At 39.2% G+C, this 72,002-nt stretch overlaps 3 protein-coding genes and 1 non-coding gene across 4 annotated transcripts; 2 read left to right on the top strand and 2 right to left on the bottom strand.

Annotated features, from left to right (window-relative positions):
• Window positions 1–223: 223 nt before the first annotated feature.
• LOC133314140 (uncharacterized) lies at window positions 224–1,082 on the top strand. The gene is made up of 2 exons (XM_061515587.1): window positions 224–432; window positions 527–1,082. Exons 1-2 carry the CDS (start codon window positions 224–226, stop codon window positions 1,080–1,082), a joined length of 765 nt encoding a protein of 254 aa, XP_061371571.1.
• A 10,249-nt stretch (window positions 1,083–11,331) lies between these two features.
• Window positions 11,332–44,789, bottom strand: LOC133314080 (uncharacterized). The gene is made up of 18 exons (XM_061515523.1): window positions 44,235–44,789; window positions 43,477–44,023; window positions 42,627–42,878; window positions 41,587–41,678; window positions 40,440–40,650; window positions 34,205–34,386; window positions 33,879–34,100; window positions 33,356–33,528; window positions 31,147–31,240; window positions 30,966–31,022; window positions 30,756–30,890; window positions 15,164–15,235; window positions 14,917–15,030; window positions 13,964–14,125; window positions 13,750–13,878; window positions 13,515–13,616; window positions 12,450–12,523; window positions 11,332–12,347 (listed from the first exon to the last, which is right to left on the bottom strand). The coding sequence occupies exons 1-18, from the start codon at window positions 44,724–44,726 to the stop codon at window positions 11,987–11,989; spliced, it is 3,471 nt and encodes a 1,156-aa protein (XP_061371507.1). The 5' UTR covers window positions 44,727–44,789; the 3' UTR covers window positions 11,332–11,986.
• Window positions 44,790–50,033: 5,244 nt separating this feature from the next.
• LOC133314132 (uncharacterized) lies at window positions 50,034–56,765 on the bottom strand. The gene is made up of 5 exons (XM_061515579.1): window positions 55,979–56,765; window positions 55,403–55,879; window positions 55,118–55,210; window positions 54,358–54,653; window positions 50,034–50,603 (listed from the first exon to the last, which is right to left on the bottom strand). Exons 1-5 carry the CDS (start codon window positions 56,763–56,765, stop codon window positions 50,034–50,036), a joined length of 2,223 nt encoding a protein of 740 aa, XP_061371563.1.
• Window positions 56,766–57,732: 967 nt separating this feature from the next.
• LOC133314150 (small nucleolar RNA R71) lies at window positions 57,733–57,839 on the top strand. The gene has a single exon (XR_009751903.1). It is a non-coding gene; the product is annotated as a small nucleolar RNA R71 (small nucleolar RNA).
• The last annotated feature ends 14,163 nt before the right edge of the window (window positions 57,840–72,002 follow it).

Genomic DNA, 72,002 nt, shown 5'->3' with positions numbered 1-72,002 from the left:
ACTATTTAGTCAAAGGAGAGGCACCACAAGAAACACGCGCAGCAAAAAAGCTATCGCGCAAGGCTTCGTTCTACACTATCATCAACAACCAACTCTACAAAAAAAGGGTTCTCCTCCCCAATGCTTAAATGTTTAGATCCTTAGCAGGCTCAGTATATAATCTCTGATGTACACGAGAAACTGCTTCATACAGGCTATTGTTGGCCAAAAAACACGTGCGGCAATGTGTCAAATGTCAGGAGCACGCAGACTTACACCTTGCTCCCCCAGAGGAATTGTCTTCAATGCTATCCCCATGGCCATTCTACCAATGGGGCATGGACATATTGGGACCATTCCCAATCGCCATGGGAGGGGTCAAATGGTTGCTAGTAGCAATCGACTACTTCACCAAATGGATCGAGGCAGAGGCTTTAGCCACGATATCAGCCAGTAAGGTTCGCCGATTCTTCTTTCGATAAATCATAAGTCGGTTCGGTGTTCCGCATACCATCATAACTGATAATGGTACGCAGTTTGTGGACAGAAAATTCAATCAAATTCTCCAAGACTTGCATGTCAAACACCGATACACATCGGTTGAACTTCCACAAACAAACGGATTGGCAGAAGCTGCAAATCGAGTCCTCAAACGCGGATTGGAAAGAAGATTAGAAGCAGCTAAAGGAGACTGGTCCGAACAGTTAGACTTTGTGTTATGGGGATACAGGACAACCAAACATTCAACTACGGGAGAAACCCCGTTTCGCATGGTTTGCGGTAGTGAAGCCATGATCCCAGTGGAAATTGGAGAACCATCATGGAGAAGGATGTACACAAATGAAGACAGCAACTCACAAGCATTGCTTCATAATTTAGACGCAATCGAGGAAGCGCGCAAAGTTGCGCATGTCAAAGAAATAGCGCTCAAACAGAGAATAGAAACGTGCTATAACTCAAAGGTTGTCAGACGAAGCTTCAACGTCGGCGACTTAGTCCTGCGCAGAGCCGACATCGGCAATAAGAACGCGTGGCAAGGTAAATTGGCCGCAAACTGGGAAGGTATCTATCGCATCTACAGCAAAACAGATAAGGGGGCGTAAGTCATAGAGACACTATCTGGCCTTACTATCCCACGCACATGGAACGCGGACAAGCTTAAGACATTTTATAGCTAAGTCTCTTACGACTCATCACATATTTGTCTTTCAAACGTATTTCTCCAAATAATAAAAAATCACAAGTTTCCTTTGGCTATTTATCTATGTTGCATCAAGCATCAATGTACAGGATCGCAATATTCCCAAAATAACAGGATTCTCCCACGAATCCTTCAAGTAACAGGATTCCTCTCATGGATCCTATCAAGTAACAGGATTCTCTCACGAATCCTCCAAGTAACAAGATTCCTCTCATGGATCCTATCAAATAATAGGATTCTCCCACAAATCCTTCAAGTAACAGGATTCCTCTCATGGATCCTATCAAGTAACAGGATTCTCTCACGAATCCTCCAAGTAACAGGATTCCTCTCATGGATCCTATCAAATAACAGGATTCTCCCACGAATCCTTCAAGTAACAGGATTCCTCTCATGGATCCTATCAGATAACAGGATTCTCCTATGAATCCCCCAATCAACGGACTCCCTCATAAGGATCTTCTCCATATGTCAGAATTATTCATATCGTGATCTTCCAAGACGTATCGCGATTCTCCATGTTCAAGCGCGATTTCGTGGCAACATGAACCCCACCTTGGGCCCAACTCTTTTTAAAAGCGCGACGCAACCAGCATGCGTCATGTGCACATCAAGATGACATCACACATCATGAACTTAACCAAGGTGCGCACAGTATTTATAATTTATAAATTGTCTAACCCTACAGCATATAGTTATGGTGTTCAAGTTCCATACGAAATACAAGTCGAGGTTCCTGATAAAAGAACTTTCCATTTGCAACGGATCCCTTCACAAGGACTTTCCACATTGACAGGATCCTGTAACTAAAGGACTCCTATATGACCAAACGTGATTCGCCACGTTGAATGATCGCGGAGAAAGCAACGTTCTAGCACCATACAGATGGGAAACACCTTACTTGGGTCACAATTCCCTCCAAAGCGTGATATCAGGAACAGAGGAACAAAGGTATGATTGTCAGGCACCATACAAAGAAAGTCCAAGAACAAAAAAAAGGAAGAGAAGGGTAATATCCCTTCAAGGAAAATTCAACCCCGATCATTCTACAAATAACAGGATAGCAAGCATTCATCATACTAGAAGACAAAAACTTACACCATCTATGCCATCCACATAAAATATTTGATTTGGAGTATATGGGGACACTCCCCTTCAAATCATCATTGTTTTGGAGCACATGGAGATATTCCCCTTACAAAAAACAAAAAATTATACAACTCCGAGAAAAAATTATAACAATATCACACTGTTTGGATAGACATATCCTGAGGATCATCATTATGAGTCGCGCGATCTTCACCGGCGGTAAGAGGACCTTGAAGAGATGGCCCTTGCGCGGTAGGCGTGATAGTCTCGGTATCCATCGCGCTGACCAGTTCCACTGGAACCTGTTGATTTTGGTCGTTAAGTGTCACCAGCTGGCCGTCCTTGAAATAGTAAAAATAGTGCACATTGTCTAGTTTGGCGGAAGGATTGAAAAAGCGCACTTGTTCCATCACATTAACAAAAGTTGCCTCAGCTTCTTTCTCAAACAAACTCTGATACCTCTTTACCTCACTGGTTAAGAAGGCCTTCTCATCGGCCCAGGAATCAACGTTTCCTTCCAGCTCCAAAACGCGCTTGGACAGATCATTCTTCTCTGCCTCCAATCCCTTGTTGGAGGTCGTCAGGATCTTAAGGGCGCTATCCTTCTTCTCCATAGTTGTCTTCAGTTTGGTTACCTCATCTTCAGACTTCTTCAATTTAGCCTCAAAATCAGCGCGTTGTTGAGCATTTTCATCCGTCAGCGCATCAATTTGCTCCTTCAGGAAGTCCACCGAACCTGTTACATGTTAAAAAGCAGTAAGTATAAGCGCAATATCATATCATATAAACAGTAAAATATCAAGGTAATTACCAGATGCGGACATAAGGAATTGACCTGCTATGCTCAAACTCTGGGAAACCTGTAGCCATTGGTCTCGAGGTAGCGCCTCAAGACGAGCGCCAAATCCTCTGCCATGAGCGCGCATATCATTGTCCAACCTCCAACTAAAGTCTAGCCACCCTGTAGTAGACCCCCTGGTCATCTCCTCAATGGATCTTTTCTTACCCCTTGCGGTATCCTCCACCACTACCACAGGAGGGATGACATCTAACAGGGCAGTAGAAGGAGTTAAGGACTTTAATGGAGACTTCAACCGCGCAGCAGCATGCTCGCTTGACTCAGCAACAGCGGCGACCGCAAACATGGACGGTTGGGGAGATTTGGAGGCACCCGCAATAGCAGCAGCACGATTGGCAGCAATCTGTTCCATTATACTTAAAGACGCCGTCATCGCACTATCTGCAAACCAGAACAAAGAATGACATAATTAAATACACTTCCAACATATCTACACATCGCGATATGCTCAGGTACCTTGATTAAAACTTTTATAAAGTGAGTAAGGGTCCAAGTTACCTAGATAAGCTCGAATATCATCCTCGGAGTACTCATTTAAAATCGTGAACGTACTCAGCGAGCCCGTATCAGAAGCCTCGCGAGTAATGTTACCTAAAGTGGTCACCGTCTTTTATTCTACATCACTCATGTCAGTAAAGTTATAGCCCAAGATAGAACTTTCAGTTGAATACTCTGACCAATGCAACGGAAAGATAGGAGTCCCATCATCGCCTATGAAAAAGGGTTTGGTACCTTCGGCGGGTTAAATCTTGAAATATTATGTGCTCCACTTATTAATTTTTCTAGAATACGACTCACAGAATTTTACTTTGCTCCTAAACGATATCCAGCTATTACGAGGTCCCATTACACTGAACATGTACAAGAACGATTGTACAGATTGGAACAGACCATAGGCCTTGCAAACCATCTCGTATACTCTGATAAAACCCTGGGCATTGGGGGTCAGCTGTGAAGGCGCCACATTCAAGTGCGTCAGTAGTTTACAAACAAAAGAAGAAAAAGGAAAACGAACTCCTTTACACAAAAAGAAGTAGGAATACATCATCATAAAGTGCCTGACAGATCCTTCTGCCCGCGATGAGCAAACACGTCCATTCTTCGGGACGACACCAATCTCCCATTGATCATCAAAAGCTTTATTAGGAGTAAGGTGCAAAGCTGTTGTTACCTCCGCTAACTCTCCTGGAGAGCACAATACAGACTCAGTATCCAATACTGTATCTGCCACCCAACTAAGGGAATCTTCATCTCGTAAATTTCGTTTCACCGGAGACTCTTCATCAGGGTCAATGCGTAAGATTTTCACTGTTGTTACCTCCGCTAACTCTCCTGGAGAGCACAATACAGACTCAGTATCCAATACTGTATCTGTCACCCAACTAAGGGAATCTTCATCCCGTAAATTTCGTTTCACCGGAGACTCTTCATTAGGGTCAATGCGTAAGACTTTCTTCTTCGCATCAGATTGCGTTTTATGTTTCTTCTTCTCATGAGTGCCGCGTCTTGCCATAATTTCCTTGATTTGGGGAGACACAAAATCTAATTCAGAAGAAGAAGAATCAGTTGAAGAAGACAAGTCAGAAGAAGCAGGTTTATAATAATCAAAATTCCTTTTCTTAAAAGGATACTCGGCTGGATAAATTACATTTAAAGGCAAAGGACTAGGGCTTTTCTGGCCAAAAGACTCGTGCGCGATGGAACACGAAGAATCGTGCGATGAATTTAAGGAAGGTGATTTAGGGCTTCTTGAATCAGCTGACTTATAACTGCCCTCAGTACTCGACGATGAGTCACTCGATATCTCAATAGGCTTAGACATGTTCAAAGAAATCTTGGGAAACAAAGACGAACTATGTTGAGACAATATCTTTTCGCGATTAGATTGTCGCGATGATGACCCTAATTCAAACATACGGACTGAGGGGACATGACTAGCATACGCTTTGGAACAGGGGGCTATATATCCTACAGTAGGCCGTTTATCCCTAGTTTCCAAAGACCTTGATCTTGATAACAATCTCGACGGAGGACTAGACGAACCAGACCGTTCGAAAAATCTAATAAAATCCGCACATTTGCGATTATCAGACATATCTCAAACACGAGGAAGAAAAGGCTAAATAAGAAAGAAACACAGGTAAAATCAGGTGGAAGAACATACCTGAGATTTATACTTCAGAAATGCACACCACGAGCAGGACGTGTCACCACCGGAAATGCAGAAGAAAAAAGCACTGAGAGACGAGAGATTCTCCACAGTATCAGCGAAGTGTTTTTTCCCTCCAAACTAAAAGGCTCAGCACAAATACGAAAGGTTTCTCTCCAACGGATAGACCGAAAGTCACGAAACGTGTTGAGCAAAATGGGTTAACAGGGACACGTGGCGGGGAGAGGAAGCCTTTTATTTACAAAACCACTCACGCCTGTCCTTAAACCCCCACGTAATCACAATAGCATTTAATGCTTCTGACTAATTAGACGTCTAATCCACCGTTCTTAAGCGGTTGAGAGTCATGATGACATTACAAACATAATCACTGCGGCACACAGAAGAGAACATATGAAAAACAAACTACCGCGCCTCAAAAAGCAGCATATAGCTCGCGGCCTTGCCACATGACAAAATCGCAAGCTAGGGGGCTACTGATGCGGATAAAATATAGGCCCAACCAGGGCCCAAAAATACATAAGGAAGTCCAGACCCATTGAAGACCAGAAGCAAAGCGCAAAGAACAAACACAGACGCTATGCCCTCATCGCGACACACAAGACGCGATGCCCTCATCGCGACACACAAGACGCGATACCTACATCACGTATGAAACCTTCTATAGGAAGTAAACTTAAGGCCTAATGCAACTCCACCACGCCTTAACTCCAGTAAACAACGGACAGCTCCAGCTTGCCACGACTCTACTACTAGACACTATGGAAGATAAGGCTACTCAGGTCCCCTGACTGACCTGCAGCCCAAGGCTGGCCACTCAGAAGCCAAGCCGCCTAAACTAAGGCGGCATTTTAACTACTATATAAGCAAACGATATACCACCAAGGTACGATCATCTTTACTTAATCAACACAAAAACACCTGTCTCTGATATTGACTTAAGCATCGGAGTGTCTTCGCAGGTACCCCCCCCCCCCCGCATTTGGCGCAACACGCCAACGAGAAGGACAAACTCAAGCACGCTCCAACAGCAATACCAGGCCCAGGCCGCTAACAACGTAAGATCATTCAACCGTGTGTGATTGGGCTCGATACATATAGGCCAGTCCATACTGTATTTGGTCTGATCACTATGTTATCTTAAAAGTTCATCTGATTGAATCTTATTAGTTGATGTGAGGATCTCGTTGGTGGTGAGATTTGTAATCCCTCCCATAAATGTTCAAAGAGGTTGAGGGTAGTACATATATACACTGGCGGACCCAGGCATGCGCAAACGTCTGCAAGTGCGGACATAAAATTTTGGATTTTAGTTTTTTTTTCTTTGTTGTTGCCTTGTAGGTCCTTATTTGTCTTTTGGTTCAATATTTATTTTAGGAGTAAATATCATTTTAAGTCCCTAACAAAAAACATGGTCCCTACTTTAGTCCCTTACCAAAAATTAGTCTCGAGGTCCCTAAAAAATTCAAAGTGGATCAATTTATTTAAAATCGTGGTCCCTCACAAATTCAAAAAAGACCTACATTAGTCCCTCAAAAAGACTAAAATGGGTCCACTTTAAATTTCATAGGGACCAGGTGACTATTTTTTTTTTATAATGGACTAAAGTGGGGACCAAATTTTTTGTTAGGGACCAAAAATGATATTTATTCTTATATTAGTTAGCAACGTACGGAGATGATTAAAATAACTTAGCAACGCAAATTGATTAGAGAGAAAATTCATTCTTCCTCCACTGTTACATACCCATTCCCATGCTCTCTTCATCCTTTGTTTCCTTTCTCATTTTTATAAAAAGAGAGGATTGATTGCAGGTATGACATTCTCAAATAAGTTAATATCTAGAGACGAGACCTTCATTGTGATTTTGCTTGCCTTCTGTACAGGTAGTGTTGACTTTTTTATTCACCACTATAAAATAGAATGATGATGTATGGATGTACTGGAGTGTATTCTCATATTTGTTTTGGAGGATTGGTAAGATTTAAGAGGGGAAATAATTGGTCAAACTATTGTCTGCAGCTTGTTATGGAAACAACTAGATTATGAGCGGGTTCAAGCGTTAATTTAATTTTTTTTTTACAAAAAAAAATTTCAGGGGCGCTGCCCCCTAACCCCCTCCACTAAATGTGCAGACATAAAGAAATTTTCCTGGGTCCGCCACTGCACACATATATATATATATTTTTATTTATTTATTTTATGGAATATTAAAACCTTTTATGATGTCAAAGGAGAATATGAGTAAATTTTTTTTTTTTATAATGTTAATATTATTGATTATGTTACATGTATTAGAATTTGAGTATTTAGTTAATGATGTGTTGGGCCAAAAGAAATACATAATAATTAGATCAAAGAAAATTCCTTCGAATATTATATCTGTTCGCAGGCAGAAAATTATAATCTTTTTCCAGAATAATGAGTCTATTATAAAAAAATATTAGTTAAATATTTTAATCTATTAAAAAAATATGAATTTTGCATTAAGTCATGGTCAGTATATCAATACTATCATTGTATGTTATGTCATTTTCTATAATTTACTAGAATCACTAGATACCAAATTTTGATTTGAAATTTTTATGAAATGTAGCAGCATGAGTTTAGTTTATGTCAAAAAATAAATAAAAGTCAAAAGAATATCATGTGATAGAAAATAATTTTTTTTTTATTTTCCAAAATTTACTTTAATAAATTAAGAAGTTTTCCATGACATCAAACAACATTGAAGAATGGAATTGAAACTTCCCACTTGAATTTCTTGCTACCACCATTATTATTAGGCAACGACTCTTGAAGATTTTGGCCATAAATATGAGTCATTTAGAAGGTGTTGAGATGCAAGAGGGACTACAATCTAACGAGTTTCAAGCAGCAAAGTTTTTTTTCTTGCATAAGCCCAATTGAACTCGTGACTCTGCGGTTATTGAAGTTGTTGGAAGAGGACCTTTTAATGATTTATATTATTCTCGGTAACAAGTTACACCTTCGTTAGCAAGACTGTGAGAGTTGTGCTTCCACTCATATGTTAGTCCTACATGGAGAGGATCACAATTTTATTCACTCAGTAACCTAGAATAGTAGATGTTGGATCTTCAATGTTGTTTGATGTCTTGACAAATTTCTTAACTAATAGAAGTGTAGATTATCATTCTCTCTTGGACTAAGATAGGGCCTAGCCCATTAGAGAGAATACTTGGGTCAGGCTACATAACAAAACTCTAAGATAATACTTGCGTAAGATTGAAAGTGAAAACCTTTTAGGGGTCAAAAATGCAAAGGTCCTCCTCACCTTTTAATTTCTTATTTCTTATATTTTTGCAATGGCATAAGGATAAATACCATCTATTAACATTCAGTTGTTTTCCTTCTTTCTGAAGGTTGAATCAAGACATGGTTAAAGACTTACTTTCGAGGAAGCATCACCACATGATAGGATATAGAATTTGAGTTTTTGAGTAAATATTTTTCACCATCCAAATCCGCGAGGACTATAAAGGAGATTGACTCTTTCGCACATGAGGAGGGAGAACATTTATATCAAGGATAGGCTAGGCTTAAAAGATTATTAAAAAAAATGCGCAGATTACCTTCTTGAACACTTTTAAAGGGTTCACACTTTCTACAATGATCTATACTCATTTTTCAAGGATGATATTAGATATTGCAGTTGGAGGATCTCTTTATACCAAAATTCCTGAAGAACCTCTAAAGTTAATTGAGAAAGTGATTTACAATGAGTACCAAGCACTCTAAGCCAACCCAACAGTTGAATGTGAAGTAGAAGAAGAGTCATCAATTCTTGCTCAAGGGCACTGTATAGACAGTGCTCTACCCTTTTCACACAACCAAAATTATAACAACCACAACAAAATTTTCTCTCTAACTTGGAGAATGTTCTCTTGCAATTGACTAGAATGGCAGCATTAGTCAGGCAAGAGACTTTTAGTATAGATGTCCTAGAGTTAATCTTACTAGTCATATGACACTATGTATTTTGGCATGTTTATGAATAATATTAGAGCATTACTTTATCTATTCCATATAATTATCTCTTCTTGTTTGTATATTTGAATAGATAAAGGCCCTTGGGATAATTAAAGTGTACTTTCAAGGATCTATTATGAGATCATAATCATGAGGACTCACATACACTCTTTGATTATTCATTAAACTTGTTCCTAGTCTAAAGTTACCAAGAAAGGATATTGGTCGACTCAATTAGACTAGCATCACATCAAGTTATTTACATGGTGATATAAGTCACAGACCTCATAGATGCAGACTTGGAGATGTCTTAACTAATGTTATAAGTTGATTTGTTAGTGCAACAAATCTCACTTAATTGACCCGCCGAGAGACTACACAAATCTCTCGTTATTAGTGTCGATCATCCTTAGACTTGAAGTTTTCAACAAATATTATGTCTAAGCGTCATATTTTGATTTCATAATCTGCGAGAAATATGTTGAGAACAATATACTTTTGGGTATAACTTGAAGGCATGAGTATAGAAATTGGACAAGCCAAAATGATTTGCCATCTCTGTAAGGGATTAGTTATCCACAAGAGACCTGTGGAACTCGAATGACTTCTATAAGACTCGAGAATCTGTGCACAGTAAAGAAATCATGAAAGTGTTCAAAGATTTGCCTTTAGAGTTTATAAAAAAGTATTCTTAATTTTGGAAAAACTTTCTTTTGGTCATATAAGGGGTTGATACAATATCTTTGTTCTTGACCGAAAAATGGATAACGAGGTAAAGGGATGGATTGGCACAACAAACAAATGAGAAAGATAGATCACTTGATATTCCATTTAGTTTTGAAGCCACAAGATATTATTAGTACTCTGTTTGGTCATTAAATGAGTTGAGAATATTAGAGGAGTTTAATCGAACCAAGCTTATCTAATGGTTCACATTCCTGTATAGTGTTTAAAGGCATAGATGTTTTTGGGCCTATATTGGATAATATGGATTTTATATGATAAGATGAAGCAAAAATGATGAAGGCATGTGTTTATCACATATACTACATAAATGAAATATTAAAAGGTAGAAGAAAATATAGCAAAGGGATAAGTGAAATTTTCATAGTAACCGGAAGGAACAATATCCAACAGCGTCACATCTCAATTAACCATGTAGATCTTGTTGGAGAAAATAAATATGCTTGATGAGTAATATGCTTGCATTCGATGTACTTGAGGAGATAGAAACTTCTTCTTTCAAAACTTTATGTTTTAATACCTTGAACATATTTTAGAATATCAAGACAAAGCCGAAATTGATCGTATCAAAGCTAATGTTAAAAAAGTAGAAAAGAAATGTACAATATGTCTCCAAAAAAAAAAAAAAAAAAAAAGAAAGAAAGAAATGTACAATATGGGTTATGCAGACTTAACGTTTGATTTATTTATTTTTCCCCTTGAGCAACAGGAACGTATCACTCAAGGGAAAGAGACTTCCTTAAGTCATGAAGACATGTTGTCATGTACTCATGTTCTCTAGATTTGTTACCTCTGCTAAAATACAAAAGCCCTAAAATATTTTTGAACGTAATACAATAGTCGATCAGATTTGCAAAACAAGTTTTCTTGGTTGAACGAGTGAAGCTACGCGGTTGGGATGATTTTATAACAAGGATGATTTGCAAAACTGATCAACTTTTATATTAGGTTTAACAAATTCCAAGCATTTTTGTATTTCAGCAGAAGTAACAAATCTGAAGAACATGACTGAAAAGCAAAGCACCCCTGGAGCTGCAACATGACGAAGTTATGAGGGATCCTATCTTGAATGGGGAATTTATATTTCATATAGTAGACTATTTGTTAACAATATGGATGGACTTCTAAATCATGTGGAAAGTTGAACACACACACAAGCATCCTAGTACATTACCTAGGACATGATATTTTTGATATTGTTACCTCTAAAAGATAAAGAGCTCTAATAGAGAAGAGGAGAGAAAAGAGAAAGACAAGTGAAAAAGATAGAAAGCTTGAGAGTTCAGAGTATTGGTTGAACTTATCAGAGTGCTGTTCTTACATAGAATTTGCATCAAGCTCGATTGGCTATTTTGCAGTTAAATAAAACAAAAAATAAAAAAAAAGTAAAGGAAAAAGAATTTTTTTACAACCATTTATATAGAACAAATGCTTTCACAACAATTCCAAACATATTTGCTTTAGGCTTGCATAAAACGTTCCCCTTCTCCAAAAAGCTTAAGACATACTACGGTAACTTGGTACGAAAAATCTCCATATATCATCAGTCAAGACATGCAAGAATTAGCAGCTAGGACAAAACCCTGCCGAATGCAAAAGATGGCAATACATAATCATGCTTCCTCAGCTCGCTCTAAACTTCCTCACCCCATAATATGCATTAATGCCTTCATTTTTTCAGCCAGGAGATTTGAGTATCAATCTTGGCAATACCTAAGTTTCTCTCTATAGTGCTTGATCAGCACGAAAGAGATATCAGCTGATGGATTATAAAACCTGCTTATAAACCTTAGTTGTTATCTCCCAGCTTAAATATGCAGTTGCAGAGATAAAAACAATATAAGGGCAAAGTGACCAGCTTCTTTTTCTGCATCAACACTTGTCACACAACAGGGAGATATGACACTTCTTAGAAGAAGAGTTTTACCAGTTAGAGTAAATTGCAGCTCATCAATCAATTTCTTTTGAATTTCCTTTTTAACTTGGGTGATTTAGAAGCTCGTATAGGTATATGAGAAGCTGCTTTATCCTTGTCTGTACTTGTCAGATTTACCTTTCTCTTCTCACCACCTTCGGTAAAACTTTTGTACCCATTTTTGTTGCCCTTTTTACTTCCTTCTGACCTTCCTACATTTGATTTTTTATATTTAGAATGCCTACTTCTCTTGGCTCTTAATTCATCAATACTCGTAGACTTAAGGGTTTCATTTTTGCTCGGCAAGTTTGTCTCAAATTTCTTCTCCCTCTTTCTCTTTTTATGTCTAACGGAATCCTTGTCTTGGGAATCTGAACTTCGGGGCTTCCTCCACTCTAGCCTACAAAGAAAGAAAAAGAGAGAGAAGAAAGGACTCTAAATAAGCTTCCAGGAGACAATAAATCAACTTGCGATCATTTTTTCATAAGCAATTAAATCATACCCCTTGGTAGATGAATCTTCGGGCATATTTTCTGCATCATTAGTGACTGCTTCACTTGATTTGCCATGTCGATTCTGCAAGTCAATAGATAACATAATAGAAATTTATATCAAACGTGTAAAATCAGTAAGAAGTACACCATCTAAAAATATTACAAAGTCCAAGTATGAGCTTGAAAGTAATACGAAATGCAAAGAAAATATAATTTTCCATCATTAACAATTCATAATAAACATTCTTTTTGCCACTGAGTTCACTTAATAGCATGGATATTTTTGAAAGATCTGATGGAATCACAATATAAATGTCAATAAAAACCTAAAATGTAAAAGGGCAACATAAAAAGGAGAGTTAAAAAAAACTAATATATATATATATAGGCAAAATGATTTCTGCAGCTGCAGTACCTACAACAAGCAAGGATCCGTGTCCGGATCCTAGGATACGGCACCGAATCCTTAGTTTTTTTTTTTTTTTTTTTAAAAAGTCGTGGGGCCCACTTTTTTGTGTCAGCTGTAGATAACACTATCTACGGCAGCTGCAGAAATGTTAAGCCCATATATATATATATATATATATATATATATATATATATATGGAACACTAATCATGCTTTTAGCTTTCATAAAGTGGGGATTTGATTTCCCTTGACAGTACATATTTTAAATTATCAATTTCTTCAACCAAATTTTCTAGTTTCAAATATATACATATACCTTGAAACAGTTAACGTGTAGCAGGAAACAGAAGTAAAAAAAAATAAAAGTTGGAATCAAATGGATAGCAGGTACACCTTTTGCCAAAATTCACTAAACAACAGAAGTTGTTTTATTTTTGGTACTGAAGAAAAATGTGGCTTATTGATTGTTTAATGCCTTACTTCAGAATTTTCATCCTTAAAAATAAGGATAATCATTTAAAAGCTCAATCTTGATTTGAAATTTTTAGCCCCAATGTTTCTAACTTTCATGCTTTTGCATCCAACGCTGTAACATATGGCAAGGCTCAGACCAAACTTAAGGCACATTACCATCATAGTTCTTTAGGTAATACTAAAAGGAGTACCTCTAGAACTGTCTTGACAAAACCCTTATACTTCTCGGGAGTAACCAGTTTGACAGCAGCAGAACCACACTTCCGTAATAATATTTCAAATATGACAGTGACCTGTAGAAAACCCAGAACACATAACTCTTGGTCTATCAAGTATACGGATGAATGAGTTTCATGCAGCGCAGGTATATCTATTTACGCACATGCCACACATGTTTAGAAGCTTAACATTAGATATTGTACATGCCTTTGATCTAAAATGATGTCTTGAAACAGATGACCAGGGGAGGATTTCAGTAACAACATCTGAGAGAATATTCTGCAACTCTTTTGCTTCAAAGCAAGACACCATCACTTTAACAAAGCCCAAGACAGCCTGTTATAGATGTAAGATTAAACTCAAAACAATGATAGAAAGGTCCTCAAACAGATACCCAATCTCGGAAAAGGAGAATACTCACTTTTATGATTTCCACATCTTTGGTTTGCAGCAAAGATAAAAGAGAAGAGACGAGATCAGAAACGGAGAGACAGAGATGAGTATCCTTATATACCAATACAGACAGCGCAGACACTGCTCCACTTTTTATATGGGGAGATGAACCAGAAAGATATCCCATTACCTGTATATTAAGAGTACAAGTCACTAATACATTCCACAAATACATGTTATCAATTCCAATTATTAGATCATACAGTGTAAGCTTTTTTTGCACAGAAGTTCATCCAAACACACAGTACATGTTTGGGAAAGATTAATTCTAAGAAAATAATTGCTTTTTTCTTCCCAAAAGCTTGGAAGCAGCAATATATATATAGGGACGGGATCATTTGATACTAGTCCAATTATTATATCATACAATGTAAGCTTTTTTTGCACATAAGTTCATCCAAACACAGTGCATGTTTGGGAAAGATTAATTCTAAGAAAATAATTGCTTTTTTCTTCCCAAAAGCTCCCACCGGAAGCAGCAATATATATAGAGACGGGATCATTTGATTACTAGCGTCAAATTTTTCTGAACCGTTAATTTCTGTCAATCTAATGACTGTAATTTATTGGGTTTAGGTTAATTAATTACCTCCGTCAGATTGGGAGAAACCAATGGTTCAAATGGAGTGTCAAATGATCGTGCCTTATATATATATATATATATATATAATATATATATATATATATATATTTTATTTGCTCAAAATAAGCTATTCCAAACATGAACTTAGTGTGGACACTACATTGGTTGCATAAATTGGCTTAAAAGAAAACAGGAAAAATGCATAACAATTGTGAGAAGTTCGAAATATGTGGTTGAGTAATGTCCCACAACCATACATTTAGCAACAGCATAGTACGTCAAATCTACTCAAATTAGTATTTTCTCATAAATAAATTTAAAATCATAAATGGACTTACCATTCGAACTAGCTTGTGATATGGTTCAATGGGACCAACACATGATGAGTCTCTCAAGCTAGAACTTACATTTAAGAGTAAATCATAAGCTTCTTTCCTAGCTTCATCATTTTCCTACACAGTACAATTGGATATAAATTAGTATAGCTACCATTCCAAATTGATTCGATGCATGACAGACCAATCTAAATCAATGAACTCAAGCCTTTAATTGATAAAAACCGAAGTGTAACTAATTGATACTTACATCTTTTAATGCGAGAATGATTTCATTGAGGATAAGAAATGCCTTTGAGTTCTCCTCCTCTTCTAAACTAATCTGCAGAATGCATATAAGTTAAAGACCACTTGATGGAGAACAAATTCACAAATTAAGTGTAAATGAAATGCTCACCCTCCCACACTCCTTCAAAGAACAAAAAATAGAAAGAACATGGAAATAACTTGGTTGTGAACTGCCTCCAAACAAAACTAGCAAGAAACTTCAATACACAGGAATATGACCCAGGCTTTTAGAAAGACAATATCTAAAAAAATGTGAATATACAACAAAAGTGGCACATTCATTTGGTCAGCCCAGTTCCACGGTTACTTCAATAACCAGAAAGTCAAACAAACTACACAATTTCTTAAGAAACATGAAATCACATAACAGTTTATAGTGAGAACATGTGTGAGAACCTAAATTCTGAAAGCCTACTTCATAAATGTGAAAACAAGCAAAGAAGCCATGCTTCAACACTGCTACTCTGTGACAATAACTTTAATATTACTAGTTTATTTATTCAAAAAGTATAAGGTGCTCATGAGAAGAATTTTAAATCACTATTAATAGAAAAAATTTAAAAACGAAAATTGAAAAGTATATTATCACAATAATCAAGACACCAAGTTAAATCTTGAATGTGAAGCTATAATTAAATTAGGTCCGAGCTAGTTTGTCAGGCTAGCTATCCAGCTTTGGATAATTTAGATACAGAAATAGTTGAATATGATGCATACAGAATTAGCAGTAGAAGGAGTTGAATGCTGCAAGCGAATTTATGCACCAAATAAGCATGATTGTCATAAATATAATAACCCGAACCAGTAAAATGAGTAATCAGGAATTATTCCATAATTATAAGAGTGTAATTGGGTTAAAAATCTAATAATGAAATTGATGGAACCAGTGACACAAAATTGACGCTGCTAATATATTGATATTAAGGGACAAGCCCGTTCATACAAACACCAATGCTACTCACGATGCAAATGAAACAATACACAATTGATAAACTTCTACAGACTCATTGACACACTTTAATGCAAAACAATTACAAGAAAGTAGAAATATTCAGCTGTAAAGATAATGCTGACTTCCCTTAATGAGGAAAAGAACCCCACTCCTCATCAAGCTACACTACGCTCAAATATGGCTTACTTCCTAACTGCCTCCCATTTTCCTTCCTTTTCTTATTTAATCACTAATATCGTTTCCACACCTCCTCCCACTGTGTCTTCTCCATTCAGTGCATTCCACGTGTCACCTTTTATAACAAACTCACTTGCCAAGCTTTTCTTCTCAACGGCCATCAATACTTGATTCACCATGCCTTGACCCACTTCAGATACTGCATTGGGATGATCACCTTGGGCTTTATGTGTTTTCTTCTTCTTCTTACACTCATAAACCCATTTTAGGGGTCCAACAATACCTCCCCCTCCAACTTTCACCTTGTCCTCAAGGTGAAAATTTGGGAATAGTTCCTGCATTTCCTCCATGTCTTCCCACGACCACTCACAATTTGGCAAATTTGCCCATTCGACCAGCACTTCAATCTTCCCATTTAATAACTTTCGAGCATCTCTGACTGCAAAGGGTTGAACTTGCAATTCCATAGATTCAGTCAGACAATTAGGAAGTGGCAACAATGGCACATCTGGACTAACAGCCCTCTTTAATTGAGAAACATGAAAGACCGAGTGGATACGTGCATAATTAGGGAGCTTCAATCTATAAGCAGCTGGTCCAATTTTTTCTACAATTTCAAATGGTCCAGAGAATCTGGGACTAAGCTTCTGGTTGAGGTGTTTAGCTAAAGATCTCAACTTGTAAGGCTGGATTTTTAAGTAAACCTTATCTCCAGCATTATAGGTAACTTCTCTTCTACCCTTATCCGCTTGCAACTTTATTCATTCTTGGGCTCTACATAAGTTCTGTTTTAGCTCCAGCAATACTGCATCTCTAGCCATTATCCACTGGTCAACTGCTGCCACAAAAATTGATTGTTTATCAAATTGAATAATCTTTGAAGGGTGTCATCTGTGTGGACCTGTTATAAGAGCTATTAAACCAAAATTCAGCCCAACGAATCCATTTTGCCCAACTCCTAGGATGACTACTAGCAAAACACCTCAAATAAGTCTCCAAGGTGCAGTTCACCACCTCCGTTTGCCCATCCGTTTGGGGATGGTATGCTGAGCTGAATTTAAGCTGAGTTCCCGCAGCTCAAAATAATGCTCCCCAAAATTTACTGAGAAATAACCTATCCCTATCCGAAAATATGGATTTAGGGAACCCATGTAACCTGATAATTTCTCTCACAAACAGACCAGCCACCTCTTCAGCAGTAAAAGGATGTGTGAGTGTAATGAAATGGGCATACTTGGTTAAACGGTCTACCACCACCAAAATAGTATCCACCCCTTTGAACCTAGGCATTCCAGCTATGAAATCCATAGATAAGTCTTCCCAAACCTGATCCGGAATAGGTAAGGGGTTCAGTAAACCAGCTGGCAATAGGTTTTGATACTTTTGTTGTTGGCACACTCCACAATTTTAAACAAACTTTATGATATCACCACGCATTCCCTTCCAATACAGCAGGGTAGAAATGCGTTTGTAAGTTCTTATTTCCCCTGAATGTCGCCCCCAAGGAGACGAATGAAACTCTTCAAGAATAGTAGGAATGAAAGTAGAGGTGCGAGGAAGAACCAACCTGTCTTTGTACCACAAACATCCCTTAGCTACATGATACCCCGAATGAGAAGAGCCATTATTAATGACTTCAGTCATCATTTTCCTAATTCCAGCATCGTCCAAAGCCTCCTCGGATAATTTCTGCAGATCTGAGCTCACAGGAGTTGACACCACCTTACATTCCATCATATGGGACAACACATCCGCAGCCTTGTTTTCTAACCCTGGTTTATACTGAATCTCGAAATCAAACCCCATTAGTTTTGCCACCCATTTTTGTTGTCCATCTATCAGCACTCTCTGTTCGGTTAATATTTTAAGCTTCTCTGATCTGTCTTGACAATGAAATGACGACCCAATAGATAATGTCGCCACTTTTGTACTGAAAATACAATTGCTTTGAGTTCCTTTTCATTTACAGACAACACCTTATCCCTTTCAGAAAATGCCTAACTAAAATAGGCAATTGGTCGACCATTTTGCATAAGTACCGCTCCCATTCCCACTCCAGAAGCATCGGTCTCCACTACAAACACCTCCCCAAAATTTGGTAAAGCCAACTCTGGCAAAGACATCATAATTGCCTTCAACTCATCAAAAGCCTTTTGAGCAGCATCATCCCAAACAAATCTATCCTTTTTAAGCAGCCTAGTCAGGGAGCTAGCTATGTGACCGTAGTTCTTCACAAAAGTCTATAGTATCCGGTAAGACCAAAAAAACCCCTTAACCCCTTCAAATTCACTGGAACAAGCCATTTTTGTATAGCTGCCACCTCATAAGAGTCAGCCTTTACCCTTGACCCAGAGATAACATGCCCCAAATTCTCCAATTCCTTCAGTCCAAAACTACATTTCTTCCAGTTGGCAGCTGTTGAGATATATAGTCCCACATTGGTTGTATGTGCAACTAATGTGACCTTTATAAGGCCTTGGGCACTCCCACCCTTTGAGCTAGCTTTTGGAGTGGTGACCTCAAGGTTCTTTACATGGTATCAGAGCCTCGCCGCCCCCCACTTTCTGTCGTGGCGTTTCTTAGCACAGGTAGGCTGGGTCTGTTGCATTGTCCACTCTTCAAGCCCAATGGGCTCTCGTGTGAGGGGGCGTGTTGAGATATATAGTCCCACATTGGTTGTATGTGCAACTAATGTGGCCTTTATAAGGCCTTGGGCACTCCTACCCTTTGAGCTAGCTTTTGGGGTGGTGACCTCAAGGTTCTTTACAGTAGCAAGACAATTCTGCCTCAGTACTTCCATCACTTGACATAATTGAGTCCAATGAGATGATTCATCCTTGCTGTAAATAAGGATGTCATCAAAAAAAGACAAGAACGAACTTGCGTAATAATGGTTTAAACACCTCATTCATCAAGGACAGGAATGTAAAGGGGGCGTTGCGCAAACTAAAAGACATCACAAGGTACTCATAGTGACCCTCATGAGTCCTAAAGGTTGTCTTCTCAATATCTTCCTCCCGCATTCTGATCTGATTATAACCAGACTTTAAATCCAGCTTAGAAAAAATGAAAGCTCCTTCTAACTCATCCAACAACTCGTCTATCACTGGTAATGGGAACTTATCTGGGATGGTCACCCTATTTAATGCCCTGTAATCAACGCAAAACCTCCAACTCCCGTCCCTTTTCTTGTCTAAGATCATGGGACTAGAAAAAGGACTAGTACTGGGTCGGATCCACCCCACCAATAGCATTTCCCTCACAAACTTCTCCAATTCTTCTTTCTGATAGTAGGGGTAACGATATGGTTTTAAATTAAGGACACTAGCTCCCTCTTTCAGAATTATCCGATGGTCACAGGCCCCCTCTCAAAGGGTAGCCCAGATGGTTCCCTAAACACCTCTGGGAACTGCTTCAGGACTTTAGAAGCCAACTCTTCAGAATTTTCAACAGTCCCCTCATTTATTCCCACATACCTCAGCTCCACGTAATAATTTTCCACTCCCTTTTTTTCATAGTCTTAGTCAATATTTTATAAGAAATGAGACCCCTGGACAGATGTGGATCTCCACGAAGCTGAACAATCCCTTCTCCATTTGGCACCCGCAAGGATAGCTCTCGAAAGTTAGCCCTTATTTCCCCCAATCCCTCCAACCATGCATAACCCAGAATCACATCTTCTCCCTCCAAGTAAAAAATGAAAAAATCTTGAGATACTGACATACCTGAGAGATTCAGTTTCACTCCTTTGCATGTTCCCAAACAACGGACTTGGTTTCCATCTCCCACCGCAATTGTAGGGGATTCTGCTGTGTTCACTTGAAGATTCACCTCGGTTGGAACATGCGGAGCCAAGAAATTATGTGATGCCCCTGTGTCAATCAAAACCACGACTCTCCTGCCCTCAATATTACCCCACAACTTCAAAGACCGGTTGGAAGTCAAGGCCGCAATGCTATGAATACTCAGTTGAATGTTCCCCACCGTCTTCGTAACCTCTCTGTTACCCAGCTCAAGCTCGCTGTCCTCTCCATCACCCGTTCCTGCCATCATCACATGCAGATGAGCTTGCGAACACACATAATCTGGTGAATAGGGTCCGTCACACCTGAAACACGCATTTCGGCGTCGTTTCTCAGCCACCTCCGGCGAAAGGCGTCGAAAACGAGCACGACCACCATTGCCGCCATTGGAGTTAAGCCCAGCCCCACTTCCGTTGCTCTCGTTAGGGTTGCTGCCCACTCCCGTAACATGATTCGAGTTCTGACTTAAAGACCCCATCTCACTGATTTGGGCACCATTATTTTGGGTTACTGGGCCTGTTACATTTGGCCCATTTCGGAGAATTCTGTCCATTACAATTGGAGTTGTGGTTAGAGAAGCACCCCGCGAATAATGTGGGTCGTTCCCACTATTCAGCCCAATTCGTCCAACCTCTTGGCACACTCTTCCCCTAACCTATTCCCTCTCTTCCACGCGTTGGGCCATCGCCGTCATCATGCCAAGGTCCCTCAAGTTATGCAATCAAATCTCAGCACGAATTTCTTCGCGAAGACCAGTAAGGAATGTTGCTTGCATAACGTCTTCATCAGCGTGTCTCAATGGTGCTGAAAGTAACTCAAATTTTTCTCGATATTCTGCGAACGTTCCTTGCTGTCGGAGACACGTGAGGGCTTCATAAGGGTTTCCAGAATATGAAGGATGGAAACGATCTAAAATTACTGCTCGAAAATCAGCCCACGTGATGGTTGGATTCCTTTGTTCCCACCAGTGGAACCAATTCAGTGCCCTTCCTTCCAAGCATACTGACACGGTCTCCACTTGTTCTCCGGCGGGAATCCGATTGATTCAGAAGTATCTTTCTGCCCGATATAACCAACCATAAGGATCTTCAGCTGAAAAGTAAGGAACCTCTAATTTCCTCCTTCGCTCATCTTCTCCGAAAACTCGTCCTGATCCACTACCCCTTCTTCCTCACCTTCTGCTGTAATCCTTCTGCCATTGCTCCTTGAGCTTCTTCCCCCCAAGTTAGTGATTCTCTCTAAAATTTCCGTGAGAGTAAGATTCACCTGTTGCACCAAGTTCTCTAAACCTCCGATTTTCCCATTGAGCCCCACGTTGCTCTGTTCCATAGCAGCCAGCCTCTGTTCCAGTTCATCAACTCTAGACTCCATCCTTGATCTAACCATTCAATGCACTCTCAGGATCAAGTGCTTTGATACCAATTGATGGCACCAGTGACACAAAATTGACGCTGCTAATATATTGATACTAAGGGACAAGCCCGTTCATACAAACACCAATGCTACTCACGATGCAAATGAAACAGTACACAATTGATAAACTTCTACAAACTCCTTGAGACACTTTAATGCAAAACAATTAGGAAAAGAACCCAACTCCGGAAAAGAACCCCACTCCTCATCAAGCTGCACTCCACTCCAATATGGTTTACTTCCTAACTGCCTCCCATTTTCCTTCCTTTCCCTATTTAATCACTGATACCGTTTCCACACCTCCTCCCAGTGTGTCTTCTCCATTCAGTACATTCCACGTGTCCCCTTTTATAACAAACTCACTTGCCAAGCTTTTCTTCTCAACGGCCATCAATACTTGATTCACCATGCCTTTACCCACTTCAGATTCTGCATAGGGCTTATCACCTTGGGCTTTGTGTGTTTTCTTCTTCTTCTTACGCTCATAAACCCATTTTAGGGGTCCAACAGAAATTTACTCACTTTTCGTGGAAAAGTGCAAATAGTGAAAGTTTCAGGACAAAAATGCAATTGTGCAAAATTTACCTGAGACTTGAAAATGAAGTAGTGAGAGTATGTTTAAGGACTTTGGTTATTAGCATATATGGAGTTTATTTTAGTAGCTCAGTAGTTGTTGTAGTGGGCTCTATGTATGTACATATTGTAATGGGCCTTATGGGCCCTGACTGTAGTAATATAGTCCTAAGTGAGCTTACTGTAGCTTTGGTGTACAGGGTACGTCTCTAGTTTGTTACAACAGATCAACCGTTGTGTAATAGCTTTATATACAGGACAACACATTGCATGTACACACTTTTAATCAGAATAGAAAATACACGTTCACATTCAGATCTTTCTCTCTTTCTCTTCCTTTCTCTCTCTCACTTTCACTTTCTATCATTTTCTCTGATGGTATCAGAGCTCTCTTTGAGGGCCTGATACAAAGATCTTTCACCATGTCTTCCGCGTCGTCAACACAGCCAAGTCGCGATGCATCAACGCACAACTGTGATGCATCAACAGATAACAAACCTCCGTCATTGTTCAATCATCAGATCTGTGTAAAGCTCACTGAAACGAACTATCTACTTTGGAATCAAATAGTAGATCCGGTGATAACCTCTCATCAGCTTCACTCTTTTCTTGTTAATCCTAAAATTCCGCTTCAGTACCTGTCAGAACAAGATCGTATTGGAGGCATAGTGAATGCTGAATATACAACATGGTTACGTCAAGATCAGATGTTGTTATCGTGGCTATTTTCAACGATTTCAGAAGATGTAGCAAATGAAATTGTTGGAGTTCAGTATGCACATGAGGCCTGGGAGAAAATACATAAATTCTTCCATGGTATGATGAAATCCAAGTCAAGACAACTCAGATCTGAACTTCGCACCATCAAGAAAGGTGGAAGATCAGTTTCTGAGTATCTCAAACGCATCAAATCCCTATGTGATGAGCTTAAAGCGATCAGAAATCCTTGTTCAATAGAGGAGCAAACTGAAATCATTCTGGATGGCCTACCAGCAGAGTTTAATGCCTTTGTAGCCTCAGTGAGAGCAAGAGAAAATCCTTACTCTGTTGATGATTTAAGAGTTGAGCTTTTATCACATGAAATGATGTTAATGAAGCAGAATGAGGCTCTATTGTCAGGATCAATGTCCGTTAATGTAGCACAAAAATCCTTTCAAGTCAATAATCAGAAAGATGAATCTATGAACAGATCTGCACTTGCTGAAGTTGATCTCAACCAGAATCAAACCACAAGCATTCAGAATGACTATAGCTCAAATGTAAGAGGAAGAGGCAGAGGAAGAAGTTTTGGCCGAAATTTTAGAGGAAGAGGTCGTGGAGGAAGAAATGTTCAATGCCAACTTTGTTACAAGTTTGGTCATCAAGTACAAAGTTGCTGGTATAGATTTGATGACAGCTTTGTTCCTACAATTCCTCCACCTGAAGAACCTCAATATTTCACTTCTTCCCCTCCAGTTCACTTTCAGAGGTCATTTCAGTATGTTAGACCTCAGATCAATCCACCACAAGCAATGCTAACCACAGCTCAAACACAGAATCTGATTCAGCCACATTTCAATCCTCAGATTAATGCTACCTCTCTAACTCATCAAGGCCAAGGTCTTCTTCCAACACAACCAACCGTTCAAGCACTGGAGTGGTATCCAGATTCAGGAGCCACTCATCATGTCACGGCCAATCCTAATAATCTTTTGCAAAGCACTCAATTATCTGGTGCTGATCAAATTTTCTTAGGAAATGGTCAAGGTTTGCAAGTCAAAGCCACTGGTTCTTCCTTCTTTCCTTCACCTTTGAAACCAACACTAATTTACATCTTCGCAATTTACTTCTTGTGCCTTCTATAACCAAAAATTTGGTCAGTGTGAGTCAGTTTGCTCGTGACAATGGAGTTTATTTTGAATTTCACCCGTCTACTTGTTGTGTTAAATCCCAGGTATCTCATGAAGTCCTTGTGGAAGGTACACTGGGAACAGATGGCTTGTATCGCTTCAGTGGTCTTCAACTTTCCCATTGTCCAAGTCAGCAGCTTGCACTAGACTCTAGCTCTAGTAATTCTGTCTTACTTTGTAATTCTGATCTTTCTAGCTCTAGTTCTACTTCATGTACTGGCTCCACTCCAACTTGTATACAGAATAGTACTTCTGATTCTCAGAAACCTGTAGTTTCCAATTACATGTACTCCTTGTGGCATTGTCGCCTAGGTCATCCTCATAGTGAGGCTCTGAAAATTGTACTAAACTCTTGTAAGCTTCCTATTCCTAATAAAACTGACTTGGATTTCTGTTTTGCTTGTTGTTTGGGTAAATCACACAGACTTCACTCTCCTTCTTCTAGTAAGACATATGATAAACCTTTTGATCTAATTTATAGTGATCTTTGGGGTCCAGCTCCCATCAAATCCACCATGGGTTTCACCTATTATATTTCCTTTGTGGATGCCAACACCAGATTTACTTGGATTTATCCATTAAAACTAAAATCAGAAGCCCTGCAAGTCTTCACACACTTTCAAGCCCTTGTCCTAAACCAATTTCAATCTACCATCAAGGCTCTCCAAACAGATTGGGGAGGAGAGTACCGTACATTTCAACAACTTCTAAAACAGCAAGGAATCACTCACAGAATTACTTGCCCACATACCCATCATCAAAATGGGGTAGTTAAAAGAAAACACAGGCACATTGTAGAGACTGGATTAACCCTTCTTGCTCATGCCTCTCTCCCAATGAAATTTTGGGATCATGCTTTTATTTCTGCTGTATACTTAATAAATTGTCTTCCTACAGCAGCTCTGAACTTTGAAGTTCCCTTCACAAAGTTAAACAAGACACCTCCTGACTATAAATTCCTCAAAGTGTTTGGGTGTGCATGCTTCCCCTTTTTAAGACCCTATAATCAGCATAAACTTGACTTTCGAAGCAGTGAATGCATATTTCTTGGATACTCACCTAATCACAAAGGTTACCAGTGTCTCAGCTCCAGTGGCAGAATTTTCATTTCCAAGGATGTCCTTTTTAATGAAACCAAGTTTCCCTACTCCTCTTGGTTTGATTCAAAGCTTACAACAACATTACCCACCAATTCCTTCTCTGTGTCCAGCTCCATTCCTCTAGTTGAATCATATAAAGCTTCTAACACTGATTCTGTCATTATCTCTAATGCTAGTTCTGCTGCAGATACTACCTCCCAGAATATTGTTCAGCAAACTGACTCACTCATTCAGTCACCAGTGTCTCCAGACTTGAATACAACCCCTGCACACTCCCCTGGTCAGTCATCAGCATCTCAAGCCTCACTTGCAGCCTCTCCTTCTCCTTCAAGTGCTTCATCCTCCTCTTCCATTAGTTCAGGTTCTGAATACATCCCTTCAGATTCTAATGTCTTAATTTCTCCTCCCACTCGTTCTATTCTCACACGCTCTAAAACTGCCACGAGACCTCAAGTTTTTCTTACTTCTCTTGAACCAAATTCTGTCAAGCAAGCCTTAACCAGCCCCAATTGGCTCCCTGCCATGCAAGCAGAATTCACTGCTCTTCTCAATAATTCTACATGGACCTTAGTTTCTCTACCCCCAAACAAAAAAGCCATAGGCTGCAAGTGGGTATTTAGAGTGAAGGAAAATCCAGATGGTACTATCAACAAATACAAAGCTAGGTTGGTGGCAAAAGGGTTTCATCAACAAGAAGGTTTTGATTATAATGAAACCTTCTCCCCGGTTGTTAAACCAATTACTATTCGAACCATTCTCACTATTGCTATCTCTTTTGGCTGGCCCATTAAGCAATTAGATGTAAATAATGCCTTCCTAAATGGCATTCTTGAGGAAGAAGTGTACATGAAACAACCTCCAGGCTTTGAATCTTCTGACAAATCTCTTGTATGCAGGTTACATAAAGCTCTTTATGGCTTAAAACAGGCTCCAAGAGCTTGGTTTGACAGACTAAGAGGGGCCTTACTGCAGCTGGGTTTTTTAGCAAGCAAATGTGACCCCTCTTTGTTCATTTACAGAGGACAGTCTCAGTGTGTGTTTTTACTGATTTATGTGGATGATATTATCATCAGTGGTGGTGATTCTCTGTTTATTCAGTCTCTTATCCAGCAGCTGCACTCTTATTTTTCACTTAAAGATCTTGGAGATTTAGATTACTTTCTTGGCATAGAAGTGAAGAAAGCTTCTTCAGGTGCCTTGTTGCTTTCCCAATCCAAATACATTCGTGATCTGCGTCACAAGGCTAAGATGGCTGAAGCAAAAGGCATCTCCACTCCTCTTCCTTCAGGGTGTAAACTCTCTAAGCATGGCTCCAATTACTTCTCAGATCCCTTTCTATCGATCAATTGTTGGGGCTCTGCAATATGCTACTCTCACTAGACCAAAAATAAGTTATGCTGTTAACAAGGCTTGTCAATTTATGAGCCAACCTCTTGAAGAGCATTGGTCTGCTGTCAAACGCATTCTTCGTTATCTAAGAGGCACCTTGTATCATGGAATGGTTCTTAAACCATCTAATCCCAGCCAGCTGTTCTCAGTTACTGCATTTTGTGATGCAGATTGGGCTAGTGACCCTGATGATCGTCGTTCAACTTCGGGAGCTTGTGTATTCTTTGGTTCCAATTTAATATCTTGGTGGTCCAAAAAGCAACACCTTGTTGCTTGATCAAGCACAGAAGCAGAATACCGCAGCCTTGCTCTTGCCACTGCTGAAGTCCTCTGGCTCAAATCTTTACTTCAAGAACTGAATATTCAATTTTACACTCCACACATATATTGTGATAATATGAGCACTGTAGCTTTATCACACAATCCAGTCCTACATGCAAGAACCAAACATATGGAATTGGACATTTTCTTTGTTCGTGAACGAGTTCTTGCTAAAGACGTTGTTGTCTTCCATGTTCCAGCTCTGGATCAGATAGCTGACACCCTTACCAAGAGTTTATCAGCATCTCGTTTTGCTTCTTTGAGAGACAAACTCACGGTTGTGGACACACATCTGTTTCTCCACCACCCCTGAGTTTGAGGGGGGCTATTAGCATATATGGAGTTTATTTTAGTAGCTCAGTAGTTGTTGTAGTGGGCTCTATGTATGTACATATTGTAATGGGCCTTATGGGCCCTGACTGTAGTAATATAGTCCTAAGTGAGCTTACTGTAGCTTTGGTGTACAGGATACGTGTCTCTAGTTTGTTACAACATATATACCGTTGTGTAATAGCTTTATATACAGGACAACACATTGCATGTACCCACCTTTAATCAGAATAGAAAATACACGTTCACATTCAGATCTTTCTCTCTTTCTCTTCCTTTCTCTCTCTCACTTTCACTTTCTATCATTTTCTCTGATTGGTGAATGTTAGAATCATGATTAGATGATCAAAACATGGATTAGTGGAAGATTAAGTGGGGTAAAATGGTAAATTACTATGTTGAAAATGTTGACATTTAGTCAAACTAAGTTTAAGACTTAAAAACACTTAGTGTTTAGTCATTAAACACTCTTCTACTTCGTGGTTCTCTTCCCCTAAACCGTGACAATTTCTACGAAGCTTGATTAGGCAAGTTGAGTTCTAGTCATTAAATCTCTTAAGTTTGTTCATCAAAGTTGATTAGCTCCTCATTGTGATCAAATCCCACCAAAGAAACATTGTTAAAAATCATTGAGTGAGAAGATATCCTCTCTTGAAAGTGGCAACATTTTGGTGTTCAAGGGGCTAGGGGAAGTGTTTTGATCTTGTTCAAACTTGGAAAGCATTAGTAGGATCAATCTAAGGAGATCTATCGTAAGAAAACTCAACAATCATTAAGTTTCATTAAGATTTGAATACCTAGGTTTTCTTGAGAAAAGTATGAATATAGGGGTGTTTTGGACTTGAAATGGAATGTGTATCCTTTGTAAAATTTGTAAAAGATGTTAAGAAGATAAGATTAATGGTGAAAAAGTGTTGAAACAACCATTTTAATCACCTTTGTGTTATGTCAGAAATGTGAGTCATGAAGTGTTGAACTCTTGTGTTTTTAAGGCTTGGAAATTGGAATAGCCATTTGATGGTGGATTGTTGGATTGTGTAGCTTGAGATCAAGTGATGACTTGATGTTGGATCAAGCATTGGAGAAAATTATTGAAGGAGACTTAGATTCTTGAATATTCAAGAAGAAGGTATGTTCATGAAATTGAATCCTTGGTGGATTGATAGCTACTAATCATGCAGTTGATGATGTTCAAGTATTGACTGATGTTTGTATGTGAATTTTGTTGTTGATTGTATTGTCATCCTTAGAACAGGTGACTTTGAGCATTTGAAAGGATTTCAAGGAGATTGCTTGGGCTTGAAGCAAGCTTGGCAGGAGAGGAAGCTCAAAGAGGTAAACTCTTGGTTTTGGAGTTTTACTCCATTATGTTGTTCCACCATGCTTCTATGGAAGCAATAGTTATTGATTGGATGATTGAGTGGTTTGTGAGTGATATGGTATGTATGCATTCATATAGAAAATGTTGTTTCATTGGTGGAAGGATCAATAGACAAGCACTAGGGTCTAGATTGTAATATTAGTGGAAGGACTGATATGCAATTAAAGCTTTGTGATGATTTGATTCGATTGTTTGTTCATTGGCCAATTGAATGATAGGTGGAATTTTCATATAGACACCAAATGGACTAGGTTCATGTTTGATCTGAGACAGACACCAAACGAACTCGGTTCATGTGTGATCTAAGTGTACTGAGTACACCTTGTATCTCTTGGAATTCCAACAAACACCAAATGGACTAGGCTCATATGTGATCCAAGACAGACACCAAATGGACTAGGTTCATGTGTGATCTGAGTGCACTAGATGTACAATGTCAATCATTGCTATTTTGCCTCTAGCTATATGTTGTATATCATGCCATATGCATATAAATCTTTCATGCAGAAAGTAAACTCAGGGGTAGAGTCATACTCCAAAAACCTTAGATTTATTGAGATTATAATCTCACCCCATTTAGGGAACGATATTTCAAGCAGATAAATGGTGCTCAGATGCTGGAGGATGGATGATATTTCTGTATATGATCATGTTTTAAGTATATATGATGAATTGTCATTATTTTGTAGAAGATAAATGGCTTGCACTCTTTTGATTAGGCTTATACATTTATGGAAGCCAAATTGTAATTATGATGATGTTATTGTAATTTGTGATCTATATGTGTATGGAACTTATGTATGACATATATGGCACAATCCACTTAGATGTCATGTTACGAGTTCATGTATGAATGATTGAGATATTAATGGATTTTAAGGCAATTAGATGTAATTGTATGAATTAATAAATGTATGATGTGAAACATTGGCATGGAACCTTTGGGCCCAACTCAATAGGTATACTCACGTAGAAGGTTCAAGGCCCAGATTGAGCAAGCTAAGTCAACAAGGAAGTCATTAGAGGAAGGAGGTTCACGCATGGTTCCGGTTGCTAAACAGAATACAGTTAGTGGGTGAGTAAGGAAAGGTGCGATATAAGGGGATCACGTGGGAAAGGGAGAATCATCTGGGATCTGGAATTGAATGGGAATTGGGAGAGACTAGAGCCTCTCGAAAGCTCTAGAGTTATCATCTTTATTATCTAGTTGCTTACTGTAATTTCCTTTTCGTTACTGTCATTGTAAGGTCTCATAGGAATACTCTTCTCTGTTATTGTAATTGTTCAGTAACCTTGTACTGTTGATTTGCATTAATATACTTTTCTTGAGGTATTACCCTAATAGTATTGTTCATTCCTATCACAGAAATCCATGGATGGATTAGGTTTTAAAGCCTTCAAAGGGCTAGAATTGTATACGATATATGGTTGAATGTCAATTAGGTGTACATTGAACCCATGGAGGGTTTCCATATGTCAAACCTTGTCAAAACAGGGGTTATATAGTTCCCTGCCCAATGAGTAATCGATTACTCTCATGGAGTAATCAGAGAGTAATCGAATACTTCCCAAGAAGTAGCTAAAATTGAGCCACTGTCTTGAAAGTAATCAATTACTTGTCGAGTAGTAATCGATTACTTGAGGGTGAGTAATCGATTACTCGCAGAGACAGTGAGTGATCTGTTACTGTTATTGCTGTAATCGATTACTAAGGCTTCTAAAAGGCGTAAACCCACTTCCAATGAGTTGTGGTGCCTTGGTAAATGTAAATGGACCTTATGAAGATTAGTGTAACTACCTTCCCCATAATTGAAGGTCTCAAAGTGTTGAATCACACCTTAGGCTTGAGCATAGCTTAAAGTATGTTAAACGTAACATGTTTAATGGAATATATCAATGACATAAGCAAGAATAAAATAATAATGATACATTGCAATACATAAGGAAAGGAAAAAGTTAATTCACATATTCACTTATATGTAATTGTGACTGTTATAATAAAGTCTTCCACTTAAGTATTTAAATATGTTGCGATTAATACCATAATGTATGATAACAAACTGGTCATGAACGGGGCGTTACAATAAAACTTTCTAAGAGAATGTTACACATCTTCATATCTAACGCATATGGAGATTGACAGGACTTGAATATAAAAAATGAAACATATCTCCAAAACAAAAACAAAAAAACAAATGCGACATTATCATAATTACGAATTCTGACCTTCATTGTGTGTACCATCAAAGTGTGAAAACAAGCATAGCGGCTTCGAAGAGATGCAATTGCAGTTGGAGATTTCAGACCAAGTAATAAATCAATTAGCTCCATATATCGAGAAGAAGAAAAGCATGGGTGCTCCTGCATCATTCAGAATCAGTACTAAGATAGATAATGAGAGAAAATGAAAGAAAAAAATCTCAAGCAAATGCAGACCTTCAAAATTTTGCTCAAAGTATTGTATGCTTCATGATGAACATTCTCATTGGTTGCCTACATACATAGCATACATGAATTTTTATTTTTATTTTCAAAATTGTATAGGTTAGTCCAAAGAATAAAGAAAGAATCGAAGTAACAAAAAAGCAAAAAGTATTACTCAACCTATGAGAAATACCTGAAACGAGTGTATAGTAAAATTATATATTATCTCAATAAGATTATCCTTGGCTCCTTCAACAAGACAAGATGCTATTTCCAACATCAAGCACCTGAAGAATAAAGTGACTTTGACTTGTCAACAAATATATAATAACAAGAAAGTGAAATATAGGAATTAGTTTTCAGTGCAAATGTTATCAGATTCTCCAATCAAATTGGGAGAGCCCAAACTATTGTTCAGGATGATATAAAATTTCAATCGTATTTAATGCAACCAATAAATAAGAAAGATGCCTTTAGAACAAGATTAACAAATGAACAACTCTTGATTATTTTTATCCAGTTATAGAAAACTATTGTCATAAAAATCATAACCAACTACCCCTAAAAGTTAAGCTGATGGTGTAAGCGCATGAATGGTTCTCATATCTCTTAACACACCCCTATCATGCAAGAGACTTCTGGACTTGAAGTGTGGACAATGCATTGGCCTATTTTTACAATATGCTGAAATTCAACTTTTATTTAAAAGACTAGGGACGACAAGGATTGAACTCCTAACCACTTGACCAAAGAGGTTCTGATGTCATGTTGTAAACCGACTCCCAAAAATTTAAGATGTTCAGTGTAAGCTCATAAATGGTTTTATTACATCTCTTAATAGTAAAAAGCCAAAATCAGAGAAGGACAGAGTCTTTAGATTGGTATTTGAAGCAAATCACTCAAATATTTTGCTATATACGTTACTGCATGGCATACTTCTCTGGTTAATTAAACTTAATGGAATGGTCTATGCATAATCTTCTTCCTCAATCCAGGTACTGCAGAGTAGCTTTCTGACACAGTCTGACCCATGAAGACTTATAAAAGCGATAGAGATAGGAAGGTTTGGGTCCCTATGGCTGCTTTAGGACTACTACATCAGCATAATGTTGTTCCCAACAATACCCCATAACAGAATGGAAGGCAGTTATGCCATGATGCATGGAAGGAGGTTAGTTAAATAGGGGGAAGAATGGCAAGAGGGATTCATCTGGATTACTGTTTGGACTTTGGACTTGCGAGAGAGTGGAGCCTCTCATAATGGCTTCACACTATCTTACTTTCTGCAACTTTATTTTTCGTTTATTCCCTTTCTTATTGAAGTTGTAATTTCCAGTTTATTTTTTTAATTTGTGAAAACCAGTATGTATGGAGGTTTCGATGAATGTTGTTCTGGAGAAAGATAATACAAGTGACTGTTGAATTCTGTTCCTATTTATCTGTTTCTGATTTCCAAATTTACCACTTTCACAGGGAGTAATCAACCTGTGTGGTCAGAAAATTGTAAAGATGCTGACTACAATCTATGAGCGAAGTGATTCTGAAAAAACACTAGAAAAGCTAGTAGTAGAAAATCTGAGGGCTTATTATGAACACCTTCTAACTTCAGTTAAGAAACATAAAGAAATGCTAGATCAATAAAATATGTGAATTGCTGGCTGCCATTATGGGCGAGTTTGAATAAGCTTTAAAAAATAGTTCTTTTACAATATAACTTTTTGATACAATCCCCTGAAAAGTGTATTATAGGAAACCCCACAGGGGATTATTTAGAGATGATGACTCAGCTAAAAAAGGGAATATTCCAGAGGTTGGGTTGTTGGAGGGAAACTCCAATTCTGTTAGAAATGCTGAAGTGGCAGTAGGAGGGAGCTATGTGGTTAAACGGCAGAAGATACGTGAAGGGAAGTAGGCTGGATTTGGGATTTGAATTGGGAGAGATCAGCACATCTTGAAAGTGCTGAACCAGTCTTTATATCTTGCATTTGCTAGTAGATTTCTGTAATTCGAGTAGTAGATCTTCATCTACTGTAATATGTCTTTTCAATTGTAATTTGTTTCGCTGTACTCTTCCACTTGGTGCTGTCTTTTAGTGAAATATCAGAAAACCCAGTTTACTGGGCCTAAAAAGTGTGTTCAGATCCTTTTAACATTCATACTGAAACCAGTTCATAACACTTTCTTAGAACTTTTATCAGAAGCTACTGGTTTTAGCCTCGGAGAAAAAAAAACAGCCTTTTTTTTTAGGTTTTTTCTTTGTTTTGAAAACTTATCTAGTTATTATAATTTTTGTAAACATGTATCATTAATTAAAAAAGGTGTTTTTTACTATTAAAAAGCACAAACAAATGGGCTATAACCACTGACACAATTGTTTTGTATAAATTAATCACTAACTTCACCTTTGAGAATATCCCTCCATGTCACTTGGATCACTATCTAACGCTCTGCTGTGACTTGTCAACATTTCAGCTTCGCCTTCACAATCTATAAATTGAAACCTCTTAAGCAGAGACACAAAAATCTCTTTGGTAACAGACGAATCAGTAATAGAAGCCAGGCACCCAATTGCTCGCTGAAAAAGAAACAGAAAAGAAAAAACTCATTTCAAATTACTTAATACTGTCAAAACATTAATATCAAGGAAATAATGTCCAAATACACAATCAGAGAGCAATTGAGAACTGCATGTGACAAATTTGGAACGAATATATTAAGGGCAAGGAAAGCTAAAAGCAATGTTACAAGCCACAACATACTATTCAGCCTAAAAATTCTCCAAAATTATTCTTAATGGCCCAGGTAGAGTACTATACAAATATTTGAGCAAAACAAATAAGTCATGCATTTTCAGGACAAAAGAACACAAAAGAAAGGTATCATTCTACATGGGAGTATAAGTTAAATAAGTGACAATTATAGAACCTTTAAATAAAGGCGCGCTTGAGGAAGCGAACTGATAAATAAATCTGATAAAATACAAAGCAACTGATTTGAACAAGATGCCAAAGACTTTATATTTCTAGTGGCAGCTTTCTTTGAATAAGCAGGTTGCATGCCGATCTCTAATGAAGAATCATGTTCTGCATGGCAATTTGACTCGCCCATTTTAGGATTAAGAGCAGCTTTGTTCTCGTTCACAAGAATCTACACAAAAATCATGAACATTTACAAGGAAAGTAATTGAGAAAAATATACAAAATATAACAACCGGAAGCACAAGGGCTTCCATCAGTTTCAGAAAGTGTGACCTGTAATGCCGTGGAAACATTTTCATGCATAGAAGGGTCCTTTTTAAGAAAAGTAATAAGGACATCAGAGAGACTAGAAAAATTTTGGTGTGTATCAATTGCATGACGACAAAAACTAGGAAGCAATCCCCACAATTCCTGGGCTCGATCCAGCAGATCTTGACTAATCCCTGACTTTTTGACTGGGGAAAAACAGGAGATTTTTATTTCAAGAATTTGACAAAATTAGTGGTCAAGTCATTAAATAGGATTCGCATAGACAACAGCAAAAGGAAAAATGAGTTAAGTGAGAAGAAGAATAATAACAAAGCTTTCATCCCAAACAAAATGGGGAAGAAATTCTCTTTCATTGTTTGGAAACTCAAAATAGATTATTTTGTGAAAGCCTGTTTTACACTTTTTCAACAAGGCTCTTTGTGCAAATACTATGATGATGCATGACAACATGGGTCAATCACAATCAATTGTTGGGATGCTACTCACTATTGTAGACGGGATACGGACACTGTTCACACAATCACACTATTGTAGAATGAGTACTATTCAAGATACTGTAGCATGTAAGAGTGTGATTTTATATTTTAGTTATTGTTCACTTCTTTTGCCACCTTAGATAGCTAGGATTACATTTATTTTAAGGGATGTGATTTTTTTCTTAATTAGGATTTTTATCCTATATAAAAAAGGGGTATGAAGGCTGTAAGGGTATAGTTAAGATTTTACTAATAATAGAAGTTTTTTCTTCTATCATTGATTGTTAATCAGAAAATCAGCCTTTTATTGGCAGTATACTAGATAAATGTACCAATTATTTACACTTCCATTTTTCTTGTCTTGAGAGCTATAGATTTAACCAGGGCTTTTTTCCTATGTCATAGGAACTATGCATGTACAGAGAGTTGATTATGATTGGTACTACAAGTAAATCTCAGATGTTATTATTTGCAAGAGTTTGAACAAAACAGTTGCCCTTAATTTAAAGAACATAGCTATAGCATATCAAATTGTTGTTTTCTTTAAATAACAGTTAGAATTAAGAAAGTTCTCTAGCTTATGCAGAAATAAAAATCATCAGCATTTCTAAAAGATCAAAGTATTTGTCATCAAGAATAAACAATTGTATCCTTCTAATCAGATTATAAGAGTAGCAGTAATTGGTGAACAGAAGATGTGTAGAAGACTGATATAGTCCACCAAAAAGGAGAAAAAAAATTCAGTTTTTATAAAAGAATAAACTTTACATTTGAAAGAAATGGGATATTATAACTACAAGAAGGATAACATATCCTAAAAAAAGGAACACTAGTTACAGAAAAAAATTCAAAAAAAGAAAAGAACTACGTGACAAATTAATTTAAAAAAATCAAGATTGCTAACTGCAAAATGAATACTGCAAATACCAGTTGTAGTTGAATTAAAACCAACCAATGGGTAAACGTTTGAAGGCCTTCACACAATTGAAAACCATAAGTATAAGATCAAACTAATGCATTTGACATGAGAACACAATATGATCTCTACCAGATGATTTATTTATGTGAACAACTGTGCTCAAAATGTACTAAAATTAATATGATGGCATCACTATGACCATAATGTTAACACTTTACGCCTTTCACAAAGATTGAGTACTTGTAGGCAGTTAAATGTAAAAGAATACGTTGTGTATTGATCTGTGTCAAGGAGTTACAATATATAGAGACCCTAATGGGCTTAAGTGTAAGGCCCAAACCTAATCCAAACCTAATCCTAATACAGTCAGACTATTTACGGATAAGACAGAATCCAATCATATCTAATCAAATCTAATCATATCATATCTAATATTCTAACACTCCCTCTCAAGCTGGTGCGTATATATTATGAGCACCAAGCTTGTTACAAATGTATTCAACCCGAGGACCTCTAAGAGCTTTAGTGAAAACATCTGCTAGTTGATTAGACGAGTTGACAAAAGCTGTCTTGATTTCTCCTGACTGAATCTTTTCCCGAATGAAGTGACAATCAATCTCTATGTTTGGTCCTCTCATGAAAAACAGGATTAGAGGATATATGTAGCGCAGCTTGATTATCACAAATGAGTGTCATGGGTTGTTTCTGTTCACAAAGATGAAGCTCCTGTGAATCAACTGCTTTAACCAGATCAACTCACAGGTAGTATTTGCCATTGCACGATACTCAGCTTCTGCACTAGATCGGGAAACAACAGGTTGTTTCTTGCTTTTTCATGAGATTAAGTTTCCTCCGAAGAAGACACAATAACCAGAAGTAGAGCGTCTGTCCGAGGGTGATCCTGCCCAATCGGCATCTGAGTAACCACAAATTTCTGTATTTCCCTGATCTGAATACAACAAACCTTTTCCTGGTGCTCCTTTGATGTATCGGAGGATCCTCACAGCAGCATCCCAATGTGAATCACAAGGGGAATCAAGGAACTGACTGGCCGTACTGACAGCGAAAGAAATATCTGGCCTAGTCACAGTAAGATAATTGAGCTTCCCAATTAGCCTCCGATAACGTCCAGGATCAGATAACGGCTCCCCCTGTCCGAGTAATAACTTGACATTAGGATCCATAGGTGTATCAACTGGTTTACTCCCCAACATACCAGTTTCTTCTAGGATATCCAAGGCATATTTCCTTTGACAGATAGAAATGCCCTGTCTTGATTGCGCCACCTCAATTCCCAAGAAGTAACGCAGCTTCCCAAGGCCCTTTGTTTGAAATGTACTAAACAAATGCTGTTTTAACTGACGAATTCCGTCTTGATCACTTCCGGTGAGAATGATGTCGTCAACATAGACTAACAAATAGATACACTTATCAGGAGATGTAATCCTATAAAACACAGAATGGTCAACTTTACTGCGGATTAAGCCAAACGCCTGAACAGCAGAACTGAAACGACTGAACCATGCTCGAGGAGACTGCTTGAGACCATATAAGGATTTCCGAAGACGACACACCTTTCCAGACTTCCCCTGAGCAACAAAACCAAGTGGTTGCTCCATGTAAACTTCTTCTTGTAAATCACCATGAAGAAAGGCATTTTTGATGTCAAGTTGAAGGAGTGGCCAGTGACGAACAGCAGCAAGGGCAAGAAAGAGGCGGACTGACGCCATCTTAGCGACCGGAGAAAATGTATCGCTATAATCAAGGCCAAAGATTTGAGTAAAACCCTTGGCAACTAAACGTGCCTTGAGACGATCAATATGGCCATCAGGTCCAACTTTCACAGTAAAAACCCAGCGACAACCAACTATTGACTTCTCTGGAGGAGCAGAAACAAGGTCCCAAGTGCCATTGGAATGAAGTGCAGTCATCTCATCAAGCATTGCTTGGCGCCACCCTGGATGGGAAAGTGCTTCACCTGTGGTCTTAGGAATAGAAATAGAAGAAAGACTAGAAACAAAGGTGAAATGAGGTGAAGAAAGACGGTCATAACTCAAAAAGGTATAAAGAGGATAAGGGTTACGAGTAGTACGTGTACCTTTTCTTTGAGCAATGGGAAGAGTCTCTGATGAAGGATCCGGAGGGGAAGAAGCAACAGCAGTGGGCGATGAGTCAGCAAGAGTCTAGTCGACAGGAGGCACAGTTTTGCGACGCTGATAGGTGAGAAGTGGACGGTCCTCAGGTATAGAAGCAATAGGTTGCTCATCTGGAATAGAAGCACCTGCAGCTGGCAAAGACAAGTCAAGAAAAGGGACAGGAAGTACATGATCAACCTGTGACATCTGAGATGGGATAGAATTAAAGGGTTGTTGATCAAGAAAAGTGACATCAGCGGAAACTAAGTAACGCTTAAGGTCGGGAGAATAACAACGATAACCCTTTTGAAGACGAGAATAACCAAGAAAGATACACTGAAAGGCTTTGGATGTTAACTTATCCTTACCAGGAGTGAGATCATGAACAAAACAAGTACAACCAAAGACATGTGGAGTTAGAGGATAAAGAGGAACATCTGGAAGCAATAGATTATGAGGAATGTCATTGTGGAGCACAGATGAAGGCATGCGATTGATGAGAAAACAAGAGATGAGTACAGCATCTGCCCAGAAGTGAAGAGGAACCTGCATATGAATAAGAAGGGTACGGGCAGTTTCAATGAGATGTCTGTTTTTACGTTCAGCCACCCCATTTTGTTGTGGAGTGTGAGGACAAGTAGTTTGATGTAAAGTACCTTGTGTGGCCAAGAAATTAGAAAAATCAATAGAAACATATTCCTTAGCATTATCACTACGTAGAATACGAATAGAAACACCAAATTGAGTATGGATCTCAGTAGAAAACTTTTTATAAATGGAAAATAACTCAGAACGATTTTTCATTAAATAGGTCCAAGTGCAACGGGAAAAATCATCAATAAAGGTAACGAAATACCGAAAACCTAAGACAGACAAGGTACGACTTGGACCCCAGATATCTGAATGAACAAGAGAGAAAGGGGCATCAGCTCGTTTATTGACTCGACTGGCAAAAGAGGAGCGTGTATGCTTCCCTTGTTGACATGACACACAATCTAAAGACTGAAGACCGGACAAAAGAGGAACCATTTTCTGCAACTTTGAAAGACTTGGATGACCAAGGCGACTGTGGATAAGTTGTGGAGATTCTGTGAGAGAGCATGCTACTGAAGGACGAGGCACATCCAGATAATAAAGCCCCCGTGACTCACGACCCACTCCAATCATTTTCCCCGTACCCGGATCCTGCACAGAAACAGAATGGTTAGAGAAAGTAATGGTGCAAGTGAGGGAGTGGATCAACTTACTAATAGAAATTAAGTTATAAGGGATGCCAGGAATGTAATAGACAGATGTCAGGGCCAAGGTAGAGGTCGGACGAGCTTGTCCAATCCCACAAACTGGGGCTTTGGTTCCATCCGCAAGGGTAAAAGACGGTAAATGATCAGAATAAGTAAGAGATGTAAAGAGTTCCTTATTACCACAGAGATGATCGGTAGCACCGGAGTCAAATATCCAAGTGCCAAGTGATGTAGAATGAGAAACACAAGCAACGGGATTACCAGTATAAGGCTGAGACTGAGGAGAAGCCTGCCTGAGAGGGGTTCGGAGTGCAGCACAGTCCGAACCTGAACCAAATGATGCTTTGTCTGACTGAGCTATATTTGCAACAATAGAAGGAGAGTTAACCTCCGAGAGATCAGGAGATGTTGCTGCCATTTAAAGATAAAATATAAAAGCCGTAAACGAAGGCAAACGATATCCAATCAAGAAGAACCACGCGTCTAAGGTCAGACCCACAGAGAAACAATCACAGATCCAGAAAGGGGAGGAGAAGGCGAGCTTCTCTGTCCAAGACCGGCCGGAAAAAGCCGCCGGAATAGTGCTCACGCGCCGGCAGAAGGTGGCGCGTGAAGCCCACGCGCAGTGAAGACAGGTGGCGCGTGACGGCGCGTGGGAGATGCGTTGCTGACCGGACCACCACAGACCTGGTCGCCGGGAAGAAAGGGTCCTGATCGCGTGCAGTTTGGTCGGAAAAGTCGCCGGAAAAAGTCTCTGGTTGCCTGAACAGTGATTCTGACGGCGGGCGGTGGTTCCGGTGGCCGTCGGAGGTGCTGACGCGTTTGGAAAAATCACTCAAAGGCTGTTTACAGCCCTAGAAGGCTTGCCGGAAGGACGCACGGCAAGAAAGAGGACTCCTAAGCAGTGGACTTAGGTTTTTTAAAGCAAAAAACAAGGTTTCTGAGCGGAAGCGAGGGTTCCTAGAACGAAAGAGCTCTGATACCAAGTTAAATGTAAAAGAATACGTTGTGTATTGATCTGTGTCAAGGAGTTACAATATATAGAGACCCTAATGGGCTTAAGTGTAAGGCCCAAACCTAATCCAAACCTAATCCTAATACAATCAGAATACAGTCAGACTATTTACGGATAAGACAGAATCCAATCATATCTAATCAAATCTAATCATATCATATCTAATATTCTAACATAGGCGTCCAGCAGTTTCTTGCTACTAAAAAAAAAAATTATTGGTACAATGCTACCAGTTTCTTAACTAACAAGGGGAACATAAGTACTTTCAGTTGAAGAAACTTCCCAACCAAATTGCAACCAAATACTATTCATGACTATAATACTGTCAAGTATTGCCAATACTTTTTCTTTTTTCATTTTCTTTTTAAAGAAACCACACCAATTCTATAAAGCCAATTTTCTATTTTAAAAATTTCCATTTACTTTAAAAAATTCAGATGTTGGAAATATACCTTTATGACTAGCCTTCTTAAAGGACTTTGCAAGAGGCATGATATGTTCTATGTAGTAAGCAAGTGATGCTCCAGTAACATAGTGCTTCAAGATCGGTACTAACCAAATATTTGAATAAGTATAATTGTGTTCATTAAGAGATATAGGTACAAGTGTAAGAAATCTCTCTGGTCCCATAGCAAGAACAGCAGACCCAATGCAATTCCTAAACTGCATAAATTAAAAGGCAGATGAACCAGGTGTTCAGTAGAGTAGCTTGAGTTTAAATTGTATCAGAAAGGAAATAACAATAATAATAGTCTACTAACTGAACTGGTAATTAAACCAGCAAAGGGTTAGAGGTTCAACCAGGGTTGAACTGTGGATGAACTGGGGCTTTTAATATGCCTATAGGCTATAATTTTATTCTAGTATAGTATAAATAAAAGGTTAATCATAAACAAATTAAATTAAGACATGGATTTACGAAACATCTCAAATATTATGAAATATTTGCATGCTGTATGAAATATTTTTCATTATTTTTTTAAATTAAATAATTAAAAAGTGTAAAGGTTATATTTATGATAAACTAATTTATTACATGTTAATATATGTAAAAATAGTGTGTGCGTGTGTGCGTGTGTGAATAATAAGTAGTACTTCCTTGAGATAAAAAAAGTAGCATTTTTAATATATATTAGACGTTAGCTATGTCAGCAAGAAAAAGCATTTAATATATCTAAAGACAAATTAATCTAGTAAACATTAAAAAATTTATCCTCATAAAGTATTACAGTAGATGAGGTATACAAGGACAATAATTTTACAATTCTGATCCTAAGAGCAAATACATATTACATACACAGATATATTCTTTTGCTTCACCTAATATCCCAACCTTATCCAACAATTCAGCCAGCCAAAGATTAGATTAGCAATACTAAAACTCTAGCTAATTGTTTATGACTTAAATGTTCCTTATCTCTACAAAGAGAAAATTCAATATATTGATTCCATAAATTGAACTGCTTCCAGAAATTTTAAAATAAGTGAGAAACAACACAAGATCAATCAAAAGAAGACATGGTTAAGGTATTGAGATCAATCTAACAAAAAATTACGAACAATGTGTAAACAGACAAAGAAACTTTCACCAGTACTTACATGCTCATTATTAGCCTTGCCTCCAGAAATTCGATTCATAAAATCAGCAAGTTTAAGCACAATATTCCTCATAAACACAAATGAGAATTCTCCTACAACCAAAACAGATTACAAGAGAATAAGAAGATATGGACAAAATGTAGCTTTATAATAAAGCTTTATTGCTATTTTTATTTTTAATTTTTAAAAAGAAGAAGAAGAAGAAGAAATTACATTATTGATGAAGAAAGAAGTGCAATAGCAGAGGATAAGACATTATCTCCTCACAAAGTAACAAAGAAAAAACCACAGAGAAAGCAGACAGAAACGTCAACACAATCAAGCACTTCAATCCCTTAGCACAATTGAATGGATATAGAAAGCTGTTGTAACAGCTTTTCCCTCCAAAACCCAAGTCACACAGCATGGGTTAATTTAGGGGTGTGGTCCCCTATGCCTCCTCCTATGATATACCTTAGTCATAGGAGGTTTCAAACAGAATCAAATAAGGAGAAATAGATGTTATAAGTGAATAGGTAAAATTTAACTGGCTTATGGTGTTCTGTAATAGCTAGATTACCCAAGGGTAATTTCCAAGATAATGAACATGTAGTTATACACTTCCCAATATTTTGCTACTCTTTTCTATACCACAATCATCTTTCTCTCCTAACATGTAACCCCAATTTTAAGTTCACTAAATAAACTGGGCAAGCTCTAAAACACACCACCCTTGTGCAGTGGAAGAGACAAGAACCTGGCATGTAAGATATAGCATCTCATCTGATTATAAACATTAACCATAGCAAGAAATAAGACACGGAAGATCAAAGGGTGACATGCTAAACCAAAGAATATAACACAAAATTCATGTGGACAATAATTCTGGTGATAAAAGATAATAAAATGTAAAATCTTGCAATGCCGAAAAAGTAACTTGCTTAACAATATGTCATTGTGTCTCACAATCCACAAGTAAGACCAATTTGATACAATAAAAGAAAATGGAGAGAACAATTTTCCTATTCAGTAAGCTAATATAACGAGAAACATATCCCTACCAAGTTCAAGAAATAAAACAGATATGACTGACAAAACATTCTCATTTGGAATTCCATCAGTATCAGAAAGGGCATTCTCAAAAACTTCACACGTCGATTTTATTGCATTGCCTTCCGCACTTTCCTGACTACTGTCATGAAATGTTTGATCTGTACCAATTAATAAACTTTGAGGACCAACATGATGCTTGAGCACATCACTCAAAATACTTGAAGCCTTTGATGCAGTGTTTCCCTCAAAATTTAGAAGACCTAAGTTCAACATTGGCAGCTTGAATCAGAAGATAATATAGGAAAAGGAGAATACAGGTAAAAAAACAGCAGTATATCTAAAAGTAAATAAAGAATATTTGGCAACACTATAGAAATGACACAACTTGACAGAAAAATCTGCATCAGAAGAGCATATCTTTGGTAGTACGGGAGTATTTACTCCCTCACTAAAAATAGGGAAAGGTGGGACGTAGGTGTCAATAACCATAAAAGGGTTGGTAAAATAGGAAAAGTTGGTTCTATTACTTTTTACTAATTTAGTAAAAGATGTACCCAATCTTCAGTACTTTTATTTTCGCAGCAGAAATCCATGGGGAAAAACCAGCAACTATTGCATCCAGGCAACATTAAAAATGTTTCATAGTGGAATTATCAATAGATTTTTATTTCTGATTTAACTAATGATGTAAAGATATGGTCAATTTGCAACTTAATAAAATATATTTTTTTTCTAATTCAAAATTCAGAAGATAGACCGTGCTAAGCATAAACAGGTGTAATAAGAATTGGATTGAAATAACTAGAAAAGATTCATTACAATTAAATTATTTTTACAACATGGAAGAACCATACATACCAATCACAGATCTACAAACTAAAGGAAGATTCTTGATCCACAAGCTTGATTGTCCAATATAAAGTAAGTCCATTGTAAGTCTCAATAAGGTTGCTGCAAAAATGACAGTATCCAAGGGGTTCTTATCTCTTAAAGATACAAATGAAGCAAGAGAAACTACCAAGTCCTCTGTCTCCAGTGCTATATTTCGCACTCTTGAAGCTTCAGAAATAGCTTTAATAGTTTTTAGAACATGCCTTGTAAGTGCTGAGAACTGAGAACTGAATAATTTATGCACTTCCGTAAGAACTTTCGGAATGACTTTTGCAGAAAGATAAGGAGCAGTCAGATTAACTAAGTTTAGTGCATGCAGGACCTCCAGTTGTTCATGTTTAGTAATTGTTTCATCTTTACATTCATCAACAGTCCTCAAAGCAGTTAATTTGGTCGCCACAGCAATGCAACATTTCAGCTCTGACAAAACCAACTTGCTAGCTTCCTTGATAACCGTAGAGGATTTGAGAGACCCAAAAACCTTCCCAAGAGACTCTTGAGCAATTCTTCGTACCTAAATCAAACAAATAAACCAAGCACAACTTGATAAAAAATAATATAGTAAATTTTCCACAAACTCAGTGATGAAAAAGGTGGCAAATTTGGAAATAATACAAACCAAATGCCGAATGCAAGGTAAAACTACCATCAAATAAAGCATATATGCACTAATCTATGCATGATTGAATATAAATTAAACACAAAAAGAGAGCATAGATTGTTACCTTTGGGCGCTTATCAATAGAAAACTTGAGCAATGTTTCAAAACCTAATTTGATGGAATCCCAATCTTCCAAGTCACAAAACCCAATCAAAACCCCCAAGCACTTCACTGCTGCCCTCACGCTCGAGACGCCCATCCCTTCCCCCTCCCTTGCCAGCAAGGCAATGAAGATTTCCGTCGCCTCACCCGACTTCGCTGCCGCGATGCCACCGGGCGGCACCAGGGGAAGGTCGATGACCATGAAGGACACGAGCGCAGAGAGGGCCACGGGGTCAAGAGCCTCGGATGCAGCGTCCTCTAGGGCGGATATGGCGGCGGCGAAATACGCCGGTGGCGTGAGTGGTAAGGACTCGGCGGCAAGGTTGGAACGCAGGGCGGCGGCGGTGGCGAGGAGGTGGCGGTGATGCGGGGCGGCGGAGTTGGCGTAACGGTCCATGAGCTGCTGACATAGGTCAGAGCCATCCTTGAATGGCTCAGTGTGTTCTTCTTCCATCTAATTTGAAGCAGTTCGATTTGGTTCGTTGGTTCTTCTGTTCAGAGAATTTTGATCCCTGGCCGGCGGATGTGGGAGTAAAAGGGTTTAACGTGTTAGGGGTTTATGCTTTAAGCATTAGAAGAGGGGAAAGAAAGTCTTTTGGCGAAATTCAAAGCTTTTAAACTTAAAGGAAAGGAGCAAAGGAAAATTATGTGATTTTAAGAGAGAAAGAGATAGATAAAGGATGAGAGAATGTTGACAAAAAAAATATGGGTCTCACCCCTTTGTGAAAGTGAAAGGATATAAGTTGTGTCATTTAAAAAGATAAACATTTTTCCCTTAAACTTGTGAGTTTTAGTTTTTTCATGGGGAAAGATTTGACGTGTTATCAGTTCTAATTCCAATCAAATCATTGGATAAATAAAAATAAAGTTGCTCGAATTAATTGAGTAATCAAGGTGAAAAGATTCAGGGTTCGCACCACTAGGGTTAGCCTAGTGGTGTGGGGTGTGTGTGTTAGGAGTGTGTGTAGTGTAGGGTGTTGTGTTCAATTCCTTGTAACCTAAAAAAAAAAAAAGATTCAGGGTTCACAATCTGGATTGAATCGATTTTAAAATTAAAAATCATCCGATCCAATTCCTTCGATTTAAATTTTTTTCAAATCTGATCCATTTTTTTCGATTTGGATTGGATCGGTTTTTAGTTTTTTGAAAAGCCTAAAATTTGTTTGTTGTACCACAATAAGGGTGTGCATGACAACCATTCTATTCTCTAGCACTGTTTCTGAAAAGAAACAATTCTTTTCTATTTCTGTGTTTTGAAACAGTTTTTAAGAAAAAAAAAATATGTTTGATAACATGTTCTTTTTTTATTCCGAGAATGAGAATTGCATTTGATAACACATCAAAATAATATAATAAAAAATAATTCTTATTAACCATAAAAAAATTCGGATCATCACTTTCCTTTATATAAGGTGGTGGTTGCTTGGTGGTGGTAATGTTGGTGGTGGCGTGGTGATGGTAATGGAGGTGGTGGTGACGGCAGTGGCTGCGATGGTGGTGGTGGCGGCGGCGGTAACCATGGTGGTGATAGTGGTAGTGGTGGCGTAGTAGTGGCGGCAATGGTGGTGGTGGTGATGGCAATGGCTGCAGCAGTGGTGGTGATGGTGGAAATGGCAGTGGCTGCGACGGTGGTATTGATGATGGTGGTAGTGGTGGTGACGGCAATGGCTGAGATGATGGTGGCATGGTGATGATGGCAGTGGTGGTGATGGTGGTGGTGGTAGTGGTGGCGGTAATGGCAGTGGCTGCGATGGTGGTAACGGTAGTGGTGATGATGGTGATGGCAGTGGTGGTGATGGTGGTGGTGGTGGTGGTGGCGGTAATGGCAGTGGCTGCGACGATGGCAGTGGTGGTGGTGGTGACGGTAGTGGCTTCAGCGATGGTAGTGGTGGTTTGGGACGGTGGTGGTGATGGTGGCGGTGGCAGCAGTGGTGGCGATTGTAGTGGAGTGGTGGTGTGGCGGTGGCTGTGATGATGGTGGTGGTGGTTGGTGACGATGACGGTGATGGTGATGGTGATGGTAGTAAGAATCACATCTATATCAACCATAGGCAAACAAACTAAATCTACCTCAAACAATTTTCCTTCGAGTTGAAAATGACAATTTCTACATACTTGAGATGTGATTATCTTTTCTCCAGTAGGAAGAAAGATTTCAAGATAAGAAGGTAAAATGAAAATTGGTAATTTTAACTTTTGAGCAGAAGATAAGGATATGAAAAAATGAGTAGCCCCAGAATCAAAAAGTACAGTTGTAAGAGAATCTTGTATTAAGCCCGTACATTGAACCAAGTTTGGAGCTTAAGCCGCTTCCTGACCACTTAGGGTGAAAACTATTCCTATTGTTGTAGGTTGGTTTGATGAATTCTAACCTTAATTTTGAGGACAATTCCTCAACATATGTCCAGGCTTCCCACACTTAAAGCACACACCTCTTCCTGCCAAGCATTCTCCAGCATGATTTTTCTTGCATTTTGGACATACCTGAATCTGAAAATTCATCTGACATGCATTCTTCTTCCCTCCATTGCTAGCAAAATTATTTCTCGAGTTTTACGCCCGTGAAAACCTTCCTTTGTTGTTGTCATCATTTCTTCTCCGATTTGAGGCTCTGTCTTTCTCTCTTGCATCCTGTTGGGTGCTCAGAGGCTGTTGGATGAAAATATAGTATGGTGAAAACGTTCCTCAGTTTACTAAGAAAGAACACAAGTGTTTTCTTAGTTCAACCCAAGTGCGCAAGTGCACGCATCAAGTAATAAATGAGAGTATTATGCCCAGATTATCGTTCCCACGAGGATAGAACTCTAATTAATGTCTTATACTGCTTTATAATGAATGAAAATGAAAAGAAAAGTTACTAATTGACCTGTTTGGTCAAACGTTCCCTACTGTCTTGACAACGTTCCTCAAGGACAGTAGGTTCAATCAAACAGCAAACAGTTCATCGCTTTGTTATGTATGGCAACCTTCTTGTTTAGGGAAGGAACAACAATATTCACGAGAGGTTTATAGATACAAGATTAAATAAAGAAAAATACAAAAAGTAATAACAATAATCAAGAGAGAATAGGGTGGATGGTTTAAAAACAATAATAACAGAAGGAACGGATCCACTGCTCCATTCTTAAATAATTATTTTCTCTACTCAGGACTCAACACTTAAGTATTTGTTCCAGTTTCCTTTCTGCCAACGTCTAATTCCTCAACTTATGGACTAGATGGCTCACAAGTTTCCATATTCCTATGGCTCCCTTGACTCCAACAGGTACTTAGCGCAGAACCTTAAAATGAACGAAGTGGCCCCTTATTCCTAAGGCAACCAGCAATATTGTTTCCACAGTACTGCCTTCCCCCTCTGGTTAAGCTGTCTGAAATCCCTTCCTTATGGAAGATCCTTTCTCAGTATGTGTTCGATTTCCAAAGATACACAAAGAAGATAGCACACTTAACCAGAGAAACACAAAAGTTGTAATACAAGAGCTTCGAAAATAACTTTTTAAGAACTTTGCAGTTTTTTCGTTCCACAGATAGTTTAGCCCATGGGCTACTAGTTTAAACATAATTATTCCAAACTGAAGTCCCATAGACCCGAGATTCAGTTTAGAGATAACGAGTGGAAAAGAGAAATAACACTTGTATTTAAATGAAAATAAATTGATTACAACAAAATGAAAAGTGGAGAAGATGGTTGTTGCTCGTGAGGAGTCTCAAGTGGGTGATATAGAAAGAAGAAGAAGTGTTGTCACTTAACCAAAGTTAAAACTGTACAAATAAAAAATACGAAAATAAACTAAGTGATCTCTTCTTAAGGAATTCAATCCCTTAGGAATTCGATGGATGTCTTCGTGCTGGAACGTCCTATTTATAGATAGAAGAGTGAATGGCAAGCTTGTAAATTCTTCGGAGTCGGTTTCTTGACTGCATGAAAGGGGCGGTGTGAATAGTGCTTTGTGGGGCGCACGTGGTTGGATGAGATAGTTTTTGCTGAGATTTGTCTTTCCTTATTAACCTCCCATGCCTTGCTTTCTTTTTCTTCCAATAGGAACCGTTTATTCCTTACTGTGCACCTTTCTCCTTGGTTGAGTGTTGCCCACTTGTGCTTAATTGAAAACTTCTTTTCAACGTTTCCTGAAAAGTGGCCAGAAAGATTGAGTGAGTGAAGCAGGTGTAATAAATGTTCCAAATTTGTTCCCCTTTTTATATATTTTCCAAAGATTACGTCACCTTCCGTTCCCACCTGTGTTTTTGTGATAAAGATATAAAATGTGTTTTTAGTGCTAAAGTTGCTCATCAGGTGAGGGAACGAATGGTATTTTGCCATCAAGATGGGCTTAGATGGGCACGTATTTCCGTCCCATCAAACACCCCAAAACTAAACTATTGGTTGTCCTCAACCAACTCAGAAATAGTGGCTTAGGCTGCTCAATTTCAAAGAATAGCTCAACTTTAGAAACTTGAGCCAGCAAGTAATCATAAACTTTATCAAAGATCGAACTACTTTTCACAGGTAATGAGTAGAAAGAATTTGCTCCCAGGTAAGTGATGACTGCTGATCTTCTGCCTCACTATCACTCAGGGTTAGTGTTTCTCTGTCCATTCCTGGATGTGATTCTTCAAACTTGCTTATCTGCTGCTTTCCTAAGAAGTGCAGGTGTCTTCCATGTCAAGGATCTTTGTCAAAAGGACTGATGGAAGGGTTTTAAAAATGGGATGGTCACAAGTTTTGAGTCAAGGAACGTGTTTCAGTTTTTCTATTTTCAGAGCTGGACTTTTCTGTTTGAGGGGACACCTTGTCTTTTGTACTTTCTTTCCTTTCTTTGGAGGAAGCTTTTCTGGTATTTTCTTCTGAATTCTTTTGAATGGTTGTCCCCATTTTTCTTTGTTTTCTTTCTTTTTGTCCTTTGAGCTCATTTCGGATTTGTTCCTCTCTCCTTTTGTTGACATGGGAATGAGTGTAAATGTGTGAGGTAAAGCTATGGTGTGAATGGGAACGAAAGTGTTTGGATGATTGTGAGGGGGTTAGTGTTTGGTGGTTCGATCCTTATTGGTGAAATTCACCTGTCCTTCAGCAGTACTTACAGTATCAAGGCAAGTTTAGAAGTTTCATTGTGGTGACACCTCAGGAACGCTTTCATGAGTAAGTGTTTGGCATTTTTCGTTCCTCACCAGTTTTAGTTCACACAGATCAGCCTTCTTCAAAAATCTGAAGATTAAATTCATTTCACCTTTCCTATGTCAAGCATTCAGAGTAAGAACAAGAATGGTTACTTATTGACTTTGTGTTTCATGTCATTGGTTATTCAGAGTTTCACAGCCATAGTACTATAAATGAGATGCATACTCCAAATAGTTTGATAAAAAAGATTTTTCTATTTCAAAAAGAAAGGCATTAAAATTTACACTAGGGAACAGAAAGGGAAATAAAAGGAAATAACATAAAGAAATAAACATATGTGGTTTTTAGACCACCCCAAAACTACGTTCTTGGAACGGAACGTATTTTACTTGTTTGGACTTTGTGTTTGAACATTAGATGCTCTCTCCATTTCTGGGAGCTGTGTGGTGAAGTTTAACCACCCCAAAACTTTGCTCTTTGTTCAGGAGCAAATGTGTCTACTGGGTTGCCTCCTAGTCAGCGCTTAGTTTAATGTCCTTAGCTAGACATGTTACTTACTTTTCAGCTGGAGTCAGAAAGAGGGATACTTCCTCTTTTTCATTGAATGTTTCATCAGAATATAGCTTCAACCTGTGTCCATTAACTTTAAAAGAGCAGCCATGTTCCGTTCCTTGAATTTCGAAAGGTCCATTTCCTGCGTCTTTTACGATTTGATATGGCCCAATCCATCTTGATTTGAGCTTTCCTGGGAACAATCAGAGCCTGGAGTTGAATAGTAACACTTGCTGACCAACCTTGAGCTCTCTGCCATTTTTTCATCTTTTCTTTGTACAGCTTGTGATTTTCATACGTGTTTCCTCTGAATTCTTTCAGTTCCTCAAGCTGTAGTATTCTCTTCTCTCCTGCTGCTTTTTCATCCATGTTGAGCGCATAAACCGCCCAATATGCTTTGTGTTCTAACTCTAGAGGGAGGTGGCATGCTTTGCCAAATATCAATCTGTAAGGGGAACATCCTAAAGGTGTTCGGTAGGCTGTTCTGTAAGCCCACAATGCCTCATCTAATTTGAGAGACCAGTCTTTCCGAGAAAGATTAACAACCTTCTCTAGAATTCTCTTAACCTCACGGTTAGAGACTTCAATAAGTCCACTAGTCTGCGGATGATATGGGGTTGCCACTTTGTGTTTGACCCCATATTTCTCCAACAGTCTCTCAAACTGGCGATTAATGAAATGTTTCCCACCATCACTGATGATACAGCGGGGGTCCCATATCTTGTCAAGATGTTTTCCTTTAAGAATTTTATAACCACCTTGGCATCATTAGTGGGTAAGTGTTGCGAAATCGGCAAGTATACCGTTCGTTTCAAGTAATAAAGTGATAAGTAGAGGATCGTTCTCACGAGGACTAATGCACCAAGTACTAGTTTAACTATTCCCCTTAAGTTGAAAAATAAAATTTGTTTGAGTTGAGAAGATAATTGAATTTAGAATTTTAAAACAGAATTTTAAAATAATTAAATTTAAAATGCATGCAAGAAAAGATCAAGAACGCGAGAAGGTATTGATGAAAAATTTATAAAAAGTATGTAGCCAGGATGCACTTCACCTCTGATCCTCCCTTATATTCCTATATTATATTTTATAATCAATTAATTCGTTTGTTCAGACAATTTAATATTTCTCTATAAAATAGTTTAACCCTAATGTCTTAGTGATTTCGACCCTTTAACCCAATCAGAATTCTAATGTCTTAGTAATCCCTTTTGAATTAAGCATTAAGCAATTGAATTATGAGTCTGCAATTTTATGTAAGCCTATGTCTAGATCATACACAAATTGTTATTCTACCCTTGTCCAGATTAAAATCCCAATATGTCTATTGTGAATTCTAACCCTCAAAGCCCTATAATTTAAAGTGATCAGTTCTAAACAGGATATGAAAAATTAAACCAGGTAGATTAAAACAAGCTAACTAATTAACTTATAAAATATCAATACAGAAAATATAAAGGATTCACATTCGGTTCGTGATCCCAACTACAAAAACAAATTAGCCAGACATAGTTGGCTTAAACAAATTAAAATAAAAAGAATTCATAACAAAGAAAGAAAAGAAAAAGATGAAGATAAAGAAGAATAGTCTTCAATCTTCAAGTTCTCCGGAATCCTGATCTCCAGCGTGAGCCTCCAAGAATTCTCTCCAGCCAAAGATTGTTTTCCTTGGACTGTGAGTCTCTATTTATAGAGTTTATGCCTTGCTTAGAAATCTTGATCAAATCTTCATCATATATCTTGATCAAATCTTCATCATATATCTTGGTCCAGTCTTTCTGATACAATTCTGAGATAAGTTGAAGATTTTCCTATAAAAAAATATAATAAAGTCAGTGACAAGATATCTGATTGAGATTTATCAATTTAATAACAATTATAGCCCTTTTTATCCAAGATTGATCAAGATTCTTTTTCTTTTTAGCTTAAAATCATATATATGTTGGAGGCATATCAAACAATTCCCAGATTTGAACTTTGTTGTCCTCAGCAATGTAGTAGATCAAAGTTAGAAGCAAAGATTAATTCTGTGAAGAAAAACATGGAACATGAATATCTTAAGAGATCAAACTGCCATGCATGTATAACTTCCTGTTAAAAACTTCAAACAATGTTTTTCAGCTTTATCAAGAAATTCAAATCATAACTTGAATGTTCCTCACTAGATAAATATATAATTCTCATCACTCTAGTGTTTGATGGGTTTCACACTCATTCCTTCAGTGTAGTAGTAATTCTATAGGCTTGATCATATTCTCAAGTTCCTAAGATTGAGGAACCAATTTGACATGCATAGACTGATCAAAAGGTCTTTGATAGGTTATAACTTGGCCTGGTTTGAGGGTAAGAATATTTCGGACAGAGGCTGATTAATTTGAGAGACTGAAATACTGAGATTTTTGACAATACTTCCTTCTCAGTCTTTATTTATGCCACTTTTCGTCATTTCAGGATTCTTATTCCTTTTCCACTACCGTTTCTTTTCTTTCCTTGTTTGCATATGTTTCTTTCTCTTCTCTTTTGAGCTGCAATTTTCCTTTTTTCCTTTTTCAGAATTTTTGCAGCATTTTTGCAGACCATTTTTCTGTTTCCTTTTTCAACTTACTTTACCTTTCTTTTGAGAAGTACCTTGACTTTTTCCTTTGATCAGCATTTCAATCTCTTTCAAGGTGTGTCAATGGAGAAATGGTTAAGTAATTTTCATCAGGTTTTTGAATAAATTGGTCTAAGGCTCAAAAGGGCTAACAATGGAAAATTCTTTTATGTAGGCTATTTGGCTCTAAGTTAACAAGAATAAACATGCCTTTGTCATGTCAGTAACGCATGCAAGCCAGAGAAACAGTTCAAGTTCTAGAAAACTACTACAGCGAGGCCTCTCTGAAAAAATATTTTTGTTTAGGCTCAATCTTCACAGTTATAATTCAAATTAGAATCTTATTTCAAAATCTCACATCAAGCATTATCTAAGAATTTTCATCAAAACAGTTATACAAAGGAGCAATCATCATTCTTAGATTATAAAACCAATTTAATGCTCCACAGATATCTTGCTTCTTAATTTTCAATCTATTTGATCACTGAGTAAGCTCTGTAAAATCTACGAACGCTTGTTTAGGAATTCACTATTTTTGTATTTTTTTTAAGAGTAAATACCATTTTTGGTCCCTAACAAAAAACACGGTCCCGACTTTAGTCCCTTACAAAAAACAATTAGTCAGTTGGTCCCTAACAAATTCAAAGTGGACCAATTTAGTTGAAATTGTAATCCCTCACAATTTCACAAAAGACCCATATTAGTCCCTCAAAAAGACTAAAATGGGTCCACTTTGAATTTGTTAGGGACTAACTGACTAATTTTTTTTGTAAGGGACTAAAGTGGGGACCGTGTTTTTTGTTAGGGACCCAAAAGGGTATTTACTCTTTTTTTAATTTTTCTTAAAAAAAAACATAATTAAAGAAAATTGAACAATAATTGAATTAAAACAGTAAAAAAAAAATTGAAGGTTTGAAATATCTCCCCTTTTTAACAGAAAAGTTTTCTGTTAGACGTCTCTGTTGTGTAGTTCCGCAGTTAGCAAGTATAGCATACGGTATGCGTCCAATTCTCAGATTTAGAATGTTGATGTCCTCAGCGACAAACTACACTATTCGAGTGAAGCTAATTCTGCATAGTGGAACACTCACACACTTGTTAAACATCAAACAGAATAATCAATAAAGTGAAATGTATAAAAGGGAGACATAATCAAACCATAATCTAAAAACAGCAAAAACAAAACATTAAAGTCAAGGAAAATGGTGAGAACATTGGCGCTGACAGCGTGGATTTCACGCTGTGAGCGCGGATCTCACTGGAACTTTTGGACCCAGTGGCGCTGTCAGCCTGGATTTCACGCTGTTAGCGCGAGTCATCCATGGGTTTCTGGCGCTGACAGCGTGGAGTTCACGCTGCGAGCGTGGAGCTCACTGTCTCTTTTCAATCTTGTGGCGCTACTAGCGCCAAGTTGGAGCTGATAGCGCCAATTCCCAAATTTAAAATTTTTCCATATGTCCATACTTCACCAAATACTTAACTTGTTAAAACCGAATCTAACCTAATAAAAATAAAATGATTAAATAAGAAAATTTTACTATTGGGTTGTCTCCCAATTGGCGCTTGTTTAACGTCACGAGCCTGACGTACCCCTTGTGATCATGGTGGCTTGTAGCAAAGAACCAAAGCTGGCCTTTTCCCCTTGGTCATAGTCATCTTTTTGGATTTCTTTATCTTAACCTTGGGTTTGCTTTTGGTTCTTAATAGATGAGGATTCTTGAGCTTTGTTTTTCCATCTCCATTGTCTTCAACAAATTGTGGTTGTACATCTGAGGGAAAAATTGTAAGTGATGAAGAATTAATTTTAAAATCAAGAATACTTACCTGGACTCCATCCACCTTGATAGGTAGCCCCACTTCCATGTGTTCCAATCTGGACAGGTGATCAGCAATTTGATTTTCGCACCCCCTCCTTTCTTTGATCTCCAGATTGAATTCTTGCAGCAGTAAGATCCATCTTATCAACCGTGGTTTTGCTTCTTTCTTGGCAAATAGATATCTGAGAGCTGCATGGTCAGTGTGGATAATGACTTTTGATCCAAGAATGTACGGCCTGAACTTTTCGCAAGCATATACTACAGCTAATAGCTCTTTTTCAGTGACTGTGTAGTTCACTTGAGCTTCATTCAGAGTTTTGCTTGCATAGTATATGCTTCAAAAGAGCTTATCCTCCGTCTAACCTAAAACCACCCATATAGCTTGGTCACTTGCATCACACATTAATTCAAAGGGTAAATTCTAGTCCGGAGGTTGGATAACAGGCGTAGTAACTAATTGACTTTTCAAACTTCGAAAGCCTTCAAACAATCGGGGCTAAATTCAAACTTCACATCTTTTTCCAGCAAATGGCACAGAGGTCTAGCTATTTTAGAGAAGTCTTTGATGAATCATCTGTAAAAACCTGCATGCCCAAGAAATGACCTCAGCATTTTAACACTTACCGAAGGTTGCATCTTTGCTATGGCTTCTACTTTGGCTTGGTCCACTTCTAATACGTTCCTGGAGATTCTATGTCCTAAGACAATTCCTTCTTTTAACATGAAATGACATCTCTCCTAGTTAAGAACCAGATTAGAAGAGTTACATCTTTGAAGAACTTCTTCTAAGTTGACCAGACAGTGATCATACGACGTTCCCAAAACTGAGAAATCGTCCATGAAGACTTCCACTCCTTCACCTATCAAATCAGAAAAAATAGAGAACATACACCTTTAAAACGTTGCTGGTGCATTACACAATCCAAAAGGCATTCTTCTGAAAGCAAACGTTCCGTAGGGGCAAGTGAAGGTGGTTTTGTGTTGATCCTCTGGTGCTAAAGCAATTTGGTTATATCCAGAATATCCATCAAGAAAATAAAAGTATTCCTTACCTGCCAGGTGGTCTAACATCTGGTCTGTAAAGGGCAGTGGGAAATAGTATTTTCTGGTAGCATTATTGAGCTTTCTGTAGTCCTGGCAAATTCTCCATCCCGTAACTTTCCTGACGAGGATCAGTTCTTTTTTCTCATTTAATTCTACAGTTATGCCCCCCTTTTTTGGAACACACTGAATAGGACTTACCCAACTGCTGTCTGAGATGGGGTATATGATCCTTGCATCTAACCATTTGATTACTTCTTTCCTAACCACTTCTTTCATGATTGGATTCAATCTTTTTTGGTGTTCTTTAAGGTCGGCTATGGTCCATCCAATAGCTCCTTGATATTCCTTCAACTTGCTAATCAGCAGTTCTTCTTGTTCCTTGGTGAGTAGCGAGGAGATGATGACAGGCAGGGTGTCATTGCTTCCCAGATACGCATACTTCAAGTATTGGGGAAGAGGCTTAAGTTCCAAGTCAGGAGGTTGTTCTGAAGATGGTTTTTTGACTTGTTTTTCCTTTTTAGTTCTTTGTAGAGGTTCATGTTTCCTTTCTTGCAGATAGTAATTCTACTCCTCTTTCTGCAAACCCTCTTCCATTTCTTTGACTTCTGGGTTTATATTGATCTGGTTATCTGATAACGTGATTGCAGAACATTCTTCCAGATCTTCATCCTCATCATGAAATTTCATTGCTTTGATGACATTGAATTTAACTTCATCATCATGTACTCGCATGGTAAGTTCCCATTTTTGCACTTTGATGACCGCTCCTCCGGTTGCTAGGAACGGTCGTCCCAGGATGATGGGAACGTCTATATCTGCTTCATAGTCCAAAATGATGAAGTAAACAGGAAAGATAAATTTATCTACTTTGAATAGTAGATCTTCCACCTTTCCTTCTGGTTTGACAATGGATCTATCTGCCATCTGTAAAGTTACAGTGGTTGGTTTTGCTGGTCCTATGGCCAATTGTTTAAAAACTGAGGAGAGCATGAGGTTGATGCTTGCCCCTAAGTCACACAAGGCTTTACTTTGGTACATGTTCCCTATTGTACAAGGTATGGTGAAACTTCCTGGATCCCGTAGCTTAGGTGGGAGTTTGCCCAAGTATTGGCAGCTTTCTTGTGTCATCTTCACAGTTTCATATTCGGTTATTCCTCTCTTTTTGGAGAGAACGTCCTTCATGAATTTGACATACTTGGGCATCTGTTCCAGCGTGTCTACCAGGGGTATGTTGATGTGGAGTTGTTTTAGAATTTCCATAAACTTTCCAAACTGCTTATCATCTTGTTGCTTCCTTGTTCTTTGGGGGAACGAAATTTTGACTGGGACTTGCTTGGTTTGTGGTAGACTGCTTGTTTTGCTACTCTCCATTGGATCTTCCTCAACTTCAACTTCTTCCTCAAGTTCTAGGTTTTGCTCGACAGCTGCCTGTTGTGGTGGTTTGTCACGTTCCCCCTGGTGTCTAGGGTTGAGTTCTTGGGAGCTGTTGCAGCTTGTGTTGTGGTTTTCTCACTTCTTAATGTGACTGCGATCTGTTCTGGTTGAGATTTGGAGGGGACGTCAGTATCCCTTGGCAAATGTCCTGGTGTCCTAGTGTTAAGGCTAGCAGTTATCTGTCCCAGGTGGAACTCAATGTTTCTGACCACAACATCGTTCCTGGTGACATATTCTTTGACATAGCTTTTCAGGGTGTTGATGTGTTGGTCATCTCTTTGGAATGGAGCATAAATGGTTCTTCTCTGTGGTTCATAGGCTCCGTTCCCACTGCTTCTGCCTTGTTGATACTACTGCTGCTGATTGGTGTATGGCCTTTGGTTTATGGGTGGTCTCCATTGTGGATTATGGTTCTGATCCTTCACTATGGTTCCTCCAGGGTTTTGATTGTGGTTGCTACCTGCATTCTGATTGTCTCTGGCCTGGGTGAAGTTTTTGTTCCCGAAGTTTTCTGCATAACACACCAAGGCAATAGATAGACAGTCTGTTGAATCATGAAGGTCACCACAGGCTGAGCATGGTTCACTCTCAGTTGCTGTGAGTTGTAAGACTTCCATCTTTGGTTGTTCTTGATCAGCTTTCAGGTTCTTCACCTCATTCATCAGTGTGGCCAGTTGGGACTCCATGGCAGTTTGTTTGTCTAATTCGAGCATGCCTGGTTTCCTTACTGGGCTCATCCGTTCCAGTGGCCATTGGAGACATCTTTCTGCAGTGCCTTCAATGATTTCATACCTGGATTCAAGGGTACCTGTAAAAAAATATCCCCTTACAGCAAAGTCTAAATGTGATTGAGAAGTATGGTCAATGCCTTTATAGAAAGAATGTTAAAACTCCCCAACTCTCTACCCCATGGTTTGGACATTTTCTGATGATGTCCTTGTATCTCTCCCAAGCTTCATAAAGATTTTCTCCATGAAACATTCTAAAGTTAGAGAGTTCTGCCCTAACATCAGCTTTTCGAGACATAGGGAGAAACATTTCTATTAATTTGTTAGAAAGTTCCTCCCAAGAGTGTATGGATCTAGGGGTGAGAGTTTTCATCCATGTTTTTGCTTTTGAGACTAGGGAGTGAGGAAACAACCTCATTCTCATACTTTCCTCTGTCACACCCTCAGCTTTGAAATTATCACAGATATCTTGAAAGTTTGTGAGGTGTGTGTAAGGATCTTTTGCAGGAAATCCATGAAAGACTCCAGCTTCCCTTATCATGTGGAACATGATGGGTTTCAATTCAAAATTGGGGGCTACAGGAGAGAGGACTACTCCCCTTTCTGGTCTATTCCTGAAAAGAGCAGCCAAGGTTCTAAAATTCTGTTCAGGAAGGATGTCATCATTGTTATGATCAACCATGTTTTAAAAAAAAATTCCCTGAGATTTCTTCTCCTTCTATGTAAAGTGCGTTCTGGCTTAGGGTCAAAGAAGAACTCAGGTATCTCAGTGGAGTGGGGAGAATATGTTTTAGACTCTCCCCTTTCTGGTCATGTTTCCTTGTTTCAGTTCAAGGAATTCTATTTCTTTTCTGTTTCTTACACTTTGAGGAAAGTACTTTTCCAAAAAGACATCTTTAAAGATTGTCCAAGTAATCTCTATTCCTTGGCTTTGGAAATATCTTTTGGTATTTTTCCACCAATTCTCTGCTTCTCCAATCAATAAGTATGTGGCAATGTTTACACGATGAGTATTAGGACAGTCCATTACCAGGAATATTTTCTCAAGTTCTTTCACCTATTCCATGGCTGCCTCAGGGTTATAATCTCCACGAAAAGTGGAAGGTGTATGCTTACGGAATTCAGTGAGTCATTTATAATCAGAATTAAGTCCTCCCTGAGTATTTACAGTTCTAGGTCCACTTTCACTTTCAGAATTATGGGTGTGATTTCTAGTTGCACGATCCTCCCTCAGCTCCTGAATAATTTACTGATTCGTCACAATTTGTTCTCTAAGAGCTTCTGCCACTCGGGTAAACGCATTCGTTATTGGGTTAACTTCTGGTTCAGAAGTTGAAGAAGATATCTGCCTTGTATCTGTCATAGATCTACATATATTGTTTTATGATAGTGAGTTGATCAGGCTCATTAAAATAACTCAAAATATGCATGATCTATGACAAAATACCAAGCAACTATAATAGTTTAGGGTTTTTATTTATCTGAACCGATGCTCTGATACCATAAAACGTAACATCCTCTATAACTGACTAGGATAGAGGATCTCAAATTAATTTTTAAGTGAAATTCTAACGCAGCAGATATGGAATAAGGCATATGACAAAATATTCTTGATCTTTAATTATACAGAAGTCAAGTTCACTATTACATCAGAAATACATCATAATCTAAACTGAAAAGAAACATTTTCTTTCTAGGGGAAGGATATTGTAACAACCAAGTTGTGTTACTACCATGTTACTACCAATCAATCTCACCGTTAGATCGATTATGTTGATCCAACGGTTATATTTATTTCCATCTTTGTATGGTTATGATTCCCCATATTTAAAGTGAAAGCATTAAATATGGGAAATCATAATCATACAAAGGTGGAAATAAATATAACCGTTTAAATTTGGGAAATCATGACATACAAAGATGAAAATAAATATAACCGTTGGATCAACATAATCGATCTAACAGGGAGATTGATTGGTAGTAACACAACTTGGTTGTTACAATATCCTTCCCCTTCTTTCTATTAATTTGCTCCACTGGACTCCATATAGTCTTCAAAGTCTTTAGCCATAGTGCTTTATCCTACTCCAAAGCTACATATCCTAGTCAGTTATAAAGGATATTACAGTCATCACCTAATTAAGAAGTATAATAAGTGATTTGAAAAATCTTGGGAGTTAATATGTCGTCCTAAGAATGATGGTATTATTGTCCTTACAATTTTATCCTCACCCTAACCTTTTAATAAAACTTGGATAATAATCATTTAAAAATCCTCATCAATTTGTTGGTTAAGCATATTTTTTAAATTCTTTATACGGAACAGGGTTTGAGAAATCGAGAAGGTAAAATTTAGTTCGTAAAAAATGGATTGAACATGGAATCGTTGGATGATATTCTCTAAACTTTAGAGATATATTCTTTTGGAGAAGATCTAAACATTATTGTTAGTAGACCTACATTACCAAGACAAGGATCACTATCATGTTGGTAATCAGACGTTAAAAGCATGTTTACCAATTTATAAAATTTTTTAATGGAAAACAAATCCTCGACTCATACAAGACGTTCAAGCCGTTATTGAATGTAAAACCCAAGTGTTATAGAATATATCAATATCCTAACTACCCACCCAAAGATCCCTCAAAGGATAATTATCCAATTATCTTAACAGTACAAAACAATAAAGCCAATTGGGACAAAGATCCTATCCCAACAGAAGAGGAGTTGAATCCTTCCACAACTGGGAGATCTACACAAACTCTAGAGATAACCCTTATAAATAAGAGGCTAAAGACCCCAGGTACACACTTCTGAACTCATTTACTACTTCTGCCCACACTGTGCACACACCCACGTCTCGGCTATAAGCCTATTGCTTGTGCGCAGTGCTTGAGATATTGGCTATAAGCTAACCAAGATACCTATCTCTAGGGTATCTCTGAGCGCATACAATACTGTAAGAACCCGCACCGTTAATTTTAAGGAATTTAATTAATAAATTATGAGAAAATAGGAAATGATTCCATAATTCACCCTAATAATTATTATGAGGCTTTAATAATTATAGTAAGTGAGTAATAATGCTGAAAGTCGCTTTTTGGAAGAAAAGTACAGATACCGGTTCTGCTAGTCGGTATAAATGTGTGCCGAAAAAGTATCCCTAAAAATTATAATAAGTGCATGATAATTACTATAATGATATGTAGGACTTGTAAAACGAGTTTCAAGTCCAAATAATGAGAACTGGTGCTAGAAACCGGTACTGGCTTTGAAAAGCGCGTACCGGAAAGGTGCTCAGAAAATTATAAGAAAAATATGATAATTCTTGTAAAATTGAGTAGGTTAAGAATCCAGAGTTTGGGATTAAAATGCTAAGCGTAACAATTAAAGTTAATATTGTGTGTTTAATTGTTAAACCACTATATATAGCCTTATGATTGGCACATAACCCTAGGACCTCAGTTTTTGTGCGTGAGAGTGGCTGACCAGATCCTTGAAACACTGTTCCATAGGCTTCTCTTCTCCTTTCTTGAGGCTTGAAGCCATTTTCTTCACACTTTCTTCTTGTAGACACCTTGAGTGAGTGGGAAACACTATGGTGAGTGTGTTGGGAACATCATTCTGAGTTTTTACCTCTGTTGGAGGGTCCTTGTTTGCTGACTTTGGGGGTTGAGAGTGTTGAGCCATTGTGGTGGCATTTTGGAGCTCAAAGGAGCTTCCTTGTGGTGTAAAAGAACCACATTTGTGCACTATTTTCGTGTACAGTGAGAGACAGAACCTTGGAGCTGTTGTGTGAGCTCCAAGAGCACCTTTTTTCTGAGTTTGAGCTTGGTAAGCTTCACCACCTTTGATCTTGAGTCTTTGAGCTTAAAAATAGAACCTTGATGCATGTAAAGGTTAAAAGATGATAACTTAATGTTGGGGTTGGTCAAACACACCTAGAAATGCATGTTTAGGTGTTTAAAATCAGTAAAAACCCAACCTTGGAAGGATATCTTCACGAAATGCAGTTTCTGCATTATGTCGTGAAATATCCGGATATCTGCCCGAGAAATATCCAGATATGTGATATCCGGATATGGGATTTGGACATCCGGATATTGGATATCCAGATATGGGAATCTGGATATCCGGATATTGTATATCCGGATATGGTCAGTGAGATATCCGGATATTGCATATCCGGATATGCCCCGTGGAATATCCGGATATTCTGGGATTTCGTAGAACAGTAGCTGTGCTGTGTGTACAGTAGGCTATTGGGGGTTTGTGGACCCTAGATTGATGAAGTTGAACTTCTGTAATTAATGAACTAAGTCAGAATTGTATGATTAAGGGCTTATGGCCTGGTATGGAGCCTTAAGACGTAAAACGTAAGGAAAGGCGTTGTCTTTAAGTTATATGCTTGTGGTGCATTATTATTGATATAGTATTGATCCATAACAGATTGTGAATCTGCTGTGTTTGGACTTTGAGCTGTGGACTCTTGGCCTTGGGTGTTAGCTTGCAAGGTAAGCTTTCGTGTCCTCGGTTTAGCCATGTTGTGGTTCCACCATGTCCCATAGGGGTGTGGTTGTATGCATGCTGTGTTACATGCTTTGATTATTTGAAATGCTGTTGAGCTTTATGTGTAATGGCTTTTAATATGCATGTGTTGTTTCATCTAGACGGTAAACCTGAGAATGTAGCGTCATACGATATGGTGATCCGGGGTGAAAGCAAGTAGTGTCTTGCACTAGTGTGGGTATTTGGCGTATGTAAATCCTACATTTCTCTGGCTAGTAGAATAGTATTGACACACATGACATGATTATCTGCTGCATTACACTGTTTTAGAAATGATATTGATGAACTGCTTTTAAACTTATATTGCACACGTAAGTGAGCTTGGGGTGGAAGATCCTTGAGGACCCCTTGTCTTACTGAGATTTCTGGTTTAGAGATCTCACCCCACGTTTGGGGAATGCTTATTTCAGGTTCCGGTAGTTTGGTGACTGATGCCTCTGGCGGCAGGAGGCCAGAGCTTAGTTGATGATATTATGTTGTATTGCTGCCATGACTGGATATGGATGCTGTTTATGTTTTCTGCTATTTATGATTATGTCATTGTTGAGACTGATGTTGGGCGTGTTGCCTTATTTGAGTGAGCATGGGGATTGTCCATGACACATTATGTTAGTACCTTAGATTGGAGTTGTATAAACTGTTAGATGGTCCAGTCTATGTTGTTGTAGTTCCGTGACGAGAGCCACACCTTTATTATATATGTTATAAGGTATTTTCAGTTAGCTGTTTTATTGCAATTACATACAGGCGATGTTTTATTAATTGATTAATAAGCAAGTTGGTAATGATAATGACATCATAATTGAAAAGAAAAAGATATTCCGCATTTTTATTTAAGCGCTGCTTAATATGATAGTATGATAACATTACCAGATATATACGGGGTGTTACATTTATGGTACCAGAGCAATGGTTCGAGGGAAAAGCCTGTATGTATTGCAATAGCTAGGATGTTTGGTTGTGTCTGTCTTGTGTGTTTACTCTGTCGAATTTTATTATGATAATGCATATGTAATCACACTGCGTGGGCCTGATCAACTCATAATTTGTGTAACTTGTGCAGAGTCATGGTAAGGTCCGGGAGAACACGAGAGACTTCTGAGGATCAACCCGATCATATCCTGACTGCATTGGCTGAGATGCAGGCGGCTAGGTTAGTCGATCAGGAGGCCACTAGATCGGCCAACGCGGCAATGATGGATGCTTTTCGCGAGGCGAACCGGATAGCCGCAGAAGAGGTTCGTGAAGCGAACCGGAGGACCACTGAGGATGTCCTCAAGGCGAACAGGATGGCGAACATGACGATGATGAGAGTCATGTTGGAGGAGATGAGGGCTGGTCCTGCTGCAGGCCAGGCACCACCGCCACCACCGTCGTCGCCTCCACCTAGTGTTCAGGATGAGAGCCTGAGTCACATTGGCAGTGCTGCTCATGTCGCTGAGACGAGGGAGACTCTTGTAGAGCCTGCTGAGGATCGTGATGTGATAGATCGTCGGCTGAATGCTTTTAGGAAGCATAAGCCACCTGTGTTTGAGGGGTCTTTGGATCCTATTGCTTCTGCTAGATGGCTGGAGTCGCTGGACAAGATATTTCGGGTCATGCAGTGTACAGACCCACAGAAGCTGATGTTCTCGACTTACATGCTGGAGGGCGATGCCCATGAGTGGTGGACGAACACCTCTCGTGCTTATGAGATGCAGGGTCATGTCATGACATGGCCATTCTTTGAGGAGTGCTTTTTGGGCAGATACTTTCCCTACGATGCGCAGGAGAGGAAGCACAGGGAGTTTGATAGATTGGTTCAGGGCTCGATGTCTGTTGACGAGTACTTGGTCAAGTTTAATGAGCTGGTGAAGTTTGCACACTTCAGGATGGTTCCTCCTACTCCGATGTTTCTGGCTGCTAAGTTCCGTAGAGGACTTAGTGAGGTGATTGCTGAGCATATTGCTGGAGCTGCTTCGAGGGATTTTGGTACACTGGTTCAGCAGTGTAAGAACATTGAGGATGTCTGCATAGCGAGTAAGGCCAAGAGGGCCAAGGTCGACGAGACCAAGGGGACTGTTGGTTCTACTCCTGTTTCTACGTCCTGGAAGGACAAGAGGTTTGCTGGGAAGGGCAAGGGTAAACAGTTGGCTACTATGCAGGCGCATGGTCAGTTCAAGAGGACTGCTTCACAGCAGGGGAGTTTTGCTAGGCCTCATTCCACTTCGAGATGTGCGGGGTGCGGAAAGGAGCATGTGGGACGTTGTGCTTCGGGGCAGTTGGTTTGTTTCCAGTGTGGCAAGGAGGGCCACTTCTCTAGAGACTGTCCGTCGTCGACGGCGAGAGCTGCAGCTGTTCAGGCAGTTCCTTTGCAGATGGTTCCGATGGCTTCTACTTCGTCACCTGCAGTGCCACCTTCTGTTCGGCGAGTGTACACCTTGGATAGGCAGCAGTCGGACCGCGATCCGAACCTTGTTAGAGGTACTGTGTCTATTGGTGGTATTGCTGTTGATGCATTGTTTGACTCCGGGGCTACGCATTCGTTTGTGGCTACCCCGATTGCTTTGGGGCTTGAGTTGCCCATGTCTGTGCTTTCTCCACTGTTGCGGGTGACTACCGCCACCGGAGAGATATGTGTTTCTACCACTGTACATCGCGATGTAGCGTTTCAGTGGGATGGCCGTGAGTTCTCGGTAGATCTGATAGGATTGCCGATGGCCAACCTTGAGATTATTCTGGGCATGGATTGGTTGTCTAGAAACTGTGCACTGATTGATTGCTATGCAAAGCGCGTGGTGATGTCTCCGTGTGATTCCACAGCTAGTTCCTCGCCATATATTTCATTGCTGCAGGCTAGGAAGGCCTTGAGAGCAGGGGCATTTGGTTATGTCATGTTGGGAGGTTTGGTGAGTGGGACACGGGAGGATATCACTGGCATTCCTTTGGTGGGGGAGTTCCTTGAGGTGTTTCATGAGGAGATTCCTGAGTTTCCGCCACAGCGGGAGAAAGAGTTCTCCATTGACTTGTTGCCTGGTGCGGGGACGATTTCTTTAGCTCCACATCGGATGTCGCCACCGGAGTTGGCTAAGCTTAAGAAGCATATTGAGGATCTTTCGGCGAAAGATTTCATCCGGCCGAGTGTGTCTCCTTGGGGAGCACCGGTCGTTTTTGTGAAGAAGAAGGATGGGACAATGCGATTGTGCACCGACTACATGCAGTTGAACAAGGTGACAATCAAGAACAAGTATCCCCTTCCTCGGATTGATGATCTGTTGGATCAGCTCAGGGGTGCTTGTGTGTGTTCCAAGATTGATCTCCGGTCCGGATACCATCTGATTCGGGTGAAACCGGAGGATGTCTCTAAGACCGCGTTTCGTTCGAGATACAATCACTTTGAGTATTTGGTGATCCCGTTCGGACTCACCAATGCACCGGCAGTGTTCATGGATTACATGAACAGGATTTTACAGCCGTATCTGGATCAGTTCGTGATTGTCTTCATTGATGATATTCTGATCTACTCCAAGACTGAGGAGGAGCATGCGGAGCATCTGAGGATAGTTCTGCAAGTGCTGAAGGAGAAAAAACTTTATGCTAAGCCTTATAAGTGTGAGTTTTGGCTTAAATCAGTCAAGTTTCTGGGGCATGTGATTTCCGCAGATGGAGTTGCAGTGGATCCCAACAAGATTCAGGCCGTACTGGATTGGGAGAGGCCCAAGACAGTCACAGAGGTGAGGAGCTTCTTAGGTTTGGCAGGTTACTATCGGAGGTTCATCAAGGGTTTCTCCACGATGGTTCTCCCTTTGACTCGCCTTACCTGAAAAGAGACTCCATTTGTGTGGACTCACGAGTGTGAGACGTGCTTTCAGGAGTTGAAGGAGAGATTGACTTATTCACCTGTGTTGATCCTTCCTGATCCTGAGGAGCAGTTTGAGCTTTACTGTGATGCTTCTGGAAAGGGGCTGGGCTATGTGTTGATGCAGTCTGGTAGAGTTGTTGTTTTTTCTTCGAGGCAGTTGAAGCCTCATGAGGAGAACTACCCGACTCATGATTTGGAGTTGGCTGTGATTGTGTTTGCTTTCAAGATTTGGAGGCATTACTTGTTTGGCATGCAGTTTGCGGTGTTCAGTGATCACAAGAGCTTGAAGTTTCTGTTTGATTAGAAAGAGCTGAACATGAGGCAAAGGAGATGGATGGAGTTTCTGAAAGACTACGACTTTGAGTTGAAGTACCATCCTGGCAAGGCCAATATGGTAGCGGATGCTTTGAGTCAGAAATCCATGAGTCTATCCAGTTTGACGATGGGTGACTTCGACCTCATAGAGAAGTTTCGAGATCTGAAGGTGACCACCTTGTTTGGGGGTTCACTTCTCGAGATGGAGACTGTGAGAGTCAGGAATTAGCTTATGGAGAAGATCCAAGAGGCGCAAGTGCAGAGAGAGTGTCTCGACTACGTGAAGAACCAAGACGGTGTGTCTTGGAATGAGGATGGACTTCTGTTGTTTCAGAAGCGTATGGTGATTCCTCGAGGTCCCTTGACCGAAGAGGTTATGGCGGAGACCCATAAGGGGCAGTTTACTGTTCATCCTGGTGCTACAAAGATGTACCAAGACCTGAAGAGAAATTTCTGGTGGCCAGGAATGAAGAAGGACATAGTTGTATATGTGTCCAAGTGTTTGATCTGCCAGAAGGTGAAGATTGAACACCAGAAGCCGTCTGGTAAACTTCAACCTCTTGAGATTCCAGAGTGGAAATGGGAGAGCATTTCCATGGACTTCATTGTGGGTTTGTCGAAGACTCAGGTTTGCTGTGACTCGATATGCGTCATTGTGGACAGATTGACAAAGTCTGCCCATTTTCTTCCAGTGAAGGTGAGCTTCACTACAAAGCAGTTGGCCAAGCTTTATGTTCGCGAGATTGTGAGGCTTCACGGGGTGCCCGAGAGTATCATTAGTGATAGGGACCCGAAGTTCACATCTCGGTTATGGGAGGCACTGCAGGGAGCTTTTGGTACGCAGTTGAGACTGAGTACAGCTTATCACCCTCAGACTGATGGACAGAATGAGCGGACTATCCAGACCTTGGAGGACATGTTGCGGGCTTGCGCGCTGGAGCAGGGCTCGGCATGGGATAGGTACCTTCCATTGGTGGAGTTTTCGTATAACAACAGTTTCCATGCTAGCCTGGGCATGGCACCCTACGAGGCGCTCTACGGTAGGAGGTGTCGTACACCTACCTGATGGTCTGAGGTTGGGGATCATGAATTGTTTGGCTTGGACTTTGTCCAAGATACCACCCTGCAGATCCAGATGATCAGGGAAAAGCTGAAGCAGGCGCAGAATCGTCAGAAGAGCTACTACGATGTCAAGCATCGTCCACTGGAGTTCAGTGAGGGTGAGCACGTGTTTGTGAGACTTTCACCTGTCACCAGTGTTGGACGGACACTCAGAGTGAGGAAGTTAAGCCCGCGGTTTATTAGGCCATACCAGATTCTTGGTAGAGTAGGATCTGTTGCCTACTGGCTTGCCTTGCCTCCGAACCTGGCTAACATCCACGACGTGTTTCACGTGTCTCAGCTTCGGAGGTACATAGCAGATCCGTCGCATGTGGTGCAACCGGATGATGTGGAGGTTCGGGAGAACCTAAAGACTCCTGTCGGACCACTAAAGATTCTCGATCGTGGCGAGAAGCAGTTGAGGAGCAAGATCATTCCGATGGTCAAAGTACAGTGGACCGGAAGAACTCCTGAGGAGTGTACTTGGGAGCGTGAGGACGAGCTTCTCCGGCAGTACCCCGAGTTTCGACCAGGTATGTTTCTGATTTTGAGGTCAAAATCCTAAAAAGGTGGGGTGAATGTAAGAACCTGCACCGTTAATTAAGGAATTTAATTAATAAATTATGAGAAAATAGGAAATGATTCCATAATTGACCCTAATAATTATTATGAGGCTTTAATAATTATAGTAAGTGAGTAATAATGCTGAAAGTCGCTTTTCGGAAGAAAAGTACAGATACCGGTTCTGCTAGTCGGTATAAATGTGTGCCGAAAAAGTATCCCGGAAAATTATAATAAGTGCATGATAATTACTATAATGATATGTAGGATTTGTAAAACCAGTTTCAAGTCCAAATAATGAGAACTGGTACTAGAAACCGATACTGGCTTTGAAAAACGCGTACCGGAAAGGTGCTGAGAAAATTATAAGAAAAATATGATAATTCTTGTAAAATTGAGTAGGTTAAGAATTCAAAGTTTGGGATTAAAATGCTAATCGTAGCAATTAAAGTTAATACTGTGTATTTAACTGTTAAACCACTATATATAGCCTTATGATTGGCACATAACCCTAGGACCTCAGTTTTTGTGCGTGAGAGTGGCTGACCAAAACCTTGAAACACTGTTCCATAGGCTTCTCTTCTCCTTTCTTTAGGCTTGAAGCCATTTTCTTCACACTTTCTTCTTGTAGACACCTTGAGTGAGTGGGAAACACTATGGTTAGTGTGTTGGGAACATCATTCTGAGTTTTTACCTCTGTTGGAGGGTCCTTGTTTGCTGACTTTGGGGGTTGAGAGTGTTGAGCCATTGTGGTGGCATTTTGGAGCTCAAAGGAGCTTCCTTGTGGTGTAAAAGAACCACCTTTGTGCACTATTTTTGTGTACAGTGAGAGACAGAACCTTGGAGCTGTTGTGTGAGCTCCAAGAGCACCCTTTTTCTGAGTTTGAGCTTGGTAAGCTTCACCACCTTTGATCTTGAGTCTTTGAGCTTAAAAATAGAACCTTGATGCATGTAAAGGTTAAAAGATGATAACTTAATGTTGGGGTTGGTCAAACACACCTAGAAATGCATGTTTAGGTGTTTAAAATCGGTAAAAACCCAACCTTGGAAGGATATCTTCACGAAATGCAGTTTCTGCATTCTGTCGTGAAATTTCCGGATATCTGCCCGAGAAATATCCGGATATGTGATATCCGGATATAGGATTTGGACATCCGGATATGGGAATCTGGATATCCGGATATTGTATATACGAATATGGTCAGTGAGATATCCGGATATGCCCCGTGGAATATCCGGATATTCTGGGATTTCGTAGAACAGTAGCTGTGCTGTGTGTACAGTAGGCTATTGGGGGTTTGTGGACCCTAGATTGATGAAGTTGAACTTCTGTAATTAATGAACTAAGTCAGAATTGTATGATTAAAGGCTTATGGCTTGGTATGGAGCCTTAAGACGTAAAACGTAAGGAAAGGCGTTGTCTTTAAGTTATATGCTTGTGGTGCATTATTATTGATATAGTATTGGTCCATAACAGATTGTGAATCTGTTGTGTTTGGACTTTGAGCTGTGGACTCTTGGCCTTGGGTGTTAGCTTGCAAGGTAAGCTTTCGTGTCCTCGGTTTAGCCATGTTGTGGTTCCACCATGTCCCATGAGGGTGTGGTTGTATGCATGCTGTGTTACATGCTTTGACTATTTGAAATTCTGTTGAGCTTTATGTGTAATGGCTTTTAATATGCATGTGTTGTTTCATCTTGACGGTAAGCCTGAGTATGTAGCGTCATACGATATGGTGATCCGGGGTGAATGCAAGTAGCGTCTTGCACTAGTGTGGGTATTTGGCATATGTAAATCCTGCATTTCTCTGGCCAGTAGAATAGTATTGACACACATGACATGATTATCTGCTGCATTACACTGTTTTAAAAATGATATTGATGAACTACTTTTAAACTTATATTGCACATATAAGTGAGCTTGAGGTGGAAGATCCTTGAGGACCCCTTGTCTTACTGAGATTTCTTGTTTAGAGATCTCACCCCACGTTTGGGGAATGCTTATTTCAGGTTCCGGTAGTTTGGTGACTGATGCCTCTGGCGGCAGGAGGCCAGAGCTTAGTTGATGATATTATGTTGTATTGCTGCCATGACTGGATATGGATTCTGTTTATGTTTTCCGCTATTTATGATTATGTCATTGTTGAGACTGATGTTGGGCGTGTTGCCTTATTTGAGTGAGCATGGGGATTGTCCATGACACATTATGTTAGTACCTTAGATTGGAGTGGTATAAACTGTTAGATGGTCCGGTCTACGTTGTTGTAGTTCCGTGACTAGAGCCACACCTTTATTATATATGTTATAAGGAATTTTCAGTTTGCTGTTTTATTGCAATTACATACAGGCGATGTTTTATTAATTGATTAATAAGCAAGTTGGTAATGATAATAACATCATAATTGAAAAGAAAAAGATATTCCGTATTTTTAATTAAGCGCTGCTTAATACGATAGTATGATAACATTACCGGATATATACGGGGTGTTACACCATACGGTATAGCAATACGGTTCTCTAGACTGAACATTGGCGTCATCTGTGGGGAACGACAAATTTCGACTCCCATCCATGGTGAACACGCGCGGCATAGCACGAAGTCACAAATTGCAGGCTACCTCGCGCGCCCTGAAATTGCGAAAACCACATATATATGAAGAGACAATCCCTACCGCAAAAAGGCTTTTGATCCTCCGAGAAACTCTAGAATAGAGCTCTAGATCCAAGCAGATGACGAGTTGACAGAGATTCTTGTCGTTGCAATTCTTGATGGAGCAAGTGAAGACCTGGAGGAGGTCATTAAATCATAAGGAAAAAGTTTCAATCTAAAAGAGGGCTTAAAATTTAAAAGCTCGGCCTCGGCCTGGAGCTCCAACTCAGTCCAACCAAGGGCTTCAAGATTAAAAGCTCGGCATCAGCCTTGAGCTTTAAATCAGCCCAACTAAGGGCTTCAAATTTATTAGCTTAGTCTCGGCCTTAAGCTCAGCCCAACGAAGGGAACCAAGTTTAAAAGCTCGGCATCAGCCTTGAGCTTCAACTCAGCCCAACTAAGGGCTTCAAATTTATTAGCTCCGTCTCGGCCTTGAGCTCAGCCCAACGAAGGACTTCAAGTTTAAAAGCTCGGCATCAGCCTTGAGCTTCAACTCAGCCTAGTTAAGGGCTTCAAATTTGTTAGCTCGACCTCGGCCTTGAGCTCAGCCTAGCGAAGGGCTTCAAGTTTAAAAGCTCGACATCAGCCTTTAGCTTAATCTCAGCCCCATTACGGGCTTCAATTTTATTAGGTCGTCCTCAGCCTTGAGCTCAGCCCAGTGAAGGGCTTTGAGTTTATTAGCTCGGCCCAGCCAATGGCTTCAAGTTTAAGAGACCAACCTCAAATTAAAAGCCCACGGTGTAAAATGCAAGGTTCAAATTAAAAAGTCTCCGCGAAAGAAGCGAGGCTCAAATTAAAAGACAATGGCATACAAAGCCGGGTACAGATAAAAAAGCCTCCGCGAAAGAAACAGGGCTCAAATTAAAAGCACACGGCGTAAAAAATCGGGTTCAAATTAAAAAGCCTCCGCAAAAGAAGCGGGGCTCAAATTAAAATACCATGGCATAAAAAGCCGGGTTCAGATAAAAAAGCCTCCACGAAAGAAATGGGGCTCAAATTAAAAGACCACGGCGTAAAAAGCCGAGTTAAAAAAAGATGGAATTGGAGAGATGTGATCATAGCAAAAGGATCACACCCTAATCCGTGATAAAAATGAAGACAGAATTGGAGAAATGTGATCCTAGCAAAAAGATCACACCCCGATTGGAAAAAAAAAAAGGAATTGGAGAGAAGTGATTCTAGCAAAAAAGATCGCACCCGAATCCGAGAAGACGAATTTGCTCAAAGTAGAAAGCTACGGTATGTGAAGCCTGGCTCAAACAAAATATGGCAAAATGTCTAGTCCAACAGTAAAGCCACGGTACGTTAAGCCGGGCTAAAATCAGAAAGGCAAAGATACCGCATTCAAAAGTGTAGACAAGGCAAAAGCCAAGTCAATTTAAAGAAAGCCACGGAATGAGAAGCTAGGCTCA

Source organism: Gastrolobium bilobum, unplaced genomic scaffold (genome assembly GCF_033153095.1).
Source record: "Gastrolobium bilobum isolate Gb01-03AN ecotype WA unplaced genomic scaffold, APGP_CSIRO_Gbil_v1 utg3401, whole genome shotgun sequence".
In the NCBI taxonomy this organism is placed as follows: domain Eukaryota; kingdom Viridiplantae; phylum Streptophyta; class Magnoliopsida; order Fabales; family Fabaceae; genus Gastrolobium; species Gastrolobium bilobum.
This window is presented reverse-complemented; position numbering and strand designations above follow the sequence as displayed.

What these genes read in the sequence shown, in the direction of transcription:
- LOC133314140 (XM_061515587.1), top strand. Translation starts at nt 224, where the DNA reads ATGTGTCAAATGTCAGGAGCACGCAGACTTACACCTTGCTCCCCCAGA. An exon ending in TTTAGCCACGATATCAGCCA is followed by an intron (nt 433 to 526) that starts GTAAGGTTCGCC and finishes GTTTGTGGACAG; the next exon opens with AAAATTCAATCAAATTCTCC.
- LOC133314080 (XM_061515523.1), bottom strand. Translation starts at nt 44,726, where the DNA reads ATGGAAGAAGAACACACTGAGCCATTCAAGGATGGCTCTGACCTATGT. An exon ending in GCAAGGCTAATAATGAGCAT is followed by an intron (nt 40,651 to 41,586) that starts GTAAGTACTGGT and finishes TAATTTATGCAG; the next exon opens with TTTAGGAATTGCATTGGGTC. An exon ending in GAAGATTCATCTACCAAGGG is followed by an intron (nt 12,348 to 12,449) that starts GTATGATTTAAT and finishes CTTTCTTTGTAG; the next exon opens with GCTAGAGTGGAGGAAGCCCC.
- LOC133314132 (XM_061515579.1), bottom strand. Translation starts at nt 56,765, where the DNA reads ATGGAGAGTAGCAAAACAAGCAGTCTACCACAAACCAAGCAAGTCCCA. An exon ending in GATGTTAGACCACCTGGCAG is followed by an intron (nt 55,211 to 55,402) that starts GTAAGGAATACT and finishes CTGATTTGATAG; the next exon opens with GTGAAGGAGTGGAAGTCTTC. An exon ending in TCAAGGTGGATGGAGTCCAG is followed by an intron (nt 50,604 to 54,357) that starts GTAAGTATTCTT and finishes ATTAATCGCCAG; the next exon opens with TTTGAGAGACTGTTGGAGAA.